Source organism: Hordeum vulgare, chromosome 6H, assembly GCF_904849725.1.
Source record: "Hordeum vulgare subsp. vulgare chromosome 6H, MorexV3_pseudomolecules_assembly, whole genome shotgun sequence".
Lineage (NCBI taxonomy): Eukaryota > Viridiplantae > Streptophyta > Magnoliopsida > Poales > Poaceae > Hordeum > Hordeum vulgare.
The window spans coordinates 261,062,721-261,134,809 of record NC_058523.1 but is presented as its reverse complement, the minus strand read 5'-3'; positions in this window follow the sequence as shown (position 1 = coordinate 261,134,809).

Here is a 72,089-nt window from a genome sequence, read left to right as displayed (position 1 = left end):
CCTCATGCCGGCTCTTCATAGGATAACACTGGAGCAACTAATCTGGTAGAGAACGAGGAAACTCCTAGTGCCTCAGATTCCGAGACTCCTGAGAGAAGGAAAAGCCGAATGGTGTTTAAAAGGTACACATTTCCTATGCATATACTTATTTGGATCCCAGCTTAACTTTATAGAAAATAAATCACGAGGAAAGAAAGAATAGGAAGACCCAAAGCTCTGGTTCTGACGATCTTTCAGAGGGGCTCCATCTTGAGCCTTCTCCTCATCGGGTTTGTAGACAAGAGCGGCTGAGCCCCACTCTACCTTGCACACAAGCCGACCTCATGAAGTCCCCGTTGAGCCCAAGCAACCCAGCTTATCAGATTTCTTCTCCTTCATCTCATGCTTCGAGTGCAAGCCAACTTGGTGACTTCACCATAAACATTGGATATGTGTTACAAACTTTGATTATGTTGCTTTCGTTATCTTTTTGGTTGAAACAATGCCAAAGCAGACTTCTTATTTTGCAATTGTTCTTGGTGTGGAAACGACTACTTAGACCATCGCACCAATGGCCATGGAAGACCCAGTAAGGGATGAGCCAATGTTAGATAACCCGACCACTTTTGTTGTTGGTGAGGAAGATCCATCTCACACAATGGAGTAGCCAGAGATAGTCATGATGGGCGAGGAGCAGGCTAACTCAGCTTCCAATATGCCAACTGATAATGAGGTGGCTTATGATGAAGTGGTGGTGACTCACACCCAGTATAACCCACCACCAAGCAGCTCTACAGTATTAACCAAGAGTGTGGTTGAAGATAAGACATCTCTTCATCAAGACCCTACTCCAAGCTCCCACATGGAGGCATATGAAGACATGGGCATGTTAGCTCTCTATAAGATATTTATGACTCGACTTACCCAAAAGTATGAAGAAGAGGGTGCCTTAGTGTCCCTTCTGAAAAAGAAATATGACGTACTCCCTCTGTACCTAAATAATATTAGTTGGAGGGAACTAAACTAGTTTTCCTCAACTACAATTATTTATGTATAGAGGGAGTACGTATGTGTCCTCTTATCCATGTATACCTATAGCCTTCAAGCTCCAAGTTTTTCATGTAGCGATAACTTGGAGATTTGACTAAATAATGATTTGATATCGTAACCCCCAATTTCGATCTTACATGTTCATAATAAGCTAAAAATTGTTATGAAACTTTATAGAATTTTAAATACTGTCAAAATGTGTAGTCCCCAAGTGTCGACTTGTGTGCCTGCGGAAACCTCGGACTTTTGAATGCCTTATCTTATAAAAAATCAAATAGTGTAACCCCCCAAGTGTCGGGTTGTGTGCTTACGGCAACCTGAGACTTTAACTTATGAATTTGTAAATAACCTCTGCTTAAATTGATAAGATGTATCCCCCAAGCACCGGTTTATCTTGCCTACGATGGCTTTTTTTTCATTTGAGTCTTCACTTTGTTCTGTTTTTCCACAACAATCCCTCATGGAGGCAGGGCAAGAAACTTCCCAGCTTATAGGAGAGTTGAGAGGTAGTACTAGTAAATGTGAACAAGCTGAAGAACAAAGCGGTCAATCTCATGCTACTGCTATGCATGTCGTTCAAGAGATGGAGATCCTAAAGGCTGAGGCATATTCAATGGAGTAGATATTGATTTACAGAGCCGAGGAGGCACAAAAAAAATTAAGGAATCTGAAGTTGAATTTAACTTGTTCAAGAAAATGCTTAGCGACATGTGTGCACTCTTATTTTCTAAGTTGGCTTTATCTTGACAAGTCATCAATCTTTCTTGAATCTGCCGACTTATTTTAGGATTGACATGACTTACCTTATTGTAGGGAGACATGGAGGTGAGAACATCAAGACACCAACTGAAAAGCTAAAAAATTATATACCCCCACCAAGAAACTCTTCACAGGCGGGTGTGCTCTAGTCAATGTTGTAAGAGACACGGAAAAGCCGTCGAACAAACTTTCAGATGTGCTACCACAGCTATCCGTTGTTCCTGAATGGCTTCATGTTCAACAGGCTTCAGCTTGCTGTAAAGGAGGTTTCTATAGCCTGACACTTGCGAAGTCCTATCATCCTGATCTTAAGTCAAAACTCTTGGCACATGGCTATCCTTAGATTAACATAGACGTCTCTCAATTTAACAGGGACAACTATCAAGAGGTTGAAAAGTAAGCCCGACGCCATGCTTGCGCCATTGCTAAGCAAATTGACCTGACAATATTTTAGCCGGATTATGATGATAATAATGAAAATATATCCTATGAAGTGTCAAAGTCCTTTGCTGTGTTCGCGCAGAACGAAGGTCATGTTGGCTCATCATCGTGTGGTGCACCATATTGCAACTAGAACTCCCATGGTGCCAGCTCCTCCTCGAGTAGTACTGAAGGTGAGAAAGGATAAAGGCTGTTAGAGGTACTGCATTTAATTTATAGGCATCTAACTCCATGAGACGATGATGGCGTATGTTATGGTGAGGAAGTAGACATGATTAAAGACCCCAGGTCGGCAAAATCAATAGTGGAGAAGGCCCCGTCGACTGCAGGAGAGGAAGACCCTGCTTCTTCCAATCCGACTCATGATGCGAGCGATAAGGAACAAGTTATAGAGCAAGGTAGAGGGGCTCGAGAGGGATAATATATTAAATCTTTTTACAAAAAACAACATATTCATCCCATGAGGGCTTGTAATAAGTTATAAGAAACAATTTATGTTTGATCTAGCTAGTTTGATTAGGATGACACATCTATTTTGTGGAGAAAAAAGACGTGTAATTTTCTCTCTCAATTGCCAGCTTATGTGGCTTGGCTATGTTTTGCTTTAGCACACAACAATCCGTCGTTCGCGTGACTTCTGCTGTTGTGATCATACTCAAGTAGATTCAGGGTCAACTAAGGCCATGACAGGCATCAGAGTTGATTAATTAGTTCGGTGCACAACCGGGTCACATAATTGAGGGTTGCTTCGGTCTTATGGGAAAGTATAACCAAAAAAGATAAGTCAACATTGTTGCCGGGTTACATGGGTAATGAGTTAAACTTTGTAAGTTAACAAGCCCCTAGGTAACCAAATGATTTAACTTGATAAAGACTCAATCCTTAGTAAGGTAGTATGAGCTATTGTCAAGATTTTTAATGAAAACCAAAGGTCCTTCCCATGGCAGGGAGTGTTTGTGCATTCCTGTCTATTTGTGGATTAGACGAAGCACTAAGTCACCTTCTTGGAAAGTACGACTTCAAACTCTACAGCTATGATAGAGACGTAGGTCTTGGTGATATATCACTAATCATGATGTTGCAAGATCGCGTGCCTCTTCTAGGCCATCAAGGGACTCTTGATGAGTTGTTTTGTTATCAGTTGCAACGTAAGCCGCCACCCTTGGTGAGTCATGATAGAGATCACTTGGAAATACGACCTCTGCACCATAAACAAGGAAGAATGGCATATAGCCCGTCGACCCATTGGGAGTAGTCTGTATGCCCCATAACACATCAGCAAGTTCTTCAACCTAACAACCCGCAGTGTGCTCGAGGGGAAACTAGAGTCTGGTTTTGATTCCATGCAGCAACTGCTTGTTTGCCTGCTTTGCGTGCCCTTTGGACTATGGGTGACCTACTGAATCTAGATTTAGTTCGATGTGCTCTCATCCACAATTCAGAGAGGTTGCTTCCATTATTTGTTATGATACTATGAGGCTATACTAGTCAGAAGATGATCTTCTTCCGGAATTTAACAGTTGTTTCCTCATCGCAGCTGCTGGCGGGTTATGTCTCTACCCACTCGGTAATTTATTCAACTGCGACCAAGAGGTGGGTCTGATTACATGATGAAGGTACAAATGGACTAACCATGTCAAGCCCCCAAACGACAACTGACATGTTATAGGAATCATCCGAAGTGCTTGAGCCAGCATGTGATCCTACCAAGCATATCTCTGTCGTCCTTCATGTGTGTGCATGATTTGTTCTTCGTCTTCATGGGCTGTAAGCCGGAAAATACATGTCTGAAAGCTTTTGCAACTAAAGTCCCAGATCTTGGTGATAACTGCAATCGCTAGTGTGTATCTCATTGAGTATCTACTGGCCTTCGTCTAGTGATACACATTGTTGGAAAACTCCTATAGCGCTTCTATGATGTTACTCACTAGTGATGACTGTGTAGGACTTTCAACATCGCACAGTCTGCATGGCCTCAACTTCATATGTTGGAAGTTCACCATGTACTTTGTAAGCCAAGTAAGGTTCTATGCACTCTGGAACGTCGTGACTTACTGCAACAAACTTAGGTGATGAGTGTGGGTTGGCGAGGTCTCCCTCTATGGGTAACTTGATTGATGGACTACGCAGTCCATCCAAGGAAACATTAGGAGGTACAAGGTTCTTCTGAGAGTCGAGGAGAGCTAAAGCATATGTTGCTTTGTTGATGCGTCGATTGATGTGATCTACGTGATGAACAATTAAATGTCCTCCATCTACGGTAATATCACGTTTGTAAGTTACCATGACCGGATCCTTGGATTCCCAAGTCCTTGAAACCTATTGAGGGACGAAGTCAGATTCAACTAAGAATCTTATATGACTGATGTTCATCTCCTTGATGATGCATATTACGTGAAGCAAAGCCTCATATTCGACATTGTTGTTGGTACACGTGAACAAAATTCACATCACATAGCGGAACTTATCTCCTCGTGGGGAGGTCAAGACGACTTCATCCCAAAGCCTTCCAACTACCTGGACTCATCAAAGTGCAGGGTACATTACTTAGTGCTAGCTTATCTGGTGGTACCTGCAACTCCGTCCATTCAACGGTTAAATCAATCAAAGCCTATGACTTAGTCGAAGTGCATGGCACATAGTAAATATTATGAGGACCAAGCTCGATCGCCCACTTGGCAATCCACCTAGTTGCATCTCTATTCTGAATTATATCTACCAAAGGTGCTAAACTAACAATGATAAATAGATGATCCTGTAAGTAATATGTCAGCGATGTTAGGTCGACACCTATGGAGATCAACGTGATACCCTTGTGATCATAGGGCGGGGAAAGACGACGTCAAGAGCAGATCTACCGATCAACACCCGGCAAGCCTTTTTTACCAAGGTTCGGGCCGCTTACGCGTAAAACCCTACATCCTGCTCGTCTAATCGTGGTAAGCGTTTTTTGTTGTTTGTTACATTGATGATAACTGTCTTCTTGGACAATCTCCAAAAAGTCTAACCCCTTGTGAATGAGCTAAGGGCCTCCTTTTATAGGCAAAGGGGTCACCTACAGTGCTTGATGGTAGGTTCACGAGATGTTACTGTGAACCTAGAGCGGTGCTTATCCATCTACCGTTGTCAGGTGCATTAAATGCACGTCTTGTCCGTGTCAGCAAACTGCTGGTGAAGACATGTGTCCAGGTGTTTCAACACCTGGACGCGCCGCTGGCGCATGCAAAATGCGCTGGAACTCGGGGGGGGCACTGTGGCAAAGGTGGTCGCCCTCCAGTGCCTAGCCACGTCATCCTGGCAAGGGTGCTTGCCGGGGCCTTGGGTCTTTGTCCCGGCAAGGAAGCTTGCCGGGGGCTTCGGCTGTCTTCCCGATGAGGAAGGCTCACTGGGGCTTGTGCTTGGTGTGTTCATCACGTCCATCAAACCGACGTGGCCTTGGGCGTCTTCCCGACAAGGTAGGCTTGCCGGGGCCTTGGATATCTTGGGGGTGCGTCTTGTCTGGACTCTACCACGCCCTGCCGTCAGGGGCTCTTTGAGCCCGTGGACAAGTCTGGGGCACTCGAGACCCCAGTCTTTAGTGCACTGACATAATGCTTCAGCTTATGACTATCCATAAAAACTCCGAAGACCAACTTGTGCCAATGTGGTTACCGCTTCTTGGAATCTGTCAGGATTTCACTCACTTAATAGACTAGCCTCTGAAACGGATATTCCTTGCCTTCCTCTTTATGTCCCACCACAACTTCACTGACGACTTTGTTTTTTGCGGTGATGTACATGAGCATGTGCTCCTTGTTCTGAGGAGCTGCCAAAATAGGTGCTTCATACAACTGTTTCTTGAGCGCATTGAAATCTGTATTTGCTACATTTTCTAAAATGAAATCATTGGTCATCTTCGAAAGCTAGTATATTGGGATGAACTTCCCTCCAAGCAGGCTTATGAATCGCCTTAGGGATGCAATGCAACCTGTGATCTTCTAGACTGCATTGAGGAAATCGGCTTCTTCGGGTTGGTGTTTTTTTCTAGGTTTGACTTAAAGCCGCACTCAGAAATAATGATACTCAGTAATTTACCTATGGAGACCCCAAAAACGCACTTTCTAGGGTTTGGCATCATGTGATCGACGCAAGGATTGGTGAATGTTTCCTTCAGATCATCAATCAGAGTGTCACTCTTCTATGATTTGGCCACAATGTCGTCAACATAAGCGTGCACATTGCATCCAATCTGTGGCTTCAAACAATTATTTATGCAACGCTGGTAAGTGGTGCATGCACTTTCCACACCAAAAGTCATTGACATGTAGAAGAATGCACCAAAGGGTGTGACGAACAACATCTTTTCTTGATCTTCCTGTTTCATCTTTATCTGATGATAACCTGAGTAAGTTCCGAGGAAACATATGGACTCACATCCAGTTGTGGAGTCAATGATCTGTTAATACGAAGTAGAGGAAATGGATCTTTTGGACAAGCCTTGTTCAGGTCTATGTAATCACACTAGTGCACGCGACTCCTATACAAAAAAATTTACCCCCTTTCCGCAACGTAGTTTTAAACTGTAGCCTTGACTGTGTGTGCGATCGGGTGGGGGGGAGGGGGCCTATTTCACATGAGATAGATAAATCATCGGTGATTCCTCCTCCTGTCACACACGCAGTGCCGAAAGTGCTCCTATGGGATTGGGAGAGCTATCAGAAACATATATATTGTATTTGTCGTGTGAGATGTTCTTCGCATCCCACACAATGAATCCTAAAGTTACATTTCCATTCATAAGGAACATCACACAAATTTCCTCATAACATATTCTTTGATAGGGGCGCCATCGCACATGATAATTATTATTCCATCGTTTGGGTTGTTTAATACATCATGCAAGGTGCCTAGAATAAACTGCTTGGCAAAGGGTTGTCCATCATAGACGCTTTTTATGTGGAAATGTTTGTGCAAGGTAGCCTAACACACAGTTGCCGACCAGAACTCGTGTGTGATTATTCACTAATCCAACATGCCAACTTTCTAGAAATTGTGTGTGTTTGTTGAGGTCATTGTCTATCGTGCTATTTTAGAAATCGTGTGTAATAGAAAAATCCAATAAGCAACCTAATTTCCCTATTATTTTTAGTATATTTAATAATCAAGTTGACATTTTATATCAAGCGCAGAATGATTTCATATTTGTATTGTGGCAACCAGTATTTCATAATTTCAATACATCAACGTATAACATCATATAGCTTCACCATTCAGTTACACCGTATATTCATATATCTAGCTACCCAATTACACAATATCACCAAGTTTCACATGCAACATCTAAAACCTTTGGGAAGTAGCATCATAGACAATAAATAGAAAGATGAATTTCGTATACAAGACTGTAGAAGAGTAAGGTGAATATTGACCCTTCAACAATGTTGAAGGTCCTTGCAACTTTAGGCCAATGTGTGTGAATGATTACCTGCCCATCCTTCGTCCTCTTGAGGAAGACTTCAAGATTCTACTATGCGTGTTGTATGAGTACCTCCTCGCCTATTGACCATATAGGTGGTACCAGTGATCAATGATTTACTTCTTTGGAAAGGTCTAAAAAAAGATATGCATAAATATCATTTCTGAATTTCGAAATGGCGCAAAGGGAAAAAGACAAGGTAAAAGAGATAGTGCCATCTTGTTGTTTCGTTGCTAGTTTCTTTACCTTAACAATATTTTTGAGTTTCTTGAGTTGAGTGATATTCATGGACACCTCATTTCCCAATATGCAAAATGGATCGAACAATGGGTCGAAACCTCTTACAACAAGACCTACATGTGCAATACCAAATTAGTAGAAACCTAAATATTAGGATGGTTCCTGCAAGTGCATAATCCCGTAACATTACCCAAAGGACCATGCATGTTTTTACCTCGATGGTAAACTACTGTGTCTCCCATTGTGTGCCCCTACAACATATACAAGATAGATTTTGTTCAGGTTAAGTGGGATTTGGCATACTATCAGTAAAATATGTCAATGAAAAAAATGCAGACCAAAGAAATTAATTCGAGCCACAAGGAAAATCCAGCTATCTAAATCAAGCGTGCAAAGAACTAGGAAATATAGCAATTGTATATGTTTCACATGCAGTTAGTACATCCGCATTCGAACATGCATAACGATACAAAATTGTACCCACAACAATCAAACATCACATTGCATAATTGAACCAGACAGTTAAATGATCACCAGAAGAAATGAACCAAACAATTAACTGAGCACCACATTGCACAATACAATATTCTAGAAGATCATATTGCATAGCAGCATTACATTGGAAAATTCACCGGAATTTATAAAGGAAAGACAAGAGCAACACATGCTACACGTAAACTGAATATTCTTAACCAGCATAGGTAGCTGAACATAGGTCTTAAGTAAGCTAAAAAAAGCTATCATCATCGGAGATATAAATGTTGATGGGCTCCTTAAACATGGAAGACGGAGAGGCCTCATGGGTGCCCTTCTTGTTGTGGTGAGTTGCATAAGCCTATCCAGGAACCAACATGCTGTCTCAGCACGTTGAGAAAACACCTTGTAGTCCTTGTCAAAGGCACTAACGGTGGCCTGCAGAAAAGACCATGAACTGTCTTTTAAAGTAGCCAACGACGTGGCGGCATTCGTGCACGAGGCGCTGACGGTAGCTTCGATGGCACGATGCCCCTCCAGTATCTGGGGGTCGGTCCGCATGACAGCCATCGCGGGCTCAGGTGCGTGTGTGATCGCAATTTGGTTCTCAGATGCCGAATAGTCCTTGACCTAATAACTATACTGCCTACACCATGGCTTTCAAGGGCGAGTATTTGGATGATGCGGCGGTGATTTGGGAGGAAGGTGTCGTGCCGGTGATAGAGGCTTGTGCGATGGAGGAGTTACGTGACTAGTTAGATGAAGCTAAGTAGCAAGAAGGAGCGTCGCCGGCGAAGAGGCGGCGCTGCAAGCAAGTAGTGAAGGTTTGAACTTCGAAAGGAAGGCGGAAGCAAGGGAAATATGACTTTTGGTTCCTACAAGGGGGTGAGGGAGGGAGATATTTTTGTGGTAGCCCAAAATGTTTGTATGGTGCAACGAAAAACTCACGCCTAAAGTGTGATCAGACACAAGCCCTTACAAAAAACTGTGTGCAATATTGGAACATTATGAACAGTTCCTATAGATTACCGTGTGTGTCATGAGTTTGAAGGTGCAAATTGTGGACTCGAAGATTCCAACATAAGATATTGGATACCACATTGCACATGAATGCTGCAAACAAACTATGTCTGATGTACTTGGATTTCATATTGATTTGGAAGCCAAAATTGAGATACGACGACAAATTTTGGTCCCAATATCCATGGTCATCCACGTCATTGCATAATTTAACATCACTTGCTAATTTCGGTACTACACAAAAGAGCCTAAAACATAGCGAACACTTATTTAATGAAAAAATCAGAACAATTAAATAGAGCTGGTTGACCTAAATAACATTACTCTAACAACAGACCATCGCCCTAAACAAAGACGAATTTTCCAACTCCGATCGTCGATCTCTGCCGCCCCCTCCATGTCCATCCCATGCTCGATGACCTCCTGGTAAGGGGCTCCATCGAATCCAATGTCAAATACTCGGCAATCATCTTGCAGTCTGTGATCGGCATCTCTTGGGAAAAGGATGCCATGAGCTGGCCGTGGTCGGCCGTGGTCTGGGCATTGACGACCTCCATCTCTACCAGGGAGGCCGCCAACGAACGGATAATAGATTGCGCAATTTCATAGATTGCCAACTATTCCAACGCGGGTTGCCGACCAGTGTCGGAGAAGGACACTGTGATTTTGTGTGGTGACCAACACGAGATGGGAATGGGCGGCCTCGACATGGGCATATGCAACCTCCATTAGTGCTATGGCAGCAGTCGAAGAACTAACACATGTTGTGTCATTCTTCCCATTTGCTATCCCCATCACGGATTTTGTTGCTGCCATCTCACCCACAGCAGCTGCACTTTTGGCTGGTACAACTGCCCTGTTAGAGATTCTGGTAGCGCTCATGTTTGTTGTGAGAGTACTCATTTTTGGTGCGGCCGCACTCAGGCCGGAGTGGGTCGCCGAAGTTTCCCTCATGATGCGTATCCACATCCCCATCTTTCATCGGGGATGATTGAACAATAAAGAGGGCTTGAGGAGGAAGTTTGGTTGGCGCGTCAATGGTAGACTGTACCCGACAAAGCTTCGAGCGTAAGCCATACATGAGGGTTGGCTCAAGATATTTTATACTACACGATACACGATTCACGGTCGTAAACCGTTTGCAATGTACTTGATTTTCATTTTTAAAAAGAAAAAATTGGGTTACATAGGCAAAGGGCAGTGTTTGGATTGATCTACCATTTATCCAGAATTAACATGCAACTATAGGAGTGTCGTGTTAAAGTATGGAATCATTATGGGTTCATTTGGCCTTTTTATACGTTAATTTATTATTTTTGACATTTATTGAGCATAGTTCAAATTTTAAGTACAAACACATGCTCCAGTTCATGAAAATGGGTTTAAAAATCATATGTTTGTTCGTGGGTGCATGTTTAGGTCACATGCAAGAATTGAGAGTGAATTTTAAACATCTAGGTATCGTGGCGACCATAGACATTGAGAATCATATTTTAAAGTTCCAGTAAATCCAAATCTTCCATGAAATTCATGGAACTTGGCATGCTACGATGGCATGACACATACATTGCATGGTAAACAAGTTGTCCAATTATGGACAAGTTCTCGTACTAGCCCCTTACAATTCGGAGATTATTAACACAAGCTTCATTGTTCCGATAGGGAAGGTGTCATCTTTTCTGGGCAAAACAACATTCGCTGCCTCTTCTCGCCTAGATTTTTTTCTGGTGGAAAAATAGACCAATAGGAGTGTCGTGCTAAAATATGGAATTGTGTATCAAATTCTGATGTCAATTTTCTGATGTATAGAAATTGATGCTAAAAAATGGGTTTGGCCTTTTTTATACATCAATTGAGTTTTCTAGGCATTTAATGTGCATAATGCAAATCTGAACTACATGCACATGCTCTAATGAAGCAAAATAGGTTTAAAAATCACATATTATCCTTGGGAGAATGTGTACGTCCCATCAAATAAGTGGGAATGGATTTGAAACATCTCGTTGTCGTGCCTCGACCTTATACTTTGAAAATCGTGGTTTTTAAATTCTAGTAAATCCCAATCTTGCGTGAAATTTATGAAACTTGGCATGGTTTAATGTCATCGCACATATACGTCATGGTTAAAAAATTGTCGAACATGGGACAAGTTTTTGTACAATGCTCTTACAATTCAAAGCTTGTCACAATAAGCCTCGTGGTTCTGATAGGAAACATGTGTCACATTTTTTAGTTGAAACGACTTTCACTACCTCGTCTAGCCTTGATTTGTTTTCTGGAGGAAACATAAACCAGTATGAGTAAAGTGTTAAAATTTGGAACTATTCATAGTTAATTTGGCCTTCTTATACATTAATTGAGTTCTCTAGGCATTCAATATGCGTAGTTCCAAATTGAACTCCAAACACATGCTCGGGTGCACCAAAATGGGTTTACAAACACATGCTCCTATTTGGGACCAGTTTTTGTACTGGCCCCATACAAAACTAGAGCTTATCCCTGCAAGCTTAGTGGTTCCGATAGGGGACATGTCACCTTTTATGGGTGAAACGACATTCACTGCCTTGTCTCGCCTTGATTTTTTAGATGCAACATAGACCAATAGGAGTAGCACCCCAAAATATGGCATGATTGAGGGTTCATTTTGCATTTTTATACATTAATTGAATTTCCTAGCCATTTAATGTGCATAATTCAAAATTGAGATGCATGGCCATATGCTCTAAGTGCACTAAAATGGGTTGAAAACTCATATATGTGGCCTTGGTCGCATGTTTTCTCCCATGCAAGCTTGGAAATGAATTTCAAACATCTAAGTGTCATGGTTCGGTCATAGACATTGATAATCTTGGTGTCTCAATTCGTGTAAATCTTAAAATCGTTAGAAATTCGTGGAACCTTGCATGGTGTCATGGCATGTGACATATATGCCATGGTCACATATTTATCCAATTTGGGACAAGTTTTGGTACTTTCTTCTTACAAACCAAAGCTTCTCACAAGAAGCCTCGTGGTTCCGATGGGGAATATGTGCCACCTTTGAGGGCGATACAACATCGATGCCTCGTCTCGCCTTGATGGTTTTGTAGAGGCAACATTGACTAATTCAAGACACATAAAGACATTGTAGATTTTAGTTTGCAATTTAAGGCACATTATTGATTTTATTCTTCTAGGTCCAACATTGAGAATATTTGTATAAATTACAATAACTCGAAAACTCACACCAAATTCATGAAATCGGGCAGCACGTCATGATATAGCACGAATATGCTGTGGTATTTTCCTTGTTTATCTTGAGAGAGGCACACACATTAACAGCCAACGAAAGCATTTTGTTACAAAAAGTTGTCATATTTCTATCGCAAACGGTCATATTATTTATAAATCATGGATGATCTATTTACCATTTACGTGTTGCCACATGGCGCACACTTTATTGTCTAAAAGGTTCCATGTGGGCAACTATTTGAGTACACAGGAGGCATGCGAGCAGTTGTTTAATTAGTGGCTACTACTTGTGAGCTGCGTTGGGTTTTCCCCAAGGTGGAAGTGATAAGTATTTCCCTCAGTGAGAACCAAGGTTATCAAATCAATAGGAGAACCATGCAAATTCCAGTCTTTAGCACCTACACACACAAAACCAAACACTTACAACCAACGCAAGTGGTGGGGATATTCCCCATAATTTATACCCGACCCATGGTGTGACCTGGAAAAGTGCCCACGGGCTTTGGGTGAGCTTATTTTCTGGGTCACAGTGATGTGATAAGTTATGCGCTGAAGGCCCATTGCAAGACTCGACTCAAGGCTAACTCATGGAGGAGCCTTGTGGGACAACTTGTGGAGAAGGCATAGATGGGGAATTCCTAACTTGGGAAGCAAGATGGATAAGAATTAGAGTAGGATACGGGTTGGCAGTATGACCCGGAATCTCGTGTAAAGCTAGACACTCGACCTATTATACAAAGGGGAGCCCCTAGGATGAAAAGTCCAAGTTACAATCTCTCGAAAGCTAGGTTAGCAAATACGCATGCTTATAATCTATTTCATCATCAATATCAATCAAGGAGGAAGTAGGTCTTTACCTCCACTATGAGGGGCCGAACCTGGGTAAAACCCATGTCCTTCATTCCTAATCGACCCTGTCTAAGCAGCCACCTAGTTGCGATGGCCTCCAGAATTAGTCCTTTCATGAGGACATCTACCATGACAAATACACAACAGTTGGCGCCCACCATGGGGCTGCCACAAGGTGGTGTTGAGTTCTTGGAGAGAGCTCTCTGAGGGATCAAGGGATATGCAACCGGTCAGATGATGAAGAGTTGTCATTGCATTCTCTACATTGATGACTCTAACTGGGTCCCGAGGCCGAGTTGATCGAGTACGGGTACTCGGTCCCCTTCGGCAAGACCCATGTCTTCGTTGGCATAATCAAAAAATTTGGTCGTGAGCCACACATCATCTCTAATATCATTGAGCGAGTTATCGTACCACACTTGGTCAAGCACAAGCCATACAGACTCATGCCTAAGTTGAATTCAGCGATGGAGTCGAGTTATTAGGCAATTCCGCGTATGGCAACAACACCCTTGTTTACTGTGATAGTGAGTCACCGGCCAGCGACACCGAGTCAATTTTTCTCCTTTCCAATGATAGGTTGGGGGCTACTTTGATGACGATATCAATCCGAAGGTGTTTGAGCGGCCATGTTGCATGGCCATCTAGATGGTTGGGAATCAAAACACAATGGACACTACGTTGGCTCACAATTCTACTATTGTTGGAACCGCAGCGACAGATGGTGCTTCGGTAACATCATTTGATGTAGCCAGTGCATACAAGTCACTGCCTCAAGCGCTGGAAGAGTTGATGACCACTTTGGGCACTCTCTTGGCAGCTCCGGTGTCCGCAGAGAACATGGCCGAACATAACACGGAGGTCACGAAGATGGCCAAGATGCAAGAGGATATCAACGAAGAAAATATTCGCATGATGGAGGTACAATACCACATCCCTAGTGAAATCGAGCGCTTGAAAGAGAGGATATTAATCTCAGATTCTGTCAAAACGAGAATTTACCGTTTTCCAGAGGAGACATCAAAGTCGATTGCCAACATGTTTTGAGCCTACCTGGTTGTTCGATAAACCGCGAGACGAACCTGTCCCACGAGCAGGTACCAGCATGGCAGAAGAGGCACCTTTCATACCCCAATTGACGCGGGCTATACCTCCAAACACGACCGAGTTGCAATCGTTGTCGGCTCAGCAGTACAAGACGACCCAGCAACTGCCGGCTCAGACCCAGCAACTGCCGGCTCAGCAACAGCATCCATCGCTGGCTAAACAATGGTCGCCGGTCCAACATCCGCCTCATAATTTCATGACTCCTAGAGGTCATTATTCCAACCCAGCTGATAACATACTGGTGGCGACCAACAATTTTGTTGTGATTCTGATAACTTGGAATGGCTTAGTTGAGATCGAAGTAGGAACGCCATCGAGATGCTGAAAACCGCGGTTACTCACCAAGTGAAATATTCTCAGTAGTGAGCACCGGCTTCATTCCACCCCGCACGAGAGTCATAACAGGAGACGACATGCGGAGTCATCGGTGGTTTCTAGTAGTGTACATCGACAGCTGGAGCAGCAGTAGGAGCTTAGTCCCCAACTTAAGCTATAAACATCTCCAAAAGTGGCTAAGAAATTTAGCATCATGATCTTAAACAATTGTATTTGGCACACCATGCAAGGGAATAATTCATGAAAGAACAAATCAGCAACATTAGGTGCATCATTACTTTTATGACATGGTATGAAGTGTGCCATTTTTTAAAATCCATCCACAATGACAAATATGATATCCCTCCCCTTCTTTCTTCAAGGTAGGCCTAAAACAAAGTACATAGATATATCCGCCCAAGGAACACTAGATACAAGCAAAGGGATATATGAACCATGTGGATTGAGTCATTACTTAGATTTTTGACATGTAGTGTAGCGATCAACAAAACACCCAAGATCGCGTCTCATCTTTGGCCAAAAGAAATGTGTAGATCGCGTCTCATCTTTGGCCAAAAGAAATGTGTAGAAAGTACGTCATCCGTCTTCTTTATGATGGAAATGTGCCCTAGAGGCAATACTAAAATGGTTATTATTATATTTCCAGTTCATGATAATTGTCTATTATTCATGTTATAAGTGTATTAACCGGAAACCGTAGTACATGTGTGAATACATAGATCACAATGTGTCTCTAGTGAGCATCTAGTTGGCTAGCTCGTTGATCAATGTATGGTCATGGTTTCCTGATCATGGAGATTGGATGTCATTGATAACGGTATCACATCATTAAGAGAATGATGTTATGGACAAGACCCAATCCTAAGCATAGCATTAGATCGTGTTGTTCGTATGCTAAAGCTTTTCGAAATGTCACGTATCTTTTCCTTAGACCGTGAGATTGTGCAACTCCCGGATATCGTACGAGTGCTTTGGGTGTATCAAACGTCACAACGTAACTGGGTGACTATGAAGGTGAACTACGGGTATCTCCGAAAGTGTTTGTTGGGTTGGTACGAATCGAGACCGGGATTTTTCACTCCGTGTGACGGAGAGGTATCTCTGGGCCCACTCGGTAGAACATCATCATAATGAGCTCAGTGTGACTAAGGAGTTAGCCACGGGATGATGTGCTATGGAACGAGTAAAGAGACTTGTCGGTAACGAGATTAAACAAGGTATGGGGATACCGACGATCGAATCTCGGGGAAGTATCATATCGATAGACAAAGGGAACTGCGTATGGGATTAAGTAAATCCTTGACATCGTGGTTCATCCGATGAGATCATCGTGGAACATGTGGAAACCAACATGGATATCAATATCCCGTTGTTGGTTATTGACCGGAGAGTGTCTCGGTCATGTGTACATGCTTCCCGAACCCGTAGGGTCTACACACATAAGGTTCAATGACGCTAGGGTTATATGGGAATAGTGTACGAGGTTACCGAGGGTTGTTCGGAGTCTCGGATGTGATCCCAGACCTCATGAGGAGCTCCGGAATGGTGTGGAGGTGAGGATTGATATATAGGATGAGGGGTTTTGGATGTCGGAAATGTTTCGGGCGTCACCGGTAACGTACCAGGACCATCGGAAGGGTTCCGGGGGTCCACCGGGAGGGGCCACCAGCCCCAAAGTCTAACATGGGTCGAAAGGTGGAAGGGAACCAACCCAGAGTGGGATGGTGCGCCTCCCACTAGGCCCAAGGCGCTCCTAGAGAAGGGGAGAAACCCTAGCACACATGGGCCCAAGGCCCATCTGGGGTGCGCCACCTCCCCTCTCCCTGCCCTGGCCGTCACCTCCCAGATGAGATGGGGCTGCCCATTTGGCGGTGGGAACCCTAAAGGGGTTTCCCCTCCCTCTCCCCCTATATATATTGGAGGGTTTGCCCTTTGGAGAATACATAGAAATCGTTTCGTCCCTCTCCAGGCAGCCCAGTTCTTCCTCCTCTTCCGCGCACCTTGGAGAAGCTCCGCCGGAATCCCTTGTAGCTCCACCGTCACTGTGCCGTCGCGCTTCCGAAACTATCCTTCAACTTCTCCCTCTTCCTTGATGGATCAAGGCATGGGAGACGTCACCGGGCTGTACGTGTGTTGAACGTAGAGGGGCCGTGATTCGGCAAATATAGATCGGAACCGATCGCGATCTGAATCGCGGTGAGTACAACTCCATCAACCGCGTTCGAGTAACGCTTCCGCTTCACGATCTTCAAAGGTTTGAAGATTCTCTACCCCATTAGTCGTTGCTGGATTCTCCATAGATAGATCCTTGTTTGGCGTAGGAATTGTTTTGAAATTACTATGTTACCCAACACTTTATGCCAAAGTGTCCCATTAAACCTCGTCGATGCGCCTCCAACAACAACAAAAGACGAACATAGCTAGCTGGAATGAATAGCTTGTTAGCACAAAACACAAATCCATCATTAATGACAAACTTGTTCCATTTTCTCCCTTCTTTATGATTTTGTAATAAATCTTTAAATTCAATATCATACACATATTGATCTTTGATGGTCTCCAAACCAAATATTCTAAATCATGTTTGAAAGCATAGTATAACAACGAGACAATGCATCAACAATAATATTTTATTTTCCCTTCTTATGTTTAATGACATATGGGAAAGTTTCAATGAATTCAATCAATTTAGCATGTCTACAATTGAGTTTTCCTTGACTTTTAATGTGTTTCAAACATTCATGATCACAATGTATAACAAATTCTTTGGGTCATAGATAATGTTGCCATGTTTCCAAAGTCTGAACAAGAGCGTATAATTCCTTATCAGAAGTACAATAATTCAAACTAGGCCCACTCATTTTTTTAGAAAAGTATGCAACAGGTTTACCATCTTGTAATAACACACCTCCTTATACAATTCCACTAGCATTACATATAAGCTCGAGAGCTCTCACAAACGCCTATAGAAACCAACGAGGCCAAGAAAACTCCTCACTAGTATGACCATTCTGGGCTGCGGCCAACGCTCAATAACATAAATATTGGCTTTATAAACTTCAGGACCTTGTGAAGTAACAACATAGCCAAGAAAAGATACTCGATCAGTGCAAAGGTGCACTTCCCACTATTACCAAAAATATGTGCATCATGCAGAGCAATAAAAACAACGCGTAAATAAGTGTTCCTCCAAGGATCTACTATAAATCGATATATCATCAAAATAGACTATCACAAATCATCCAATGAAAGCACGTAAATCATCCTTCATTAATATCATGAATCTACTAGCTTCATTAGTTAACACAAAAGGCATGACTAACCACTCATATAATACGAACTTAGTTTTAAATGTTGTTGTCCATTCATCTCCCAATTTCTCATGAATTGGATGGTATCCACAACGCAAATTAACTTTAGAGAAAATTGTAGAGCCACTTAACTTATCAAGCATATCATATTGCCTAGGAATAGGAAGACGATAACAAATAGTAATATTATTAATGTGTATACAATCAACACACATACGTGATGAACCATTTTTCGGCACTAGAATAATAGGAATAACATAAGGACTAAGGTATTCACGTATATAACCTTTGTAGAGGAGCTCCTGTACTTGACTCATAATCTCATTGGTCTCCTCTGGATTGGTATTGCACGGTTGGGTAGCGAAGCATCGGGAATTAAGTCAGTTTGATGCTTAATCCCTCTAATAGGTGGTATTCCCGGTGGCCCGTCTTGTGGGAAGACATCAACGAACTCCTGCAAGATGTTAGTGATAGCAGGGCGCAAAGAGGAAGGCACGTCCTAGAATGAAAATAATACCTCTTTCCACACAAAATCATACCAAACAAATGTAGTAAAACCCATATCAATAATATCAGATTCGCTGGTAAGTAAACATCCAATCTATAATTTTATTTCAGATGCAACACTAGATGATGGTTTGTTAGGTTTATTGTGTTGCTCAAATTCCTTTAACAGAATCTGATTTTCACTCTTAGTTTGCTCCTGTTTTGCTTTAGTAGTTCTAGCAATGTCATCTTTCATAATACTTTCAGGAGAGATAGGAAGCAAAGTTATATTTTTATCCTTATCAACAAGAGTATACTAATTTTTCCTACCATAGTGTACATATTTTTTATCAAATTCCCGTTGTCCACCAAGTAAAACTGAGCATGCTTGCACGGGTACCACATCACAATCAACATCATCAGAATATGTAGCAATGCTAAAATGCACACGAATAGTATGTGTTACCTTAACTTCGCCAGTGTCGTTGAACGATTGGATGTAATAAGGACGAGGATTTGGTCTGGTTGTTAGATACAACTTGTCCACCATATCCATGCTAGCCAATTTTTGCAACTCCCCCCATCGACGATGACGCGAACAAAATGTTCCTTCACAACACCCTTTGTATGGAAAAAATTGTGCCTCTGATTTTCCTTAGTGTATGTTACCTGCATAGTTAAATACGTTGAGAAACTAAACTTTCATACCCATCAGCGCAGTGAGCAACCATGTATTGTGTCTCTTGTTCAGTATCATCGACACCTTGTTCTTCACTTGGAATAAGAGCCATGATATCCTCATCATATTCACTAGTAGAGTCATATCGACCATTTTGAGTAACAATCATCTAACACTTGGATGGACATTCTCTTTCATAATGACCTCCACCCTTGCAACACCGACATATAGCCTCATGTGTTTGCCTCGTGGAAGAAATTTATGAAGAAGAGCTCTGTGTAGGCCCGGAAGATGTGCTCTTGTTGGAGCGTGGGGGCAGGGGCCTATTTCCTAGTATCTCAGCTGGAGATGGTGGTTGAAGTAGGTGGTGTTGCAACACGACGTGTGTCAAACTAGATGAGGTATATGGCGTCCATGATGAAGTGCGACCTGCAGAAAAAGTAGTTTTGGCCAATGCCTATGGACCCCACACTTCACATTCAACTTTGCAAGAAAGATGGAATAAACAAGTGATAGTGTTATATTCCTTATACTCTAAGATAGTCTGAATATCTCTACTTAATCCACCCATAAAACATGCAAGCATAGCTTATTTTTCCTCAATAATACCACATCTAATCATGCCAATATGTAATTCCTCATAATATTCTTCTACATAATTTTTCCTTGTCTTAAATGCTGCAATTTTTGAAGTAATTCACGATGATAATATGGTGGAACCCAACGAATATGCATAGCAGTTTACAAATCATCCCAAGTAGTTGGGATATTAACATGGTGTTTTCTACAATGTTCATACCACCAAACACAAGCAAAACTAGTGACTACACAAACAACAACAACAACAACATGTCAATCCTCCGAAAATTGTAAGCATGTAAAATGTTGTTCTGTTTCTAACTCCCAAGCAAGGCCCATGTCAGGAACAAATCTACCATCAAATGTCAGAATATTGTATTTAAGTTTAGGGAGATGGTCATGATCCCATACCTGAGGGGCTGGTGTAGCCCTACCTTGCAACTCTATCCATGTAGATGACCCGGTGCTTGTGGTGGTGGTGGCCCCTGGTGCTGATTTGGAGCAACCTCTTCCTCATCATCGTAATGCCCATCATAATCCTCATTCTTCTCAACAACAGTAGCAGCAGCAACCACAAAAGACACAATAGTAGCAGAAGTAGCAACGACAGCAGAAATCTGCCCTTGGTCGAGAGGCACACGTTGCGCTCGAACCACAAAATTTGCATGGTGTTGATGTTGTTGTTGTTGTCGTTATTGTTGGGGAGAGATGGTAGCTGTTGCTGCTCGTGGTAGATGGGAAGCACCTCACTGAACTTGACGTACATCTTGGTGTCGAATGTCTTCTTCAAACAATCTAGCTTTTCCATTGATGAGGACATCAATACCATTGTTACACCCACAACCCGTGCTGTTGTACATATTTGAACAATTTCTAAGACTCGCGCAGCCAATTGAATTATGAGGTACTTTCGTTTCTTGGAAATCCTTCTAATGTTCATGAACATATGATGTTGCCTAAATTAGATACTTTTGTTTTACTTACGAATGAAGGACCTAGCATGGACAAGAAGGATGGCCATTGGAGCGGGATCAAGCAGGGAGGAGAACGTGCACATGCGAGAAAGAACAATGGAGTTTGTAGTGGTGATTTTTGCATTTTTAAGCCACCATAAGGAGAGCATAAAGATTTGGACGAAATATACAAAATGCCACTTCATAAATTTCGTCCATAGGCTATTATAGGTGTCGCTTCACCTTATTTTTGTGCTAGGCCCTTGTAATTTTGGAATACCACTTTATAGGCTATTTTAGAGTCCGTATGAGTGGGGAAACTGAGTTAGGGTTGGTTTCGGAACCCTCCTCCAAGGGGTCATGGAATTACTCACTATTCCCCCATATATACAGCCTTTAGGACACCCTTTATACTTAATTTTTGTTAAGATTACAAGATTTCCATAGCTGCAACTTCGCATCCTTCATTTGTGTTCTACGACCAGACCAAGATGTCATAGAACACCAATTTCATCAATAAAGCTTTCCTATTATATTCGCACTATGCAAATTGTAATTTCAGTTTCTTGCTTGCTCATCATTTGCGCGTAGGAAATATACCCTCTTGGTCAGTTTGACCATGCTCCGGCATGGTCAATAACCTCTAGGAGTTGGTCTAGCGATTGCTAAGGCACAACGTCTTCACACGTTCGTAGTCGGATTGTGAAAGTTTACTCCACCATAAACGATAGTCGCATCTCATCAAAAGACAGGGTGAACTTTTCCTCTATCAAGTGGTATAACATTTCCAGGTTGCTCGGTGAGATTTTACAAGTTTTTCATAGTTTAGATCACATTTGTTCTTCGTATCTATAGTCCACGAAAAAGCCACAAAAATTAGGGTTAGTTCATCCTATCCGAACCAATCTAAGCCTTTTGCAACTTTTTCTTTGATGTTTTGCTTTGTTGGATTTACGGTTATATCGTCGTGTCGAATTGTTGGTCTCAGCGTCTAGTCTTTTAGAGTTTCCAGTTTTGTTCACAAGCTGTCAAGCCGCCGCCACACAATCTTGAACTTTGGTGCCTCCCACCATCATTATCACCGGTGCCATATATCACCACCTACCATCATCGTCACTGCTGCCATATATCACCACCCAAAATCATTGTCATTGTTGTTGTATATCACCACCCACCATCATCGTCACCGCTGCTGTATATCACCACCCGCCATCATCGTTACTGCTGCCATATATCACAACCCACCATAATCTTCTCCACTGCCATATATCACCAACCTGTTTTTCCTTTAATCTGAATTCCTCGGATATTCTGATTGATTTAGAGATACTTCTGATTATAGTTTCATGTTTTTTTTGCCTGAGTAGGTTTTGAAAAACAAAAAAAATCGATAGGTTACATCTCTCGCTGGTCAACCATCATTTGATAAGCTTGAGACATGGTCATCCCCATGTATCATCATCCCCATGACAAGAGCCCATGCACGTGCCATTGAAACCAAGGTGACATCTCTCCTTGCTCAACCATCATTTTATATACTCGGTACATGGTCACTTCGTCAAGCGGAAACCCTTTGCATTATTTGGTACTCGGAAGAAGATCGTGGAAGGACTACGAAGGACCATGAGGACGCCAAGATCGAAAGGACCAATGAGGAGCTAAGGATAAGCTACAACATTCAAACGACAGGTGATCTATGGACGTATGACCACTCAAGCTCAGCTAAGCCAGAGCCCAAGCTGAAGTCTACAGTGTCCGGATAACTGGAAGCCTCCGGATGTCCGACACCTCCAAACATCCGGAGTCCGAGCCCCTTGTGATAGCCCGAGACCGACGCGCCAGAAGGTTCCCCCTTTAGTCCGTGGTTGCCGTGTGTGTATTTTATTTGTCGCATCATCATCGCATCATGCGCATCATCTGCATTGCATTGGCATCCCGTTGCCGCCATTTTTCAAAATTTGCATCCGTTATTAGTTGCCGGTTCTCTCCGTTCTAGTCGTTCCCCGTTCTGAGCCCGACCACACACGCACGCGCCCGCGACATCGTTAAAATATTTGTTTTTAAAAGTGTGTGTAAAACTTTCTCTGATTGGGTTGAAACTTGGCGTGCGGTCTTATTTTATTATAGGTAGGCCGCCTGCCAATTTTCGTCGCAATCGGAGTCCGTCTGGTACCCGAACGGTCGACCGTAGCGGCACTGTCTTCGGTTATCCATCGGACGTGTTTTGGTGTTTTTAAATCGCGTTGCCGGGAGTCCTATTTCCCTCTCATTTCCGGGGTGTCCTATCGATACCGGAGGGTGCAAGAATGCCCCATTTGGCAAACCCAAGCCCCAATTGCCTATCAATGGACACCCCCACGTTTAAATGCTTGTGACTATCGTTGCACACATATTCATTTATGCCATCATATCTTGCGGTGTTCGTATCTTTTGAACCGTAGCTCTTTGGAGATGTTCTCTATGTGTAAATTGATTGAAACGACGCGTAGAATCATGTGAACCTATTTATTTTTATGTTTAACAAATATTAAAACGTGTTAGTTCAGATCTGGACAAAATTATAAATAAACGCATGAGGTCAGTTTGGAGATGCTATATGTCATTTCAGACCTCATTTAACATGCCTAGATAGGTAGTTTAATTATGCTTCACCTCTTGCCATGTTTAACCAACATTTAATATTGCCTTGTACCTAATCGGGATAGAACTAAATAATTCGTATGTGGAGTTTCGTCAATATGCAACTAGTTGCATATTGAATTCACTTAATGTGTAGTATTTGATTGTTGTGAATTGCCATGCCATGGTTTGCATATATTTAACTAATCATGCATCATATGTGGATTGCATCTTGTCGTGCATGTGACGTGGTGAATATCTGTGTTGATGCTTGTTTCCGGTTTGCTTCGTCTCGATAGAGTTCCGCAAGCGTGTCGGAAAGTGAGGACCCATTCGACTACTTCAGTTCGTCTGCTTCACGGAGTCGTTCTTCTTCCAAGTGGGATCTCAGGCAAGATGACCATTTCCCAGATACCATTACTATCATTGCCATACTAGTTTTTATCGTTTCTATCGTTATGTCTCGCTGCCTACCACCTGTTAAATATCAGCCTCCCAACATTGCCATGAAAACCTTCAACCTGTTCACAACCTAGCAAACCACTGATTGGCTATGTTACCGCTTGCTTAACCATGTGTTAGCCTTGCTAGTTGCAGGTGCAGTTGCTTCCATGTGATAACATGGGTTCCTTTTTATATCACCCTATTAATGTTATTTAATTTAATGCACCTATATACTTGGTAAAAGGTGGAAGGCTCGACCTTTCTAGCCGGTCTTTTGTTCCATCTTTGCCCCCTTAGTTTTGGTTACCAGTGTTATATTCCATAATTGAGCGCTCCTAACACGATCGGGGTTGTTACGAGGACCCCCTTGATAATTCCTTTTAGATTAAAACTGATCTGGCAAGGCCGAACATTGGTACTATATTTTCCCAACATAATAATTCTGGTAATACTGAAAGCATAGGGAGTTAGCGCTACCCGAGGAGTAATTCAACATAATACAGGGAGGGCCAGTGCTGATGGCGCTGGTCCAAAAAAGAGCATCGTGCGGGGCCAACCCGGGGCAACTCGGGTGATGTCTATCAGGCCACTGTACGCTTTGGTTATCCGTCGTGTCCTGAGAACGAGATACGCGGCTCCTATCGGGATCATCGACACGTCGGGTGGCCTTGCTGGATTATTTTTACCTTTGACGAAATATCTTGTGCATCGTGATTCCGGTGAAACTTTGGGAAATCTCAGAGTGGAGGTTTTCCACTAAGGAGTCCGACGAGATCACGAGTTTCGTGATCGAGGATTTCAATGCGGCTTGTGGTAGTTTGTGATGGACTAGTTGGAGCACCCCTGCAGGGTTAAATATTTTGGAAAGCCGTGCCCGTGGTTATGTGGCAACGTGGAAACTTTGTTTAACACTGGTTCTAGATAACTTGAAGTTAACTTAATTGGAATATGCTAACTGAGTGCGTAACCGTGACTGTCTCTTTCATGAGTTCCTTCTCCGATCGAGGACACGATGGGGTTATGTTTGACGTAAGTAGGTGTTCAAGATCATTCATTTGATCATCTCTAGTTCACGTCCACTGTGCGTAGATCTTCTCCCTCTTGATTCTTGTACTCGTAAGTTAGCCACTAAATAAATGCTTAGTCGTTTGCTGCAGCCTCACCACTTAACCATACCTCACCTATTAAGCTTTGCTAGTCGTGATACCTTTGGAAATGAGATTCCTGAGTCCCATGTGGCTCAGAGATTACTACAACACCAGTTGCAGGTACAGGTAAAGGTTACTTGACGCGAGCGCATTGATTGTTCATTTGGAGTTCCTTGTTCTTCTTCCTCATCGATCTAGGATGGGTTCCAGGCCGGCAGCCTGGGATAGCAAGGATGGACATCGTTCCCTTCTCGTTTGTTTTTCGTTTGTAATCGTACCCGACTCTTCTTCGTGGTATTTATGTATTGTACTGATGTGACTCTGATGTCGCTTGTGGCGAGTGTAAGACAATTCAATATACTCTTGTCTTCAGTACATGTACTTGTAACGATATCCATTCTTGCAAAACAACGAGATGCGCTTCTATCCTTGTCGAGGCCCTCGTGCCAAAATAAGGTTAGGATCGCATATTGGGCGTTAGAAGTTGGTATCAGTGAAGTACCGACCTAGGAGCCCCCTTGATTGATCGAACTTGGTCGAGTCGAGTCTAGTAAAAATTGCTTTGAGTCTAGTTATATATCGGAGAGTAGGATTCTTTTTTGTCCTCTTCTATGCTGTGGTGAGGTTCACGACTTAGGAATTTTAATCCTTCTCCTCTTCTCACTCAATTTTTTTAGGATCACGCGGATATTTTTAGAATCTATATAATGTCGATGTGACGGAGTTCTGTCTTGGTGCCTCGTGTCTGACTTGATTTCTTTCGGGGAGTTTATCTCTAGGGGATTCTTGAGCACATCGCTATCATTCAGATTTTTTAGTATCTCAGGACGAAGATGTTCGAAATTACTTCAATATTAGTAGTGGCGAGGGGAGTCCGGCTTCCCCAATACTGGTGTAGAGAGTTCCAGATGTATCGCCATACATAGTATCATTGTGATTACGAGTGTCTAAGATAGATGAGGTTCTGAGATTCTCGTTATGTGTTGACGGATGTGATACACTGGACGGGTTAGTATAGGATTGAGTGATATATTACTCCTTGTATCCGTGGACCAGGTTGCATGACCAGAAATTTCGGGAGTTCTTAGGTGGGAATTAAAGTAGTTACTTATAGGACAATCTTCCAACAAATGCATGATGATAAGTTGGGGTTCGACATCTAGTGGATTCGTTTGTTCATGGACGACTCATAGCGGTTCTCGTTGTGTATTAAAGAGTCCTTGTAGCTTGCTACGACCCGGGTGTTGGAGAACGTCGCATGGGAAACAAAAAATTTCCTACGCGCACGAAGACCTATCATGGTGATGTCCATCTACGAGAGGGGATATTCGATCTACGTACCCTTGTAGATCGCACAGCAGAAGCGTTAGTGAACACGGTTGATGTAGTGGAACGTCCTCACGTCCCTCGATCCGCCCCGCGAATCGTCCCGCGATCAGTCCCACGATCTAATGCCAAACGGACGGCACCTCCGCGTTCAGCACACGTACAGCTCGACGATGATCTCGGCCTTCTTGATCCAGCAAGAGAGACGGGGAGGTAGATGAGTTCTCTGGCAGCGTGACGGCGCTCCGGAGGTTGGTGGTGATCTAATCTCAGCAGGGCTCCGCCCGAGCTCCATAGAAACGCGATCTAGAGGTAAAACCGTGGAGATATGTGGTCGGGCTGCCGTGGCAAAGTTGTCTCAAATCAGCCCTAAAACCTCCGTATATATAGGGGAAGAGAGGGAGCCTTGCCTTGGGGTCCAAGGACCCTCAAGGGGGTTGGCCGAGCCAAGGGGGGAAGTCCCCCCCTTTCAAACCGAATCCAACTAGGTTTGGAAGGAGGAGTCCTTCCCCCTTTTCCCACCTCCTCTTTTTTTTCCTTTTCTCTTTGATTTTCTTCCTATGGCGCATAGGGCCTTCTTGGGCTGTCCCACCAGACCACTAAGGGCTGGTGCGCCACCCCCAAGGCCTATGGGCTTCCGCGGGGTGGGTTGCCCCCCCCCCCCCCCCGGTGAACACCCGGAACCCATTCGTCATTCCCGGTACATTCCCGGTAACTCCGAAAACCTTCCGGTAATCAAATGAGGTCATCCTATATATCAATCTTCGTTTCCGGACCATTCCGGAAGCCCTCGTGACGTCCGTGATCTCATCCGGGACTCCGAACAACATTCGGTAACCAACCATATAACTCAAATACGCATAAAACAACGTCGAACCTTAAGTGTGCAGTTGGTCCTTTACAGAGTTCAGACTCTGCGACTTTCAGCATCGCAAACAACTCGTCGGGTGACTTGTTCATCCCTTGCATGTTGTAGTTCAACACAAAGCCTTTATAGCTTGGCGGCAGTGATTGAAGGATTCTGTCAGTGGTAGCCTCTTGCGGGAGTTCAATCCCCAGCTCAGCTAGACGGTTTGAGTACCCAGACATTTTGAGCACATGTTCACTGACAGACGAGTTCTCCTCCATCTTCCAAGCATATAATTTATCGGAGGTCTCATAGCTCTCGATCCGGGTGTTCTTATGAAAGATGAACTTCAACTCCTGGAACATCTCAAATGCTCCATGACGCTCAAAGCGACGTTGAAGTCCCGGTTCTAAGCCATACAAGACTGCACATTGAACTACTGAGTAGTCCTCCTTACGTGTTAACCAAGCGTTCTTAACATCATGGTCAGCCGTAGCGGGTGGTTCATCTCCTAGCATAGCATTAAGGACATAATCCTTCTTCCCAGCTTGTAAGATTAGCTTAAGATTATGAGCCCAGTCTACAAAGTTGCTTCCATCATCTTTCAACTTAGCTTTCCCTAGGAACGTATTAAAATTCAGGGTGACTGTCGCGTGAGCCATGATCTACAACACAAATATATTCAAAGTGGACTTAGACTATGTTCAAGATAATTAGAGTTTAACTTAATCAAATTACTCGCTAAACTCCCACTCAAAAAGTACATCTCTCTAGTCATTTGAGTGGTTCATGATCCACTTACACTAGCTCAAGTCCGATCATCACGTGAGTTGAATATAGTTTCAGTGGTAAGAATCCCTATGCTAATCACATCATCTATATGATTCATGATCGACCTTTTGGTCTCATGTGTTCCGAGGCCATGTCTGCACATGCTAGGCTCGTCAAGCTTAACCCGAGTGTTCCGCGTGTGCAACTGTTTTGCACCCGCTGTATGTGAACGTTGAGTCTATCACACCCGATCATCACGTGGTGTCTCGAAACGACGAACTATAGCAACGGTGCACAGTCGAGGAGAACACAATTTCGTCTTGAAATTTTAGTGAGAGATCACCTTATAATGCTACCATCGTTCTAAGCAAAATAAGGTGCATAAAAGGATTAACATCACATGCAATTCATAAGTGACATGATATGTCCATCATCACGTGCTCCTTGATCTCCATCACCATAGCACCGGCACGATCTTCTTGTCACCGGTGCCACACCATGATCTCCATCAACGTGTCGCCATCGGGGTTGTCATGCTACTCATGCTATTACTACTAAAGCTACATCCTAGCAAAATAGTAAACGCATCTGCAAGCACAAACGTTGGTTTGAAGACAACCCTATGGCTCCTGACGGTTGCCGTACCATCGACGTGCAAGTCGATATTATCTACTACAACATGATCATCTCATACATCCAATATATCACATCACATCGTTGGCCATATCACATCACAAGCATACCCTGCAAAAACAAGTTAGACGTCCTCTAATTTTGTTGTTGCATGTTTTACGTGGTGACCATGGGTATCTAGTAGGATCGCATCTTACTTACGCAAACACCACAACGGAGATATATGAATTGCTATTTAACCTTATACAAGGACCTCCTCAGTCAAATCCGATTCAACTAAAGTTGGAGAAACTGACACTTGCCAGTCATCTTTGAGCAAAGGGGTTACTCGTAGCGATGAAACCAATCTCTCGTAAGCGTACGAGTAATGTCGGTCCAAGCCGCTTCAATCCAACAATACCGCGGAATCAAAAAAGACTAAGGAGGGCAGAAAAACGCACATCACCGCCCACAAAAACTTTTGTGTTCAACTCGAGAAGACATCTACGCATGAACCTGGCTCATGATGCCACTGTTGGAGAACGTCGCATGGAAAACAAAATTTTTCCTACGCGCACGAAGACCTATCAGGGTGATGTCCATCTACGAGAGGGGATATTCGATCTACGTACCCTTGTAGATCGCACAGCAGAAGCGTTAGTGAACGCGGTTGATGTAGTGGAACGTCCTCACGCCCCTCGATCCGCCCCGCGAACCGTCCCGCGATCAGTCCCACGATCTAATGGCGAACGGACGGCACCTCCGCGTTCAGCACACGTACAGCTCGACGATGATCTCGGCCTTCTTGATCCAGCAAGAGAGATGGAGAGGTAGATGAGTTCTCCGGCAGCGTGACGGCGCTCCGGAGGTTAGTGGTGATCTAATCTCAGCAGGGCTCCGCCCGAGCTCCGCAGAAACGCGATCTAGAGGTAAAACCGTAGTGATATGTGGTCGGGCTGCCATGGCAAAGTTGTCTCAAATCAGAACTAAAACCTCCGTATATATAGGGGGAAGAGGGGGAGCCTTGCCTTGGGGTCCAAGGACCCTCAAGGTGGTCGGCCGAGCCAAGGGGGGGAGTCCCCCCCTTCCAAACCGAATCCAACTAGGTTTGCAAGGAGGAGTCCTTCCCCCTTTTCCCACCTCCTCTTTTTTTTCTCTTTGATTTTCTTACTATGGCACATAGGGCCTTCTTGGGCTGTCCCACCAGCCCACTAAGGGCTGGTGCGCCACGCCCAAGGCCTATGGGCTTCCCCGGGGTGGGTTGCCCCCCCGGTGAACACCCGGAACCCATTCGTCATTCCCGGTACATTCCCGGTAACTCCGAAAACCTTCCGGTAATCAAATGAGGTCATCCTATATATCAATCTTCGTTTCCGGACCATTCCGGCAAACGTCGTGACATCCGTGATCTCATCCGGGACTCCAAACAACATTCGGCAACCAACCATATAACTCAAATACGCATAAAACAACGTCGAACCTTAAGTGTGCAGACCCTGCGGGTTCGAGAACTATGTAGACATGACCCGAGTGACTCCTCGGTCAATATCCAATAGCGGGACCTGGATGCCCATATTGGATCCCACATATTCTACGAAGATCTTATAGTTTGAACCTTAGTGCCAAGGATTCATATAATCCCGTATGTCATTCCCTTTGTCCTTCGTTATGTTACTTGCCCGAGATTCGATCGTCAGTATCCGCATACCTATTTCAATCTCGTTTACCGGCAAGTCTCTTTACTCGTTCCGTAATACAAGATCCCGCAACTTACACTAAGTCACATTGCTTGCAAGGCTTGTGTGTGATGTTGTATTACCGAGTGGGCCCCGAGATACCTCTCCGTCACACGAAGTGACAAATCCCAGTCTCGATCCATACTAACTCAACGAACACCTTCGGAGATACCTGTAGAGCATGTTTATAGTCACCCAGTTACGTTGCGACGTTTGATACACACAAAGCATTCCTCCGGTGTCAGTGAGTTATATGATCTCATGGTCATAGGAACAAATACTTGACACGCAGAAAACAGTAGCAACAAAATGACACGATCAATATGCTACATCTATTAGTTTGGGTCTAGTACATCACGTGATTCTCCTAATGACGTGATCCAGTTATCAAGCAACAACACCTTGTTGATAATCAGAAGACCCTGACTATCTTTGATCAACTGGCTAGCCAACTAGAGGCTTTCTAGGGACAGTGTTTTGTCTATGTATCCACACATGTATATAAGTCTTCATTCAATACAATTATAGCATGGATAATAAACGATTATCTTGATACAGGAATTATAATAATAACTATATTTATTATTGCCTCTAGGGCATAATTCCAACAACGGGGATGCTTCGTATGTCGTGTGCACTGCCTTGCATAGGATGGCTACTGTAAGGATCGAGCGCGTGCGATCCTGTCAACGAAAATATCGGACAAAATCTCTCTCATGAATTTGTTCTTCTTGTTTCGTAAGCCTCACCCTTTGTTTTGTTGGAATATGGTAATTCGAGTTTGTTCGATGTCAAGTGGTGATTCAGATCTTTACTAAGTGGTGTTCTCATATTTTTATGAGAGTGCTAATCCTTTTGCTTAATCAATCGTCATGTCAGTTCTTTTCATCCATTGTGCTTCCGTTCAAGTGAATTCATTCCTCTCCAATTTTGCAAGATCATTATCTCATTTCTTTCCGGAGTTTTTCTCATCCATCCCAAGTTGTTTTTGTTTTTCCTGCCCTCCCACCCTTTTCCAGAGTGATTCAATTTTCATCCAAGAGTTTTTTTCTCATTGTTGCTTCCGCTATCTTTTCTTCCGTGTCCTATCCGGTGATTGATTAGGAAGATTCTCAGGAGCTTCGTGTTCATCTTTATTCAATCTTGTTATCTTTTCCGGTGAATTAAATTCAGTTATCCATGTCATCATATCCTTTTCATCCTTTAAATTCTTTCCCATGTTGAAAAATTCTTATCAAGTCTTCTTGTTGTCCTTTATCTCTATTCTATCCGGAGCATTGAAGTTATCTCAGAAGTTTCTTGTTTTCAATTCTTTCAATTATTTCGAGGTGCTAACCTCATCAATTTTTCTTTATACCGGTGCAATATCTCTCTTCTAAGCAATCTTTTCAATGGTGGTTTCTTTGAGTGGGCCCATAACCCACAGGTTCTTTCCCAGGATCTTTTTTGGCTCTTGTAATCTTTTTCGGAGATCTCTAATTCTTTTCAACTATGACGTAAGTATGAATTTCATCAGTCATATTCCTTCTTCAAGATCTATTTGAATTGTTTCTCATCTATGGCTCAATCTTTCATTCTTCCTTATTCCGGGGTGTCTCATTAATTCTTGATGGTGCTCTTGCCATGTTTTCAGTTTGGAAGACCCAAGGAGTATTTCTCTCAAATCTTGGTCCATTCACTTGGAGATTCTTCATTTCAACTTTCTGGCATCATCTTGAATTGTTCCCAATCATGAGAATCACTTTCTTGCTATCCGGTGCATTTCTGAGTTGTTTACATTTCTTGATCCTCCAAAGGCCATCATTTCAGAAGATTTCTTCGTTCTCATCTTTCAGCTTTCGTTCTCAAATTCTTCTCAAGTGTGGTCTCTTCGTTCGTCTCTCAATTATTCCGGTGCCTGGTTTAGTTTTTGTATTAGGCAGTTCAAGATCTCTTCATTCTCATGGTATTCTTAAAGATTCTAGTGGTTGTAGTTCTCATTTTCTTCTTCGTTCCTTCTTGCCTAGATCTAGTTTCTATTCTTTCTAACGCAGGCGTTGGTGATGTTGCTCTCTTCTATCTATCATCTTGTTCTATCAAGATCATGTTCTCGCCTTTCTTATTCAATTTAGTTTGTTTGTTGTGAATCTTTCAAGATATTTCCATTGTATCGAATTTTTGTTCCCCTTTTGCTACCGAAGTGCTCCAAAATTTTGATTGAACTCTTGCTTGTTTCTCATATCTTTCTTCTTCTCTTTCCAACCTCCAAGAGTATTTGGTTTCACTTGTTTGTCAAAGAAGCAACTAAGTTTAACCTCTTGCTTTCTCATCCTCTTCCCCTTTTATTATTGGATCTCGGGTCGAGATCCTCTTATAGTGTAGGAGAGTTGTGACAGCCCGAGACTGACGCGCCAGAAGATTCCCCCTTTAGTCCGTGGTTGCCATGTGTTTATTTTATTTGTCGCATCATCATTTCATCATGCCCATCATCCGCATTGCATTGGCATCCCATTGCTGCCAGTTTTAAAAATTTGCATCTGTTATTAGTTGCTCGTTCTCTCCGTTCTCGACGTTCCCCATTCTGAGCCCGACCAAACACGCACGCGCCCGCGGCATCGTTAAAATATTTGTTTTTAAAAGTGCGTGTAACTCTGATTGGGTTGACACTTGGCGTGCGGTCTTATTTTATTATAGGTAGGACGCGTGCCAATTTTCGTCACAATTGGAATCCGTCTGGTACCCGAACGGTCGACCGTAGCGGCAGCGTCTTCGGTTATCCGTAGGACGTGTTTCGGTATTTTTAAATCGTGTTGCCAGGCGTGATATTTCCCTCTCATCTCTGCCTAATCCACTCTACACGGCCTAACCTAACCGTAGGGCATTGTCGGGGCATCCGATCGAGATCGGAGGGTCCGAGAACGCCCCATTTGCAAATCCTAGCCCTAATTGCCTATAAATGGACACCCCACGTCCAGAAATGGCCTTCTCCCACCTCTGCATCGAAATCCGTGCCCCTCCTAACCCTAGACGCCACCTGCCCTCTCTCCCCTCAGCCGCCGTCGGCCCGCTCTGGCCCAGATCCGTCCCTCTTGGCCCGAAGCCACCGTCGCCCGAAGCCGAGCGAGCCCCACGTGCCTCTCCTCCCATACACGAGGCGCTCAGTTCCCGAGCCACCGGCCCCAAGCGCTCCTCCCCTCGTGGGAGGACCTTCCTCCGCCCCGTCGGGTCGCTGCGGGTCGGCCACCGGAGGGTCGCAGAACGCACCCTCACCGGATCCGAGGCCAAGAAGCTCGCGCCGCCGCGTGTCGCCGATCTGGATTGGGTCGGGATCCAGATCCAGCCCGAGCACCAGCGCTAGCAGCCGCTCGCTCGCCCCCGAGCGTTGACCGCGCCGCTCTTGGGCCTGCCTCCTTCCCTACACCGCTCCTGGGCCGGCCTCGCCTCCAGCGCCCGAGGCCCAGCACGGCTCCAGCTCCTCCTCTCCATGCCACCTCCAGGCCGTCCCCTCCGACCGGGCCAGGCCCACGAGGTGAGCTACCCTCCAGCCCCGCCTATTCCCCGCCATAGGCGACATTTAGCTAAGATGCGCTCGTTGCTATTTAGACCCGTTAAGGATTTCGGCCCAGTAGTATTATTGTAGGTTTATTCGGATTTATTATTTCAGGAAAGTGTCGTATTTTAAAACGCGTGTTGCTTTTAAACCGTGCATCGGATCGCCTCGAATTATATATGTAACTCGTGTAGAATTTCACATAGATTATGATTGTACAACTTGCATGCATGTTTGAAGTGCTTTGACCCGTTGTTTACCTAGTTTTGTGTGCTGTCCTAATAGGGAATTATCCCGTATTTATTTTCATGCATGTCCGGATTGCTCAAATCCCGTAGTTTAAATGTTCGTGTTGTTCGGGACCCTTTCCCGTGTATTATAGAGTAGTTGTTTGCATTTTTGCATATAGGTTCCGTCGCTAGTTTGTTATATCATTTTTAGGACATAATCTCGCATATACGTGTGGCGATATTTTTATTTTGCAACCCCACATATTATACATGTTTTCGGGGTAGAAAAATCCATAGAATTTAACTGTGCATTTAGTTTTAGCTTTTGAGCAAGTTAGTGCGCGTGACATTTTGCCATGTTGCAGTTTTGTTTATTTTGTGGGATTTAGTCCATGCAAGATAGGAATGAGTTGTCAACTAGAGATATGCCCTTGGATGTGTAGGCTAGCCTCTGGTAATTTAGGTTGCAATAGAAATCCATGTTTAGATGTAGTTTGCTTGTTGTCAACATGCTAGAAAATAGTGGTGATTTGGAGATGCTCAAATATTTCTAAGTGTGAGATATGTGATACTTTGTTTAACCAACATTTAATATTGCCGTGTACCTTATCGGGATAGAACTAAATAATTCATATGTGGAGTTTGGTCAATATACAACTCGTTGCATATTGAACTTCACTTAATGTGTAGTGTTTGATTGTTGTGAATTGCCATGCCATGTCTTGCATATATTCAACTGACCATGCATCATATGTGGATTGCATCTTGTCGTGCATGTGCCATGGTGAATATCTATGTCGATGTTTTTTTCCAGTTTGCTTCGACTAGATAGAGTTCCAGAAGCATGTCAGAAAGTGAGGACCCGTTCGACTACTTCGGTTCGTCTGCTTCACGAAGTCATTCTTCTTCCAAGCGGGATCTCAGGCAAGATGACCATTTCCCCAGATACCGTTACTATCATTTCCATGCTAGTTTTTATCGTTTCTATCGTTATGTCTCGCTGCCTACCACCTCTTAAATATCAGCCTCCCAACATTGCCATGAAAACCTTCAACCTATTCACAACCTAGCAAACCACTGATTGGCTATGTTACCCCTTTCTTAACCATGTGTTAGCTTTGCTAGTTGCAGGTGCAGTTGCTTCCATGTGATAACATGGGTTCCTTGTTATATCACCCTATTAATGCAATTTAATTTAATGCACCTATATACTTGGTAAAAGGTGGAAGGCTCGGCCTTTCTAGCCTGGTGTTTTGTCCCGCCTTTGCCCCCTTGGTTTCGGCTACGAGTCTAATATTCCATAATTGAGCGCTCCTAACACGATCGGGGTTGTCATGGGGACCCCCTTGATAATTCGTTCTAGATTAAAACTGGTCTGGCAAGCCCAACATTGGTACTATATTTTCCCAACATAATAATTTTGTTAATATTGAAAGCATAGGGAGTTAGCGCTACCCGAGGAGTAATTCAACATAATACAGGGAGGTCCAGTGCTGATGGTGCTGGTCCAAAACATAGCACCATGCGGGGCCAACCCGGGGCAACTCGGGTGATGTCTATCAGGCGAGTGTACGCTTCGCTTATCCGTCATGTCCTAAGAACGAGATACGCGACTCCTATCAGGATCGTCGACACGTCGGGTGGCCTTGCTGGATTAGTTTTACCTTTGACGAAATATCTTATGCATCGGGATTCCGGTGAAACTTTGGGTAATCTGAGAGTGGAGGTTTTCCACTAAGGAGTCCGACGAGATCGCGAGTTTCGTGATCAAGGATTTCTATGCGGCTTGTGGTAGTTTGTGATGGACTAGTTGGAGCACCCCTGCAGGGTTAAATATTTCGGAAAGTCGTGCCCATGGTTATGTGGCAACGTGGAAACTTTGTTTAACACTAGTTCTAGATAACTTGAAGTTAACTTAATGAAAATATGCCAACTGAGTGTGTAACCTTCACTGTCTCTTTCGTGAGTTCCTTCTCCGATCGAGGACACGGTGGGGTTATGTTTGACGTAAGTAGGTGTTCAAGATCATTCATTTGATCATCATTAGTTCACGACCACTGTGCATAGATCTTCTCCCTCTTGATTCTTGTACTCGTCGGTTAGCCACTAAATAAATGCTTAGTCGCTTGCTGCAGCCTCACCACTTAACCATACCTCACCTATTAAGCTTTGCAAGTCATGATACCTTTGGAAATGAGATTGCTGAGTCCCGTGTGGCTCACAGATTACTAAAACACCAGTTGCAGGTACATGTAAAGGTTACTTGACGCGCGCGTTGATTGTTCATTTGGAGTTCCTTCTTCTTCTTCATCATCGATCTAGGATGGGTTCCAGGCCGGCAACCTGGGATAGCAAGGATGGACGTCATTCTTTTCTCGTTTGTTTTTCGTCCGTAGTCGTACCCTGCTCTTCTTCGTGATATTTATGTATTGTACTGATGTGACTCTGATGTTGCTTGTGGCGAGTGTAAGCCAATTCCATATACTCTTCTCTTCAGTACATGTACTTGTAACGATATCCATTCTTGCAAAACGACGAGATGCGCTTCTATCCCTGTCGAGGCCCTCGCGCCAAAATAAGGATAGGATCACATCTTGGGCGTTACACCCCTCCGTAAATCCGACGCTTCCAAGCCAGGGCTTAATCTACACAAAACCTGAGGACCCTGGACGACGGTGCCCCAAACGTGAAACATGCTTCGAAAATCTGGAATGTGCACACCCGAGCCGAATCCTCAAAAGACTAGACTGCTCCGGACGTTCGGCCCTCCGTGAGTCTCCAGACAACCTGCAACTTCCACACATGTGAACCCTGTCTGCGCGTCCATGTACCCCTCTATTTCGCCTTAGCCTAGTAATATTCTACCCCACCTCCATCTATAGGTAGCAATGTGCTGGCTCATAGAGTAGTTGACCATTGGTCCTTCCATATCCTTGTGCATTGGAGTTGAACACCTCCTCGTGATAAGATCCCTATGGATGTCAAGGCCCCTCTTTAGGGAAGATCCCACGGGTATCAAGTCCACTCTTTAGGGAATACTATCAGTTACTTGTGTCCTTTTGTTGACTTTGGATATATGTATCTCATGTGTTTACGTGGATCTAGTGGATGTGCGATCGGGAATCGTTCTTGACAGTTTCTGTTTTCTCTTTGGTTTCTCCCTTTCCCCTTACAAGTGTGAAAAGATAGACACCCTCGGGTTTTCTCCGTATCATATTCGTATCATGAGCCCTGTTGATTCACACCTTGGAGTCTCAGCTCCCACTATCTAGTCAACTTTTTTTGTTTGACCTAATTTCGAAAAAATTCACAAAAATAACAATACCAAAATTTATTGGATTCATTGGATCTAAGAATATTTTGTTGATTTTTATCCGTGGATTTTGTTGTGGACAAGTGGATCTAGCTTTTCCCCATCATCCCCATCAATTTCCTGTGCCAAATTTCCCAATTATTGAAGAAATTTTTCGTGATCATATCTTTTACCTCGAGTTCAACCACCACCCGAGCTTTACCAACGAGATCTGCAGGCTCTTGGCGATCGGACACCTCCAAACATCCGAAGATCATCCAGGACATCCGGACAAGTCTAACAAGGTGCATTTTACCTCCAGCAAAATTGGTGTTATCCACCATTTTCTTCCACATTTACCACTACCATTTATTCCGCAACCTTTTGCACTTGAGATTTTAGGCCGCGAGCTTGCCACTTCATAAGGTGATTCAGCTAATTAGGAGTGGTTCTACAATGACATCACCTCTCATCATCACCCTGGATCGTTGCCAACCGACTCTCTGTTGACACATCACTTTAAGCACGGACAGTAAGCGTGATGACAGTCTTGACTTATACCCTTGACATTGCATTGTTACCCCGAGCCTATATACGTAACTTGGCTATCGAGACTAGCCATTGAGTATTGTCGGGCTATGCTAATTGTGCACTTTAGTGATACATACTCCGCATAGGTTTGATTGCATGCATATAAAAAAGTATCATCTTTTGCGTTACAATAGTACCCACATACATAATTGCTATCTTGGTGTGCACGTCCTGCATCATCACCATACAAAGTATCATCACCAAAAGGAAGAGAACAAAGCTTTTAAGAAAGAGCAAAAGAGCAAAAGCAATACCATCGCCAAATTGCATATAATACTAGATCCTTTTGGATCACTTGAGCAATTCACATCGTGTCTCATAAATACATAGCAAGTCGGGAATAGGAAGACGACATGTTTGTTTCTTATAGGTTGTGCACAAGTCCATATCACGTCCATTTGAGAAATCATTCTAGCATCTCTCTAGTGTTGTGCAACACCAGTGTTTTTTGTGGGTACCACCTTTTGTGCTCATTCTTTGGTTGGACAACCCCACTTTTCTATCCATGTGTGAGTTTCCGTGTAGACTCATTGTAACACCCCAAAACATTTATCATTTTTTGATTAATTAATTTTTTTTAGTAGTATTAATTTTTATTTTTTGGATCCTTTGGTGGTTTCAAAACCATCCGTTTTCTCTAAATTCTGAAATTCTTCCCTCCAAGTAGAACCTATTGAAAAATATTATGGACTTGAGTGACATAGGAGAGTTGATACGTGTTATTCCTATTTTGGAGTGATAGTTGATACGCGTTACTCCTATGTTGGAGGGAGAGTTGATATTTGTGTTATTCTTGTCCATTATCATACAATTCTTATGTCCTTTCTCTTTGTTTATGCAAGGTACGTCACTAAGAGGGAAATATCTGGAAACTAGAATTCTTGATCTAGAAACCGAGAAAAAGGCAAAAAAATCAACTTTCTCCAAATGACCAGAAATTTCACGGAGAAGTATTCGAGAATATTTGATAATTATTGGTCCAGAAATATACCAGAGTGGGCCATCTACTGTCCATAAGGCAACATGACATGTCACCCCCTCGCCGCGCCCTGATGCCTTGTGGGCCCCCTGCTGGCCCTCTCACTACAAACTTCTCATATATGACTTGTTTTGACCTAGAAAAAATCTAAAGCAATCTTTCGGGATGAAGCGCCGCCGTCTCGAGGTGGAAACCTGGGTAGATGCCCCTTTACTCTCTGGAAGAGAGATTCTACCGGGGAAACTTCCCTCCGGGAGGGGAAATTGAAGCCATCCTCATCACCAACGCTTCCTCCTTCATGGGAGGACCAATCTTCATCAACATCTTGACCATCAACATCTCAACTCCAACCGTAGTACATCTCTTGTATTCAATCTTTGTCTCAAAGCCTCAGATTGGTACCTATGGGTTACTAGTTGTGTTGATTATATCTTGTAGTTGTTGTTTGTGGGATTACTTGGTTGAAAATATTATGTCCAGATCCTTAATTATTATTATTATGCCTCTGATCTTGAACATGTTGATGAGGCTTGAGTAGTAACTATTGTTCCTGAGGACAGTGGAGCACTCTTGTTATAAGTAATCATATAAAGTTGGTATTCGTTTGATGTTATGATGATATGTATGTTGTTACTTCTCTTAGTGGTGCCATGTGAACGTTGACTACATGACACTTCACCATGTTATGGAAATAAGGGCAGTCAATTTGGAGGTACAATTAGATGATGGGTTGCTAGAGTGACATATGCTTAATACCCATTTCATACGATGCATCATGAGGGTCTGATTTGGATCCACATGTTTAATGCTAGGGTTAAATTTATCTTAATTCTTCTTTTGTAGTTGTGGATGCTTGCGAGGGAGGGTAATTGAAAGTGCGTTATATCAACTAGAGGGGGTTGAATAGGAGATTTTTAGAATTTCATCATTGAGGAAATTCCTTTTGCGGAAATTCCTCACTGATGACTAACTTGGAGCGAAAACAACAAAGGATCAGGGGTGCAAAGTATCACTACAACAATTTTCAAGGTGAAGAATATGAAAAGCAGTTTGCACAGTATGCAGGCACAGGGAAAGCAGGTGAGGATTAACTCGCATGAAGAATTTGGGGTTGAGGAATTTTAGAGGAAGTCTTCAGCAAATTCTTCAAACAGTGAAGAAATAGAACCCATTACACAGTGAAGACAATGGTTGATGACCCAGTTCCAACTGTTGTGTCAGTTGTACCTCTGGTTTGGAGCGGCTTGGTATTGAAGCTAAAAGACACACAGTCCCGGGACACACAGTCCCTACCGTATTCTCCTTGAGCTAAGAACACACAGTCCTCTCCCAACACTCGTGGTAAGTCTTCAGGGCAGACTTCCAAACCCTAACAAACTTGGTCACCAGGCGATCCACAATTGACTGCTGGATTGCTCAAGACCATGACGCCTAACCGTCTGGAGGATGCACAATCCACAAAGGTCAAAGGCTCCAGTCCCACACAGGAAGAACTTCTTCAGTGATGCTCAATAACTTGGTTTTTGGTTTTTGGTTTGGTGTTTGGCGTATTTCCTCACTGATGATTTACTCTCGAAGACTCTAAGGAATTTGGGTTGCTCTTATGACAAGTGTCAGTTTCTAACGGAGCAGACAACCAACTAATGGTTGTGGGGGGAGGCTATTTATAGCCCGGGAGCATCGCAACATGATTTGACATTAATGCCCTTAAATAATTTGACCGTTGGTGTGGATAAGATCAGTGATATGGCGCGAATTGCGGTAATGCTCGAGACCCTCAAGTGTGAGAGTCCTCATGTCTTTATAGTCCTCACTTGAGGCTTTTGGTTGGATTAGGCTTGGGTTGAGCATCATGAGGAAATTCATTCTGAAGTGTTACCTCGACCCCCTTTAACAATACGGTGTTCCTATGACTCAAGAGTGAAGAAAATAAAACAGAAAGAATAAATCTTCATGCTTCAAAGTCTTCAGATTGATTTTTGTGAGGACCCACTGAATTCCTCATCTTTAATATCTTCATGAGGAATATTAATTTCATCGCAATTTCTTGGCGGTTCAATTCTTCAATAGAAGACCAATTTGTTCAGCCGAAGATTTACATTTTTAGGGGTCGATATTCATTGAATATTTTAAACTCCTCATCGACTTATAGAACCTGTGTACACTTATGAACACATTAGATACTTAACCTATAAGTCTTCAAACCACCAAAATCACTAAGCGGCACTAGATGCACTTACAATCTCCCCCTTTTTGGTGGTTGATGACAATTAGGTTAAGTCTTCAACGGGAATAAAAATATGAAGTGTAAATACTCATTTGAGGAATTTGAAATCAAGATACAGAGAGACTCCCCGTGAAGATGTGCATATCTTGAGGATTTTGCTTTTACAGCAAATGCACATTGATGATTTATGTCACGGAGATCTCCCCTCAGTCTTGTAAATCATGCATACATCGAACATATAATATGAATAATTTGAGAATGCATGATGAGAAATGGTATCGGACGAATTCCAGCATGCGTGCATTAATATTTTGAGGAATAAGCATGCGAAGAAACACGTTCAAAAGAGTTAGAGTACCATCGGGCTTAAGTTACAACTCATTACATAAAACACTTCAGAAGAGCCAAGAGTTTGTAACTTAATAAAGTTCATAAGCCCCAAAACATATCCCGCGTGAAGACTAACTCTCAGATTTCTCCCCCTTGGTCATCAAGTGACCAAAAGGGACAAAACTGAGGACTAACGCCCCTTGAAGACTTACACTTCTTGGCAGTTGAGGAAGACGCGTGAGGATTCCTGGGTGCGGGCTTCCTTCTTGGATCAGTGGCAGTGTCTTCTTGGTTTTCATCAGGTTCTGCAGTGCGGAATGAAGAAAAAGAGCTGTCCTCAAGGTCTGGAATTGGAATAGGCCTGAATTTCTTCTTTGGTGGCCATGACCAGTCAAAGTCCTATGTAAACTCCAATTCTTCAAGTTCTGCTGGAGTCATCAAATGGGCCAGTGTGGCCCAGGTATGATCAAAAACCTCATGAAGATAGTGATGATTAATCTTCACTGCATTCTAAGTCTCATGGAGTGTTTTCACAATGGCGCTGAATTGGCATTTGACCACTTGTGATTGCGATCGACCTTCTGATGAAGACTGAGGAGTAGCTCTCTGTTATTCATCACCCGTGGGGCAACTGGGCTGAGCGGCTATGTTTCAGTATCATCACATGAAGAATATGCATCTGGTTCACGAAACTGGCCATCAAGGGGCCGACTTCCCTCATCGATCATAGACTTGGCTTTTCCTTCAACTGGCTCGAAAGTCTTCTTGTTGACTCCGATCGGAGGCATATATCCAATGTGATTATTGAAATCAGCATGATAGTTGATGCATGACGTGCGTCTGATGAATCTCATGATCCATGGAGCGTAAATCTTCAGGTCAAAAGGTGACATAGCATTTTCAGCCAAAGTCCTGAAGAACAAGTCGTGAAGGTTTATGGGGATGCCATGGATGATGTTGAAGAGGATATTCTTCATGATGCCTACAACATCTTCTTCATCATCATGGCCCTTGATTGGAGCAAGGACACTGCACAGAATCCTGTAGACAGTCCTGGGTTCATATTTCAGATCCTGGACCAGGAAAGTCGTTCTTGGTGGTTGATCCTTGGCCAAAGGCTTCATGAGGACTTCCATCAGCTTATTGGGCAACTCCCGTTCATCATACATCTTCACGACATGTTCTAAAGGAATTGACACAGGAAGTACTCGCAGCAGCTCATTTGCAGGGGCCTTGAAGTGTGTGTGCTGCGTCATCCAATCCAGCACCCAAGTGTTGATATCTGTTGGATCTCCAGAGATGTGCAAAGTTGCATAGAATTGAAGAACGATGTCGCTGTTCCAATCGCAGATATCAGTGCGAAGTGGCAGCAGTCCTGCTTCATGAAGAACGTTGAGGACTGGGGCGAAGCAAGAAATTTCTTCAAGCTCAACATAAGGAATATGCTTGTGTTGAAATATTTTGTTTCTTCCACAGAGCACAAATGCATAATAGTTGAGCCGAGTTCTTGTCCAAAACATCATGTGCCTGATGCGAGGCTTTTCATAAGGATTTTCCCCGATGAAATACATGTGTTCTTCATAGAACGCTTCCTTTTGAAACTTTGGCCTCTTGGAGAAGGGTTGATGCTGCATAGGTTAAAGATTTGATGCTTCCCTTGAGGAGAGACGATCATGGCAGTCTCCGGATTGACAACCATAATACCAGTTTCCATATTTGGCGCAGGGGCATTTTTCTTCAGCATGTTACTCAGGATGAGGAATTTCATCAGCCTGTGCCTCAGGTTGAGGATTTTGCTCCGGGTGAGGATTTTCTCCATCCTGAGCCTCTGGTTGAGGGTTTTGCTCAGGATGAGGAATCTCTTCATGTTGAACCTTAGGTTGAGGGTTTTTCTCAAGATTTGGATTTTCTTTGGGCTGAGGATCTTCTCCTTGGTGTTCCTCAGCTTGAGAAATTTTCTTGGAGGAGGAGCCAAATTCTTCAGCTGTTGCAGCTGATCCTTGAGCAGGTTCCTCACGAGGAGTGAATGTCTGAGGACTATCATCAATTTGAATTTCTTCATCAGTGTGTTCCTTAAACTCAACTATCTTCATTTCCTCATCAGTCATATGCTCCTTATCTTGGCTCTCGAAGGGAATCATGGCATAAGAAGGAGCAATCTTGAGAGGCACATTATCCAAAGGAGAATTTTCATCAAGAGATTTGAGGCGATTGGACTTTGTTGATTCTGGTGGTGAAGAAGCTTTTCTTTTCTTAGCTTCTTTTTCTGCGGCCCTGGTTTTCTTCACGTCTGATGCAGACGAAGACATTTTCTTCACCTTTGAGGATTTTGGTGAAGGTATTTTCTCTTCAGGAGGCGGAGCTGTATCCGTCCTGCCAGTTTCCTCAGCTAAAGCATTTTCTTCAGCTGGAGCAGATTCGTCAGCTGACTTAGATGCATCAGCTGGAATATCCTTAGCTATTTCCTCAATAGCCGATGCATCAGCACGGCTTTCTTGAGACATTTCCTCAACAGGGGTTGCTTTTTCTTCCTCTATCTCAGGCTGTTGTGGTTTCGTTGGAGGAGCAGCCTTTTTTTGTAATCATCAACTGCGCTGGTTGCAAACTTGATGAAATTGTTCTTGAGACTTTTACCGTCAGATAGCTTGGTATACTTGTCTGTCAAAGTCTTCAGTTCTGCCTGGGTTGACACAAGAGCATCAGGCGTTAGGTTGAGGAGATTTTGTTTGAGGAATTTCTCCTTCTTCAGCTTTGCAGCCTTTGCTTGTTTGGCTTGCGTCTCCTTCCACTTGGCCTCGTGGATGAATGTGGCCACCATATCGCTGATGCCCGGGGGAAGCTTCAAGTAAGCAATGGGTGTGTTGGGGTCATCTACCAAACATTGATGTAGTCCAACAGGACTTTTGCGTCCATGGCCAGAGGAATGGCGCTGACTGAAGCTTGAGCGACCCACTCCTGCTTGTTTCTGATGATTGCTTGCAGTGTCTCATCATCATATTCATCACTTCCTTCTGATGCAGAAGGGACTTTGATGACTTTGCTTGGGCTGGGTCTGTTTCCTCTTCCAGCAGTCATCTTAGTCTTCAATGGTTTGGTGAAGACTTTGTCTCTGAGCTCGTTGCAGAAGGAACAGAGGAGCTGGAGACAGTAGGCAGTTGCTTCACAATCTTCTTGTGTTCAGGCTTTGAGGCATGTTTGGTTGTTGAGGGTTTTGGTGCAGACGTAGGCGCAACCTTCTGAAGCAATTTCTCCTGAGGCTTTGAAGCCTTTGATTTCTGTGGAACAGGCTTCACTTGAGGAATGGCCGTGCCAGAAGTTTCAGCAGCTGAGGAGGTGGCTGCGGCAGCAACAACAACAGATTCTTCGTTGAATTTCCTCACAGCGGCTTCTGCTTGCTTCTGAAGCTTTAACAAGTGTTTAGTATTTTCCTAAGGATAATCATCAATCGTCTTGAGGCTTGAAGGATGGGCATCCTGATGATCCTCAAGAGGAGGCCTTTTGCCAGGTGGCTTAACAGTGAATTTCTTCATGTACTTTGGAGTGACGAATCGGTATTCCTTCCAGTCCTTAGCCCACCGACGTTCTATCTTTTGGAGCCTTATCTTCCTCTTGGGCATTGTTTCTTGCTCATCTGGTGTGCAGTATTCCAAGTACATATCCTCAGGTATATCAATGGCACTGTTTTGTTCAAGCTTCTTGCCACCCTTTTGCTTCGTGTCATCTTCCATTTTCTTCAGCTGAGGCTTTTGCTGAGGAAATTGAACTCTTGAGGATTCTGATGACACTGGCAGATTTTCTTGAAGAAATGCTGCAAATGAGTTAAGTTGATGAGAACCTAGAGATTCATCAGCTGACATTTTTGTACGTCTGAACAGATTATAGTTGCGAGGATTTTGGAGAGGTCATATGCGTTCTCAGATTTGAAGAAATTGAATTTTTTTAAAGTTGAGGAATTTGACCAGTGGGTTGAGGAATTTGTCTTAGCACTCTGATCTTGGTTTCCATAGTTGTACATATTCGAAAATTTGCACAACTGAGGAATCCCGTGAAGACTTTTAGTTGCTTACTGAAATTCATCAACAGTTTGAGGAATAAGCAGTGTTTGAGGAATAGAGATTGATAGACACTGAGTAAAACAGATTCCACGAATCTAAGGTAAAATAGTAGATTGAAAGGGACTGTAAAAATAGGGTTTTATTTACTCTATATTGCACGCATGAAGAACAAAAGAAGTAGCAGCAGATGCTCTTTGATGCGAGTCCACTACGCCCTAACTTGGCGACCGAAGACGGCTACGGCGGTGGCGGACGAAGTCGGTCCGGTTCCGGTGTGATTTTGGCGGCAGAGAGGCCGAGGCAGTGAAGCTCTTCCTCGCCGGCGACGAAGCTTCTAGCGGTGGCACTAGATCTTTGCTGTAGTAGAGAGGAGGTCGAGAGAGAGAATGAAGAGTTTTGACCGGAGGGGGTAAGGACATATTTATAGCTCAGGTGAAAACTGTCCGACCGATTCTTTTGGACCGAACTACCTCTTCCCTTTCGTCTCCGCAGGACACGTGTAGCAACCGTTTAAAGCGGTGGAGATCGTGCTTATCTGATCGTGGGAAGTGGGGTTAAGTTACTATGTAACAATATAAAAATCATTTTTGAGGATTTCAGGATTTTGTTACAAAATCATCAGCTGACAAGGACGCGGTGAGGATTTTGAACAAAGTTTCAAGTAGAACACATATGAAGAATTGAATAGACTGGGTAAGTATAGCATATAGGGGAAGAAGGGTCCGATCACATTCACTTACATGAAATATAAAGTTGAAGAAATAGCTATAAGTGAATGATGTTGAGGACTTCGAAGTCAGAGCCTAGATATATATATATATATATATATATATATATATATATATATATATATCTTGGCAAATGAAAATCATCAAGTGTTTGTTTTTTGAAGATTTTGATTAACTTGAGGATTTTGTGACAAAGCGTCATGTTGATGATTTTCAGCTTTAAAGAAATCAAGTTTGAAGAACAACAATTTTGAAGAAAAATCAACATTGAGGATAAACAACTTTGAAGAAATTCAATTTGAGGAATTTCAGAGTTGGGTGGTGGCGTGACCCACTGTATAAGAATGATGATTTCAGACGCCGCGTACAATTATCGTAGGGCCCTAAGAATCAATTTCTTCATTAATTTCCTCACACTAAGAGTGATATTCTTCATTGGTTGAAGATAATTGATTCTTCGTGTGTTGCACATCTAAGTCATCAATTTTTCATAAGTGTTAGGATGTGTGTATGTTTTTACAAAACAGTTGAAAATTCTAAGATATTTATCTCATAACGCAACTTGCGAAACCTTTTCTCATCCAAGGGCTTGGTGAAGATATCTGCTAGTTGATCGTCAGTCTTCACATGGTCGATGAGGATATTGCCCTTGAGGACATGGTCCCGAATAAAAGGATGACGAATCTGGATGTGCTTAGTCTTCCAGTGTTGTACTCGGTTGTATGCAATCTTGATTGCGCTCTCATTGTCGCAGTAGAGAGGCACATTCTTAATGTTGATGCCGTAGTCCTCGAGGGTTTGCTTCATCCATAGCAATTGAGCATAGCATGAGCCAGCAGCAATGTACTTACCTTCGGCAGTGGAGAGAGAAACACAGTTCTGCTTCTTTGAGGACCAGAAGACTAATGATCTTCCGAGGAAATGACATGTGCGAAAAGTTGACTTGCAATCCACACGGTCACCAGGATAGTCAGAATCAGAATATCCCACAAGATGAATATTTGAGCCCTTGGGGTACCATAATCCTTGTGTTGCTGTGTGAGCTACGTATAGAAGAATATGCTTCACAGCCTTATGGTGTGATTCCTTCGGTTTTGTTTGAAAACGTGCACACATGCAAACACTAAGCATTATATCTGGCCTAGGTGCACACAAATACAGTAAAGAGCCAATCATGGAGCGATATACCTGCTGATCGAATTCTTTACCAGTTTCGTCAGTGTAGAGGTGGCCGTTGGTAGGCATTGGAGTCTTGGCACCTTTGCATTCATGCATGTCGAATTTCCTCAGAACATCCTTGAGGTATTCCTCGTGTGATATGAAGATCCCAATGCGTTATTGACGAATTTGATGACCTAAGAAGAATTTCAGCTCCCCCATCATAGACATTTGATATTCTTCACTCATCATGTAAGCAAATTCATCACTGTAACGTTTGTCAGTACACCCAAATATGATGTCATCGACATATATCTGGCACACAAATAGTTCATTATCATAGGATTTTGCGAAAAGAGTTGGATCGTGTGAACCAGGTTTGAAGCCTTTCTTCATGAGGAATTACTTCAATGTATCGTACCATGCCTGAGGGGTCTGCTTGAGACCATAGAGCACCTTTTTGAGTCTGAAGACTTTGTCTGGATTCTTTGGATCCTCCAAACATGGGGCTAAGCAACATATACTTCTTCCTCAAGCTTACCATTGAGGAATGCACTTTTCACATCCATTGGATATAAGATAATGTTATGATGATTATCATAACCAAGTAGTATTTGAATAGCTTCAAGTCTAGCAACAGGTGCAAAAGTTTCATCGAAATCAATTCCTTCAACCTCTGTGTAGCCTTGGGCTACGAATCGTGCCTTATTCCTCACCACTTGACCATCCTCATCTTGCTTGTTTCGGAAAATCCACTTGGTGCCGATGATATTGTGCTTGCGAGGATCTGGTCGTTTGACAAGCTCCCATACGTCATTCAGCTTGAATTGAATAAGTTCGTCTTGCATGGTTTGAATCCACTCCAGTTCCATGAAAGCCTCAGCAACTTTTCAAGGTTCTGTGATAGACACAAAAGAAGAATGCCCACAAAAGTTAACTAAGTGTGAAGCTTTTGAGCGAGTGAGAGGACCTGGCGCGTTGATTTCATCGAGGATTTTGTCAAGTTCTACTTCATTAGCAATCCTCGGATGAGCTGGTTGAGGATTTCATCTGGGTTGAGGAATTGGTTCTGGAGCAATTTCTTGAGGAGCATCTTCTTGATTTTCATCAGTGCTGGGAATGATTTCTTCAGCAATTTCCTCAGTGGGAACAATGTCTTCAGTAGCTTTGTACTTTATTTCTTCCTTAGGAGACAACTTATCTGGATCAGGAGGCAATTGCTCTCTTTGCGAGCCATTAATTTCATCAAACCGCACATCTACAACTTCAACAACCTTGTTGTGATAGGTGTTGAAGACTCTGTCACTACTGGAATTGAGAACTTTTCCGTCCACCTTGCCTTTGCCATCTTCTGACCCATGGCAAAGGTACTCTTTGCCGCCGCCCCCTCCCACCGCCCCCATCCCACCTTCCTCCCCCCTCCCACCACCCTCCCGGCCGACGCCCCCCTCCCACCTCCCTCCCGGTCGCCGCCCCAGCAACACCTCCCCTGTGCCGGCGACCCCGGCGCCCTCCCCTCCGGTTAGTATTGTTCTTTTTTGTTCCTGTTTTTTATTCTTCTTTTTTGCTAAAATGTCCAAATAATAAAAAGAAAAAGTCGAAAAGGTAGAAAAAGAATATGTAGTTTAGTGCTAGGTTTAGTTTTTTTTTTCTGTTTTTATGTTAAATTAGATAGTTAGTTTATTAGGTAGAAAAAGTAGATAGAAAAGAAAAAAATAGATAACAAAAAACTTAGAAGAAAATAAGAGAATAATAAACTAGAAGAAAAAAAAGAAGAAGAAGAAAGAGGAGAGGAGGAGAAAGATAAAAGAAAGAAGAAGAGGAGGAGGAGGAGGAGGAGGAGGAGGAGAAAAAAGACGAATAATAATAATAATAAGATGATCAAGAAGAAGAAAAAGAAAAAGAGGAGAGAGGAGAAGAAGAAAGAAGAGGACCCCGACCCCCGACCGCCGGCGCCCGACGCCACCAACCCCCCACCCTCGACCCCCTACATCCGACCCCACTAACACCCGACTCCCGGCCCCCGACGCCCGACACCACTGACCCCCGACCCTCGACACCCGACTCCCGACCTCCGACTCCACTAACCCTCGACCCACAATGCCATTGACCCTCGACTCCAGACGCCACTGACCCTCGACCCCCGACCCCCGACGCCCGACGCCACTGACCCTTGACTCCCGACGCCACTAACCCACGACCCCCGACCCCCGACACAACTCACCCTCGACCCCTGACCCCCTACCCCGACTCCCGGCGCCACTAACCCCCAACCCCCAAGCCCCGACACCTCTTCGGCCTCTTGTTGACCGAAAAGACCCCAACGCCCGATGCCACTGACCCTCGACCCCCGATGACACTGACCCCCGACCACCAACATAACTAACCCTCGACATCCAACACCACCGACCATCGACGCTACCGACACCCGACACCACCGACCATTGACGCCACTAAGCTGACGGGGTCATAGTTTTGTAAATTATGAGTTAGGTCACATAATTATGTTAGTTATAAAAACATCATATTTGTGTTGATCGTGTGAATTTCAATGTGCAGTTGTTCGACGACCTCCACGTGCGTTGGACGAGCTCCGCCCCTGCGTTTGTTGGTGAGCACAAATGACTTCTCCTCCTACCCCCTTAATTTGCTCTATTCCGGTCTTCGTGCCGATGAAACTTGCTAGCTATAGGTTTCTTCAATCATGAGTATGCGTGACCACTATGTGTCTCCCGTTCGAAAGGCGACATCTATAAATATGCATGTCTTTGCATATTTATAACCGCCATCCTTTCGAATTGTCCAACGTTATCCATGGACAGCCTGAGTATGTGTAGATTGGGTTCGTTTTCCCGTATGATGTGCTCCGGATCCGATGCGGGATTTTGTCAGTGCCTCCCTGTTGTTCTCCGGATACACATCCTCTCTGCTTATTGCCAAGACGTGTATCAGGAGAACAGCAGGGAGGTGCTATTGAAATTCTGCGTCGCATCTAGAGCAGAGCATGGGAAAACAAACCCAATCTAAACATACTCGGGCGGGATCATGACCTATCTTTACCTATTAGTGTGTAGGTTGCATGGACGTAATAAAACTGACAAACTTTATTAGCGGATGAATATAGATGATGAATTCTATATTTATTTCTTGTGCGCCCATAGGTAACTAGGCAACATGAGTGATTGTGCTTGGATGTACACTGGTCACCCTAGTTAGAAAGACATGACCAATGAATGGTTAACAAAAACCAGGCGGTTTGTGAGAGCCGCATTTGCAAATGGCCAGCAGAAAACATGGTGCCCCTGTCCTAACTATGACAACTGGAAAAAGCAGACAGAGTTTGAAATGGGTAAACACCTACAGAAGTGGGGTTTACGCCTAATTATACGGTGTGGACTTTTCATGGTGAGTCTGACCAACGTGCCAGAGCTGAGGTGATTCGTCGTCGCACCGACGAGCATGGTACCGGGATCGAAGACATGGTGCAAGACTTTGATGATGCTCGGGATTCGGACGATGAGATGGAGGAATCTGCAAAGGCCATCTATGAAATGTTGGAGTCTTCAAAACATCCTCTCCACGAGCAGACTGAGCTTTGCCAGATGGATGCCATCACGCAAGTAATGGCTCTGAAGGCTCAATTCAACCTAGGCAGAGAATGCTACGACGCGATGTCACAATATTTGGACGCTTTCTACACAAAGCCCATGTACTGCCTACAAACATGTACCAGACAGACAAAATCCTCCGTGTACTTAAGATGCCCTATGAGAAGATACATGCCTTTGAGAATGGATGTGACTTATTTAGGCTTGAGTATGCGGACTTGAACTATTGCCCCATTTGCAGTTCTTCCAGGTATATTGTGGTAGACAATGGTATGGGTGAGAAGAATCAGACCAAAATCCCCATTAGTGTTCTTCGGTATCTACCCATCGTACCAAGACTTCAACGTCTATTCATGGTCGAAGAGATCGTCATCATTGAAAATATTTGGTCTCAGGAGTCATGATTGGCACATATGGATTGAGCGGGTAATGCCGGTGATGTTGCGTGGCTTTATCCCTGAGGATGAATGGCTAGTACTGGCAGAGCTGAGCTATTTCTTCCATTCTCTTTGTGCGAAAGAACTATCGCCTCACATGCTAGATGAAATGGAAGAGTTGGCGGCGGAGTTGATCTGCAAATTAGAAAATATCTTTCCACCGGGCTTATTTAATCCAATGCAGCATTTGATTTTGCATCTCCCGACCGAGGCAAGAATGGGGGGGCCCATTCAAAATCGATGGTGCTACTCAACTGAGAGGATGCTGAAGACGCTTCGAGCTAAGTGTAAAAATAAACGTAGAATTAAAGCATCGATGGCCGAGGCATTCATTACTGAGGATAATGGTATGTTATCCTCCTTCTTCTTCTCTCCTCCTTCTTTTCCTTCTTCTTGTCCTTCTTAGCTTTGCTCCAAAATGACATATCTTACCCAAGTTAGCTCTAGCATGGCCTATACTTACCTTGGCTTCCACCTAAATGACATAATTAGCTTAGTTAGCTCCAAAATGGCCTATTTAATAAAAATGACATTTACTTAGCTAATTATCCTCCAAAATGACATAATTAGCTCCAAAAAGGCATAATTAGCTAATTTAGCCTGAAGAAGGGGACAAGAGGAGAAGAAAGAGGAAAAATGAAAAGAAGGAAGAAGAAGAAGAAGAGAAGAAGAGAAGAAGAAGAGAAGGAGAAGGAGAAGGAGAAGGAGAAGGAGGAAGAAGAAGGAGAAGGAGGTGAGAAGCTCCTTCACCTTCTTCTCCTCCTTCTCCTCCTTCTTCTCCTTCTTCTTGTCCTTATTTTCTTCTTCTTCTCCTCTTCCTTCTCCTCCTCCTCCTTCTTCTTTTACTTCTCCTTCTTCTTCTCTTCTTGCTTCTTCTCTTTCTCTTCTTCTACGTAGCTTAGACTCATCCAACAAAGACTAAATTGGCTAATTATCCTACAACATGACATAATTAGCTTAGTTAGGTGAAAACATCATAAGAACCTTGGTTATGTGATTAAAATGACCAATTTAGCTCAAAAATGAAATAATAAGCTCTAAATGTCATAAGAACCTTGGTTAGCTCATGAATATGATATACTTAGCTTGGCTTCCACCTAAATGACATAATTAGCCAATTTAGCTCCAAAATGCCTTAGTAATCATAGTTGGCTCCAAAATGACATATTTTACCCAAGTTAGCTTTAGAATGGCCCATACTTAGCTTGGCTTCCACCTAAATGACATAATTAGCTTAATTAGCTCCGAAATGGCCTATTTAATAAAAAATGACATATACTTAGCTAATTATCCTCCCAAATAACATAATTAGCTCCGAAAAGGCATAATTAGCTAATTTAGCCCGAAGAAGGGGACAAGAGGAGAATAAAGAGGAAAAATGAAAAGAAGGAAGAAGAAGAAGAAGAGAAGAAGAAGAGAAGAAGAACGAGAAGGAGAAGGAGGAAGAAGAAGGAGAGGAAGGAGGAGGAGAGAAGCTCCTTCTCCTTCTTCTCCTCCTTCTTCTCCTCCTTATTGTCCTTCTTATTGTCCTTCTTCTATTCTTCTTCTTCTCCTATTCCTTCTCCTTCGCCTCCTCCTCCTCCTTCTTCTTTTACTTCTCCTTCTTTTTCTCTTCTTGCCTCTTCTCTTTCTCTTCTTCTACGTAGCTTAGACTCATGCAACAAAGACTAAATTGGCTAATTATCCTACAAAATGACATAATTAGCTTAGTTAGGTGAAAACATCATAAGAACCTTGGTTAGCTCATTAAAATAACAAATTTAGTTCAAAAATGAAATAATAAGCTCAAAATGGCATAAGAACCTTGGTTAGCTCATGAATATAATATACTTAGCTTGGCTTCCACCTAAATGATATAATTAGTCAATTTAGCTCCCAAATGCCTTAATAATCATAGTTGGCTCCAAAATGACATATTTTACCCAAGTTAGCTCTAGAATGGCCATACTTAGCTTGGCTTCCACCTAAATGACATAATTAGCTTAGTTAGCTCCAAAATGGCCTATTTAATAAAAAATGACATATACTTAGCTAATTATCCTCCAAAATGACATAATTAGCTCCAAAAGGCATAATTAGCTGACTTATCCCGAAGGAGGGGACAAGAGGAGAAGAAAGAGGAAAAATGAAAAGAAGGAAGAAGAAGAAGAAGAGAAGAAAAAGAGAAGAAGAAGGAGAAGGAGAAGGAGGAAGAAGAAGGAGATGAAGGAGAAGGAGGACAGAAGCTCCTTCTCCTTCTTCTCCTCCTTCTTCTCCTTCTTCTTTTCTTATTCTTCTCCTCTTCCTTCTCCTTCTCCTCCTCCTTCTGCTCCTCCTCCTCCTTGTTCTTTTACTTCTCCTTCTTCTTCTCTTCTTGCTTCTTCTCTTTCTCTTATTCTACGTAGCTTAGACTCATCCAACAAAGACTAAATTGGCTAATTATCCTAGAAAATGACATAATTAGCTTATTTATGTGAAAACATCAAAAGAAGCTTGGTTAGCTTATTAAAATTACCAATTTAGCTCAAAAATGAAATAATAAGCTCAAAATGGCATAAGAACCTTGGTTAGCTCATTAATATTATGTACTTAGCCTGGCTTCCACCTAAATGACATAATTAGCCAATTTAGCTCCAAAATGCCTTAAGAATCATAATTGTCTCCAAAATGACATATTTTACCCAAGTTAGCTCTAGAATGGCCTATACTTAGCTTGGGCTTCCATCTAAATGACATAATTAGCTAAGTTAGCTCCAAAATGGCCTATTTAATAAAAATGACATATATTTAGCTAATTATCCTCCAAAATGACATAATTAGCTCCCAAAAGGCATAATTAGCTAATTTAGCCCGAAGAAGGGGACAAGAGGAGAAGAAAGAGGAAAAATGAAAAGAAGGAAGTAGGAGAAGAGAAGAAGAACGAGAAGGAGAAGGAGGAAGAAGAAGGAGAAGAAGGAGAAGGAGGAGAGAAGCTCTTTCTCCTCCTTCTTCTCCTTCTTCCTGTCCTTCTTCTTTTCTTCTTCTTCTCCTCTTCCTTCTCCTTCTCCTCCTCCTTCTCCTCATCCTCCTCCTTTTACTTCTCCTTCTTCTTGTCTTCATGCTTCTTCTCTTTCCCTTCTTCTACGTAGCTTAGAATCATCCAACAAAGACTAAATTGGCTAATTATCCTACAAAATGACATAATTAGCTTAGTTATGTGAAAACATCATAAGAACCTTGGTTAGCTCATTAAAATGACCAATTTAGCTAAAAATGACATAATAAGCTCAAAATGGCATAAGAACCTTGGTTAGCTCATGAATATTATATACTTAGCTTGGCTTCCACCTAAATGACATGATTAGGCAATTTAGCTCCAAAATGCCTTAATAATCATAGTTGACTCCAAAATGACATATTTTACCCAAGTTAGCTCTAGGATGGCCTATACATAGCTAAATATCCTCCAAAATGACATAATTAGCTCCAAAAAGCCATAATTAGCTAATTTAGCCCGAAGAAGGGGACAAGAGGAGAAGAAAGTGGAAAAATGAAAAGAAGGAAGAAGAAGAAGAAGAGAAAAAGAAGAGAAGAAGAAGGAGAAGGAGAAGGAGGAAGAAGGAGAAGAAGGAGAAGGAGGAGAGAAGCTCCTTCTCCTTCTTCTCCTCCTTCTTCTCCTTCTTCTTGTCCTTCTTCTTTTCTTCTTCTTCTCCTCTTCCTTCTCATTATCCTCCTCCTTCTCCTACTCCTCCTCCTCCTTCTTCTTCTTATTTTTCTTCTCCTTCTTCTTCTCTTCTTGCTTCTTCTCTTTCTTCTTCTACGTACGTTATTTCCCCCAACAAAGACATACTTAGCTAATTATCCTCCAAAATGACATAATTAGCATAGTTAGGTAAAAACATCATAAGAACCTTGGTTAGCTCATTAAAATGACTAACTTAGCTCCAAAATGACATAATAAGGTCAAAATGGATTAAAAATCATAGTTGGCTACAGAATGACATATGTTATCCAAGTTAGCTCTAGAGTGACCTATACTTAGGTAAGTTCTCTCCTAAATGACATAATAAGGCTATGTAGCGCCAAGATGACCTATTCCACCTAACTTAGCTATTAAATGACCTATACTTAGCTAAGTTTCTCCAAAATAACCTATATACACTTCTTCATCTAGTATTCTTCTTCTAACTTTCTTATTTGTCATTTTGCAGATTACATTCACTTCACGGGAAGCTTGGATTATATTGATGGAATGCTTGAATATGATTTCTTGTACCATGGCTTCACGGAAGATTGTATTGAAACTATTGTAGTATATGGATATATATGAAACTTTGTATGCATGGATGAAACTGGTGTAACATATGGTTTCGTACAGATGCAACTTGCATAATATGTATGTACTATGGATGAAATTTATTTTAATTTGGCTATGAGTACGGAAATTTTTTTATTTCTATCAAATATACATATATATATATATATCCTGATTATTGTGAAAATTGATGGATATAATAGACAATAAAATAAACAAAGGTTGTTTTGAGCCTTTGCCATGAGGTGGAAGACGGAAAAGGACTTAGGGCAGACGGCAAAGGGGTGAGGGCTGATGGCAAAGGGGGAGGGGGCCGGGTGCAAAGGTGGAGGGAGAGGGGTTGGGTGCCCCCTTTGTCGTCAGCCCCCTCATGGCAAAGGGAGGACGGCAGACGACAAAGAGGGGAGGGAGAGAGGGGCTGGGTGCCCCCTTTGACGTCAGCCCTCTCATGGCAAAGGGAGGAGGGAAGACGACAAAGGGTGAGGGCGGACGGCAAAGGGGGGAGAGAGAGAGGGGCTGGGTGCCCCCTTTGCCATGAGGGGGCTGACGGCAAAGGGAGTAGGGCAGATGGCAAAGAGGAGAGGCCTCCCCTTAACACTTGACGGGACCGTCTGTGGATCTGCCGTCCCATTTTATTTGTCGTCTCCCCCCTCATGGCAAAGATTCTTTGCCGTCCTCCTTACAAAAGCCGACGGAAAATAACCTCTTCGCCGAATATTTTTTTGCTGTCTACTTTGCCATCAGCTGACGGACGGCAAAGCCTTTGCCGTCCGGGGTTCCCCCCTTTGCCATCTCAGATTCCTGTAGTGTGTAGGTGTGCGTGTCCTTTCCATAACCAAGCATAAAACCCTCATGTGCCTGAGGTGCAAACTTTGAGCTATGGTGAGGATCTCTAATCTAGCATTTTGCACCGAAGACTTTGAAATAACTTAAATTGGGTTTCTTGTTAGTGAGGAGCTCATATGAGGTTTTCTTGATGAATTTGTGAAGATATACCCTGTTGATGATATGGCAAGAAGTGTTGACTGCTTCAGGCCAGAAACAACGAGGAGTCTGATATTCATCAAGCATGGTTCGTGCCATCTCAACTAGAGTCCTATTCTTTCTTTCGACGACACCATTCTGTTGAGGAGTATAAGAAGCAGACAATTCGTGAGTAATACCAAGTTCATCAAGATAATTATCAAGACCAGTGTTTTTGAATTCTGTTCCATTATCACTCCTAATGTGTTTGATCTTGACGCCGAAGTTCGTCGAGGCCCTTGAAGAAAAACGTTTGAAAACTTCCTGCACTTCAGTTTTATATAGAATTATATGCACCTAAGTGTATCTGGAATAATCATCAACTATGACAAAGCCATGTAAAGATGCAGCATTTGTTAGTGTGGCATAATGAGTAGGTCCAAATAGATCCATGTGAAGCAATTCAAATGGACGAGTAGTAGTCATGATAGTCTTCGAGGGGTGCTTGGATCTGGTCATTTTCCCAGATTCTCAAGCACCCCAGAGGTGGTCCTTCAGGAATTTGACTGATTCGATGCCAATGACATGCTTCTTCTTCGCCAGTGTGTGCAAGTTGCCCATGCCTGCATGACCAAGTCTTCGATGCCATAGCCACCCTTCTCAGGTTTTTGCTAGTAAGCAAGTGGCTGGTTGAGGACCTGTAAAGATATCAACAATGTACAAATCCCCTCTTCTAACACCGTCGAAGACTTTGGATCTATCAGATTCCATGATGACAACACATCTATATCTTCCAAAGATAACAATGATATCAAGATCACAAAGCATTGAGACTGACATGAGGTTAAACCCAAGGGATTCAACAAGCATCACTTTTGCCATGTGCCTGTCCTTGGAAATAGCCACTTTGCCAAGTCCTAATTCCTTGATTTTACCTTTGTCAGCATAAGTGATTTGCTTCAGGGGTGACGGAGTTAGTGCCATATTCATGAACAAGCTTTTTTCACCAGTCATGTGATGTGTGTAGCCACTATCAACAACCCACTCAGTACTCTTGGGTTTGTCATCTTGCAGATGAATTAGTAGAGCTTACCATCTCATATGCTTCAGACATGAAGAATATGATATCAATTTCATCAGATAGGAATTTCACCATAAACATTATTTTGAGGACGTGTGAAATATTTTCATTTCAGCAATCTTAGCTTGCATCCTATCAAGCATTTTCCTTAGGTCTCCAGCAAATTCTTGAGATGATGATTTTCATCTGGAGACCTGACCTGCAGAAGTGATTAGTTCAATTTCTTCACCACCCACATCTGAAGGGGTGGTAAAGCATTCATCATCCTGCGAGCAACATATGAGAAACGGGGCATTTATTTGTACTTCTGATAGATATGTAGAGAATGAATATGTAGAGAATTTATGGGGTTAAAGTACTCAAATGAATATGTAGAGAATTTATCTTAACAGTAGGGGTTAAAGTACTCAAATGAATATGTAGAGAATTTATTTGTGGATTTATGAACATAATGATTTGAAGAATAACGCTCATATTCATATTCCTTGTAATTTCTCTTCATGTTAGAAGCATTAGCATGGGTACGAGCATAGTTGTGACCAGTTGAGGATTTTGATCTGAGGTTTAGATTCTTCATAGGTGGTGTCATGAGGACATTCACCTGAAGATTTTCAAGGGAACTTTTGGGGACCCAGATTTTCCTCAGGGGTGGTCCATTCCTGCAGTTAGATCCAACATATCGAGCGAATACTTCACCAGATTGTTTTTTGAACAGTTTATAGTTGGAGTCAAATGACTCATGTGAGGAATAGGATAATTCACATGCAAAGCCTGTTATATTGGATGGATCAACAGGAGGCCCTTTAGCAGCAACGCATGAGGTTTTGGGATACTGCTCAGGTTTCCAGTATAATCCGACAGCATTCAATTTCCTCTCAAAGTCAATTCCTGCTTTCCTCGGGTTCCTGTTCAAAATCTGCTTTTTGAGCACATCGCAAAGGGTTTGGTGCCCTTTGAGACTTTTGTACATGCCTGTCACATACAATTCCTTCAGCCCTGCATTTTCATCAGTGACATTTGTGGTTTCCTCAAGTAAGGAATTTGATATTACAAGAGCAGTTGAAGAATTTGGAGCAATAGAAGCATTTGACGATTCTGGTGAAGAATTAGCAGTTTCACGTTTGATGCATTTAAGACATGGAGGAATCAATTCAGCCTGAGCAGCACTAATCTGTTGAGCGAGTAATGAATCATTTTCCATACAAATATCATCATGGGAAATCCTCAGCTTCTCAAGTTTCCTTTGAAAAATTCATAGGAAAGTTTCTCATGATCAGCAAAGAGTGTGACATGACGATCTTGAGTGAGGATTTGGCTAAGATTCATTTCATCATTCAACAGATCATCGCTTTTGTCTAGAAGTTTATGAAGCTTTTCTAGGGGAGTTTGTTGTTTAGTAGCATTGATAGCAAGTTTACTGTAACTAGTTTATATAATCATCAGGTTCACGGTCACTTGAATCAGAGGAGGAAGCACCATTCGGTACCTTTGAATCTTTTTCCATGAAGCAATAGGTTCGAGCGTAGTCATCAGCCTAGTCATCAGTGTGGATGGTGTTATCATTTTATTCAAGGTTGAAGATTGACTTGCTGAGGAATGTGGTTGCAAGTGCAAGACTAGCCTGTACAGATTCTGAGTCTTCATTGGAACCCTCCTCTTCACCACATTCCTCGGATTCTGCCTCAGAATCCATTTCTTTGCCAATAAGTGCCCGAGCTTTTTTGAAACTTGTCTTCTTGTGCGATGAGGACCTTGAGGATGAGGATTTTGAAGATTTCTTCTTTTTCTTCGAGTCGTCAGAACTTTCATCCTTGCATTTCTTCTTGTTTGATTACTTCACCCAACGAGGACAATCAGCAATGTAGTGACCTGATTTCTTGCATTTGTGGCAGGTTCTTTTCTTGTAGTCCTCAGATGAAGATTCTGATTTCCTCATATCTCTTCTTGAAGATTTACCAAACTGACCATGTCTTGTAAACTTCTGGAATTTCCTCACAAGCATTGCAAGCTCCTGTCCAAATTCTTCAGGATCACCAATGTTGTCATCCGAGTCTTCTTCTTCGGATGAGGAAATTGATTTGGCCTTCAATGCAGGAGGTCTATAATAGCTTGGACCATATAGATCTCTCTTTTCCTCTAATTGGAATTCATGAGTATTGAGTGTGTCGAGTATATCAGCAGGATCAAGCATCTTGTAGTCTGGTCTTTCTTAAATCATCATAACTAAAGTATGAAATGAAGAATCCAAAGATCTTAGCAGTTTCTTCACAACTTCATGATCAGTAATGTCTCGAGCTCCCAGTGCTTGCAGTTCATTTGATATGTTAGTGAGGCGATCAAAGGTATCTTGGTAGCTTTCATTGTCAAGCCTCTTGAAGCGATTGAAGTGATTTCGAAGAACATCAATACGAGAATCACGCTGGGTTGATACTCCTTCATTTAGTTTGGACAGCCTTTCCTAGATATGTTTTGCTGAGCCAAAAGCACTCACTCTTCCATACTGACCTTTGCTCAGATGGCCACAAATGTTGTTCTATGCTTGAGAATCAAGTTGCTTGAATTTCTTCACATCAGTGGCAGAGACAGTAGCAGTGATGATAGGGACACAATGTTCCACAATATACCAGAGATCATTGTCAATAGCTTGTAGATGCATCTGCATCTTGGTCTTCTAGAAGGGAAAGTCCTTCCCTTCGAAAGTAGGACATACTGCAATAACCTTGATCATGCCTGTAGTCGACATTACTAAAACTCCAGGTGGTTAAACCAAAATCACACAGAACAAGGGAGTACCTTGCTCTGATACCAATTGAAAGTGTGTTATGTTGACTAGAGGGGGTGAATAGGAGATTTTTAGAATTTCATCATTGAGGAAATTCCTTTTGAGGAAATTCCTCAATCATGACTAACTTGCAGCGAAACAGCAAAGGATGAGGGGTGCAAAGTATCACTACAACATGTTTCAAGGTGAAGAATATGAAAAACAGTTTGCACAATATGTAGACACACGGAAAGCAGGTGAGGATTAACTCGCTGAAGAATTTGGGGTTGAGGAATTTCAGAGAAAGTCTTCAGCAAATTCTTCAAACAGTGAAGAAATAGAACCTGTTTCACGGTGAAGACAATGGTTGATGACCCAATTCCACCTGTTGTGTCAGTTGTACATCTGGTTTGGAGCGGCTTGGTATTGAAACCAAAAGACACACAGTCCCGGGCCTCACAGTCCCTACCGTATTCTCCTTGATCTAAGAACACACAGTCCTCGCCCAACACTCGTGGTAAGTCTTCACGGCAGACTACCAAACCCTCACAAACTTGGTCACCCGGCGATCCACAATTGACTGCTGGATTGCTCTAGACCATGATGCCTAACCGTATGGAGGATGCATAGTCCTCAAAGGTAAAAGACTTTAGTCCCACACAGGAACAGCTTCTTCAGTGATGCTCAATCACTTGGTTTTTGGTTTGTGGTTTGGTGTTTGGGGTATTTCTTCACTGATGATTTACTCTCGGAGACTCTGAGGAATTTGGGTTGCTCTTATGACAAGTGTCAGTTTCTAACGGAGCAGCCAACTAGCTAATGGTTGTGGGGGCGGCTATTTATAGCCTGGGAGCATCCCAACATGATTTGACATTAATGCCCTTAAATAATATGACTGTTCGTGTGGATAAGATCAGTGATGTGGCGCAAATTGCGGTAACGGTCGGGACCCTCAACTGTGAGAGTCCTCATGTATCTCATATTCCTCACATGAGGCTTTTGGTAGGATTACCTCGACCCCCTTTAATAGTACGGTGTTCCTATGACTCAAGAGTGAAGAAAATGAAATAGAAAGATTAAATCTTCATGCTTCAAAGTCTTCCAATTGATTTTCTTCAGGTCCCATCGAATTCCTCATCTTTAATATCTTCATGAGGAATATCAATTTAATCGCAATTTCTTCGCGATTCAATTCTTCCACAGAAGACCAATTTCTTCAGCCCAAGATTTACATTTTTAGGGGTCGATATTCATCGAATATTTCAAATTGCTCAGCGACTTATAGAACCTGTGTACACTTATGAACTCATTAGATAGTTAACCTATAAGGCTTCAAACCAGCAAAATCACTAAGGGGCACTAGATGCACTTACAGTAATCACTAGTTGGTTGTTTGTTCAAGTAAGAAAAACACCTGAGCATCGGTCCACCCACATATCGAATTATCAAAGTAGCGAGTATGAATAAACTCAATACGATGAACATGACCTTACAACACTTGTAGAGAAAACCTTGCTGAAAAGTGCTTATCATTTCCTTCCGCTCCTCATTGGGTTTGACACTCTTACTTATCGGAAGGACTATGATTGATCCCTTATACTTGTGGGTCATCAACACAGTTTCCTCACACCATTTCCGGTGAGTGAATCGCCTTAGGTAAGTGGAAATTGGTAAGGAAGCATCTTTGATACATGCTGAAATTTACTGTTGCTTGTCACTATGAACTGTCACCATTTGAGTGGCTTGTTCGGGGCATCTAAGCCTTGAATGGAAGTCATGGAAATTGTTCCTCAACCTTGTGGACCGATTGAAAATATTTATTATGAGATGCCGTTGGGTATGGTAGAAAAATTCTTTGCTAATTCTTATAACGGTTCAACTCATTCTGATTACCATTTGATATGTGTCGATGAGATTTGTGGATTGTTTAAGCTTTCAGGTCTACCCGGAGACAACGTTAAAAAGAATGTTTTCCCTTTATCTTTGGAGGAAAAAGCAGTTATGTGGTACAGGGTATTGGATGATATAGGATCATGGGACTGGAATCGCTTGAAGCTGGAATTTCATCAAAAGATTTGTACTATGCATCTAATTCATCATGATCGGAATTTTATCTATAATTGCTCGCCTTGTAAAGGAGAAATTATCGCTCAATCTTGGGGTGGGTTAAATCTATGATGCATACATGCCCCAACAATGAGGTCTCAAGAGAATTGATTATACAAAAAATTTATGCTCGGCTTTCTCATGATGGTCAAACAATACTTGATTCTTGTGTTGCTTGTTTCTATATGAAGGAGACTATTGAATTCACATGGGATATGATACTCGTGATCTGCGTTGGGTTTTGCATGAAGAGGAACGGGTTATCATAGCACAAAGAGGGTAAGTATTTCCCTCAGTTATGAATACAAGATTTATCGAAGCGATAGGAATATCAACCACATCCGTCTTCAGCGGCTGCACACAAAAGAACAAACATCTTGCACCCAATGAGGGAAAGAGGGTCGTCAATATCCTTGGTCTCTTTATTTGCGAGTGAATGAGGTGTGCGGGTAATTGTGAAATGAAAAATAAAATAAAGCCAAATAAATGGCACCAAGATATTGGAGGTTTTCGCAATATGTTGTGAATAGACCCGGGGGCCATAGCTTTCCCTAGTGGCATCCCTCATAAAAATAGCACACGGTGGGCAAACAAATTATTGTTGGGCAATTGATAGAAGAGCGGATAGTTTTGCCATTTTCACAAAAATGATCACGTACATATAGACATTACATCCATAAACCAATAGGTCAACTCCTGCCTTCTCCTCTTACTATTACTTCACTTCAAGAGCGCTTCTATGCTTGCCTCTCTATGTATTAAGTTCATGACAAATGAAGTAATGATTGGAGTAAGATGACATGATGTAGACAAAGTAAACTCAACAAATATGAATAAATCCCATTGTTTTACCCTTAGTAGCAGCAACACAACAGCACAACTTGTCCCCTTCTATCACTGGGATATAGAAACTCGTCGGGTTGAACCTACTACAACACACCTCTCTCATCGAAGAAATATCAATATAGTTGGCCAAACTATTTCAATAGATCGAAGAGAATTTTGAAGCTATCATCATCATGCACATAAGAATCATATTATATATAAAAGGAGACTCAAATATTTATCATGAATAATCTGAACATAAACCCACAATTCATTGGATCCCAACAAACGCATAGTAAAAGAGAGTTAGATCATATGGATCCAAGCAAAGATGCGATGATCATTGTATTGAAGATCAAAGATAGAGAGATAGCCATCTAGGTACTGCTATGGACCCTTAGGTCTATGGTGAACTACTCACACAACATCATGAGGGTTGCAAGGTTAATGAAGAAGCCACCGTGATCGGTCCCCCCTTTGGCAGAGTGCCGGAACGGAGCTCTAGATGGCCTCCCATCGGAGCAGATACTTGCAGCAGCATCAAAAGTGTTTCGGGACCTCCTCTGAAGGTTTTTGTGTAAATAAGAATATATAGGCTAAAGAATGGGGTAGGGAGAGCCACCAGGCGGCCAGAAGCCATCAGGTAGTGACCCCACCCCCAGGTCGCGCCCTGTTGGCTTGTGGGGGACTTGAAAATGCGTTATATCGACTAGAGGGGGGGTTAATAGGAGATTTTTAGAATTTCATCACTAAGGAAATTCCTTTTGAGGAAATTCCTCACTGATGACTAACTTACAGCGGAAACAGTAAAGGATCAGAAGTGCAAAGTTTCACAATAGCAGTTTTTCAGAGTGAAGAATGTGAAAACAGATTGCACAGTGAGCAGGCACGCGGAATTCAGATGAGGATTAACTGACGTGAAGAATTTGGGGTTGAGGAAATTCAGAGAAAGTCTTCAGCAAATTCTTCAAACAGTCACAGTGAAAATCATCAACACATAATACGGGGAAAGTAAGGAGTTGAGGAATTAGAACCTGTTTCTCAGTGAAGACAGTCGTTGATGACCCAGTTCCAACTGCTGTGACAGTCGTACATCTGGTTTGGACCGGCTTGGTATTGAAACCAAAGGACACACAGTCTCGGGACACACAGTCCCTACTGTATTCTCCTTGAGCTAAGGACACACAGTCCTCGCCCAACACTCGTGGTAAGTCTTCAGGGCAGACTTCCAAACCCTCACAAACTTGGTCACCCGGCGATCCACAATTGACTGCTGGAAAGCTCTAGACCATGACGCCTAACCGTGTGGAGGATGCACAATCCTCAAAGGTAAAAGGCTTCAGTCCCACACAGGAACAACTTCTTCAGTGATGCTCAATCACTAGGTTTGGTTTGTGGTTTCGGTGTATGGAGTATTTCCTCATTGATGAATTACTCTCGAAGGCTCTGAGGAATTGGGTTGCTCTTATGACATGTGTCAGTTTCTAAAGGAGCAGCCAACCAGCTAGTGGTTGTGGGGGGTGGCTATTTATAGCCAGAGTGGATAAGACCAGTGACTTAGCGTGGCTATCGAAACGGTCGGAACCCTCAACTGTGAGAGTCCTCATGTCACTCATATTCCTCAATTGAGGCTTTTGGTAGGATGAGGCTTGGGTTGAGCATCATGAGGAAATTCATTCCATAGTGTAATTTCGACCCCCTTTAACAGTACGGTGTTCCTACTACTCAAATGCGAAGATAATAAAACAGAAAGTGTAAATCTTCATGCTTCAAATTCTTCAGAGTGATTTTCTTCAGGAACCACCGGACTTCTCAATATCACTATCTTCATGAGGAATATCAATTTCATCGTAGATTCCTCGCGATTCATTTCTTCAGCTTCAGACCAATTTCTTCAACTGAAGACATATATTTTTAGGGGTCCATATTCTTCAAATATCTCAAACTCCTCAATGACTTATAGATCCTGTGTACACTCACAAACACATTAGATACTTAACATATAAGTCTTCAAACCACCAAAATCACTAAGGGGCACTAGATGCACTTACAATCTCCCCCGTTTTGGTGGTTGATGACAATTAGGTTAAGTCTTCAACAGGGATAAAAAATATGAAGTGTAAATACTCATTTGAGGAATTTGAAATCAAGATTCAGAGAGACTCCCCCTGAAGATGTGCATATCTTGAGGATTTTGCTTTTTACAGCAAATGCACATTGATGATTTATATCATGGAGATCTCCCCCTGAGTCCTGTAAATCATGCATACATGTAACATATCATATGAAGAAAATGAAGATGCATGATGACAAATGGTATCTGACGAATTCCAGCATGCGTGCATTAAGACTTGAGGAATAAGCATGCGAAGAAAAACGTTCAAAAGCATCAGAGTACCATCGGGCTTAAGATACAACTCATTACATAAAAACTTCAGAAGAGCCAAGAGTTTGTAACTTAAATATAGTTCATAAGCCCCAAAAATATCCCGCTTGAAGACTAACACTCAAGTTTCTCACCCTTTGTCATCAAGTGATAAAAAGGGACAAACTGAGGACTAACGCACGTGAAGACTTCACTTCTTGGCGGTTGAGGAAGAGTCGTGATGCTTCTTGGGAGTAGTCTTCTTCCTTGGACCGGTAGCAGTGTCGAGCTGTTCTTCATCAGTTTCAGCAGTCCGGAATGAAGTAAAGGAGCTGTCTTCAAGGTCTGGCACTGGAATAGGCCTGAACTTCTTCTTGGGAGGCCACGACCATTCAAAGTCTCGCTCAAAGTCCATTTCTTCAAGCTCAGTCTGAGTCTTCAGATGTGCAAGTGTAGCCCAGGTGCGATCAAAAACCTCATGCAGATAGTGATAGTTGAGCTTCACAGAGTTCTGTGTTTCAGTGAGGGTTTTCACAATGGCACCAAACTGGCGTTTGACCCATTTGTGGTTGCGATCCACCTTCTAGTGAAGATTGAGGAGGAGCTCTCTGGTATTCATCACGGAAGGAGGAACGGGGCTTGCCGGACGAGTCTCAGTATCATCCCATGAAGAATAAGCTTCTGGCTCTCTGAACTGGCCATCAAGGGGCCTACTGCCTTCTTCAATCACAGATTTGCCTTTTCCTTCAATGGACTCGAAAGTCTTCTTGTTGACCCGGATAGGAGGCATATAACCAACATGGTTTTGGAAATCAGCGTGGAAGTTGATGCCTGTTGTTGTCCTGATGAATCTCATGATCCATGGGCCATATATCTTGTGATCAAAAGGGCACATAGCATTGTCGGCCAAAGTCCTCAAGAATAAATCATGGATGTTGATAGGAATACCATGAATGATGTTGAAGAGGATATTCTTCATGAGGCCTACAACATCTTCTTCATCGTCATGGCCTTTGATCGGCGCGAGCACACTGCAGAGGATTCTGTAGACAGACCTGGGTGTGTACTTGAGCTCATGGACGAGGAAGGTTGTTCTCGGAGATTTTCCTTCCGCCAAAGGCTTCATGAGGACTTCCATCATTCCATTTGGCAGCTCACGCTCACCATAAAGCTTCACAGCCTCATTTGAGGGAATTGGTATAGGCAGTTCGCTGAGAAGTTCAGTAGCAGGAGCCTTGTAGTGAGTGTTTTGTGACATCCAGTCAAACACCCAAGTGTTAATGTCTTCGGGGTTGCCAGATATGTGCAGAGTGGCATAGAACTGAAGAATTAGCTCGTTGTTCCACTCAGATATGTCGGAGCACATTGGGAGTAAACCAGCATCATGGAGTACACTGAGGAGTGGTTCCAGACACGGTATTGCTTCAAGTTCAACATGAGGAATATGCCTGTGCTGGAATATCTTGTTTCGTCCACATAGCACATAGGCATAGTAATTCATCTGAGTCCTAGTCCAAAACTTCAGATGCCTCATTTGAGGCTTGTCATAGGGGTTCTCTCCAATGAAGTACATGCGTTCTTCAAAGAACTTTTCCTTTTCAAACTTAGGATGCTTGGAGAACGGCTGAGGCTGAACTGGATTTAGATTTTGCTGAGGAACAGGAGGGGAGACAACAATGGCAGTCTCTGGGTTGAGCATGATGAATGTATTGTCTTGGTTCGGTACATTTTCCTCAGAATTTTCCTCAGGGTGAGGAATTTCAGCAGCTGGTACTTCAGGCTGAGGAATTGCTTCTTCTTGCTCAGTTGGAGGAGTTGGATCAGCCTGTTCCTCATCTTCAGGATTTTGCTCAGAGCATTGAATTTCGTCAGCTTGAGGATTTTCAGTTTGTTCTTCCTCAGCTGGCTTTGTGGCAGAGGTAGTTTCATCAGCTGGTGCAGCTGATGCTTGAACATTCTCTTTCTGAGGAATGAAAGGCTGAGGATTGTCGTCTATCTGAATTTCCTCGTCAGTGTGTTCCTCAGAGGCAGCATATTTCATTTCCTCATCTTCCTTTTTCGCTAGATCATCAATGATGAACATTTCATAGGAAGGAGGGACATTCAGGGGCACAGGGTCCAGAGGAGCAGTTTCTTCAAGTGCTTTGAGGTGCTTTGCCTCAGTTTCTCCTTCTGCTGAGGAGGCCTTTCTCTTTTTGGCTTCCTTTTCAGTAGCCCTGGTTTTCTTCACGTCTGATGCAGACGGAGTCATCTTCTTCACCGTTGAAGCTTTTGGTGAAGGGGTTCTCTTGACAGATTCTTCAGCTGGTATTGAGGAACCAGCTGGAACCGAGTCATCAGCTTGCTTTGGCGAAGCAGCTAGGTCAGGGACAGTCTCATCAGCGGTAGCAAATTCATCAGCTAGAGTTTCCATGATGATTTCCTCAATAGCCGGTTCGTCAACACGGCGCTCTTGGTGTACTTCCTCAGCTTGAGGAGTTTCCTCATCATGAGGAGATTCATCTGCTGGCTCCTCAATCAAGGGCTGAGGAGTTGGTGCTGGGGGTGCGGCCTTCTTATTGTAGCCATCAACAACACTAGTGGCCAGCTTGATGAAATTGCTCTTGAGGCTTTTACGATCTGACATCTTGGAGTACTTGTCAGTCAATTTCTTCAGCTCTGCCTGTGTTGACACCAGTGCATCAGGAGTCAATTTGAGGAGATTCTGCTTGAGGAATTTCTCCTTTTTAATCTTTGCAACTTTGGCATGCCTGGCCTGCTGTTCTTTCCACTTTGCTTCATTGATGAAAGTGGTCACCATATGGCTGATGCCAGGGGGAAGCTTCAAATCATCAACTCGAATGTTTGGGTCCTCATACCAGATGTTGATGTAGTCAAGGAGGAACTTGGGGTCCATGGCCAGAGGAATGGCATTGCCTGATGCTTGAGCTACTCTTTCCTGCTTGTTTCTGATGATGGCTTGCAGGGTTTCATCATCAAATTCATCACATCCTCTGATGCAGACGGGACGGTGATGATTTTCCTCGGGCTTGGCAGAGTTGCACATTCAACAGTTACCAAAGTCTTCGCAAGAAGTGTTGAAGACTTTCTCTCCGAGCTGGTTGCAGCTGGGAGTGAGGAGCTGGAGCTAGCGGTCATAGGCTTCATGACTTGCTTCTGTACTGGTGTCACTTGAGGCTTTGTAGGTGGAGCTGAGGAGATTGGTACTAAGAGCTTTGGCGCTGATGGTTTTGGTGTTGAAGGTTTTGGTGCTGAGGGTTTTGGTGCTGAGGGTTTTGGTGCTGAGGGTTTTGTGACTGAAGCCTGAGCACACTTCTCTTGAGGCTTTGGAGCCCTTGGCTTTGATGGCACAGACTGCATTTGAGGAATTTCTGAGCCAGAGGTTTCTGCGACAGAGGAAGTAGCAGCAGCTGAGGCAGCAGCTGAGGATTCATTGAAGTTCCTCACTGCAGCTTCTGCCTGCTTCTTGAGCTTAACCAGATGCTTTCCCTTCTCATCTGGATAGTCATCAATAGTCATGAGGCTTGAGGGATGTGCTACTTGATGATCCTCAAGTGGGGCCCTTCTGCCAGGGGGCTTCAGAGCGAATTTCTTCGCATATTTGGGAGTCACAAACCGGTATTCCTTCCATTCCTTCGCCCATCGGCGTTCTATCTGCTGCAGCCGTATCTTTCTCTTGGCCATTGTCTCATTTTCATCAGGCGTGCAATAGTCCAAGTAAATATCCTCAGGGATAGCCACAGCTGTGTTTTGCTCAAGTTTCTTTCCTCCCTTCTGTTTTCTGTCATCCTCCATTTTCTTCAGTTGAGGATTTTGCTGATGAGATTGAACTCTTGAGGATTCTGATGAGACTTGAAGATTTTCTTCCGGAATCGCTGCAAATGAGTTAATGTGATGAGAACCGAGAGATTCATCAGCTGACATGTGTGTACCTGTGAACAAAGTATAGATTCGAGGAATTTGGAGAGGTCATGTGCGTTCTCAGATTTGAAGAAAATGAAAAGGTTTGACAGTTTGAGGAATATAACCAGTGGTTGAGGAATTTGCCTACGCATACTGTTCTTGGGTTCCAGAGTTGTACAGATCCGAAAATTCACACAATTGAGGACTCTCGTGAACATCTTAGATGTTTAGCATAGTTCATCAATCATGTGGTGATAGGCAGTGTTTGAGGAATCAAGTGCTTATCGTTTCTTGAGGAAAAACAGCTTTCACATAGAAGATGTAAAATTTTAGATCTATCTTGCTGTAAAAATGGGATTTATTTACCCTCGAAGGTGCGCACGAAGAACACAGAAAGGTGTGTGTGGAGAAGCTCTTCGGTCGCGTGTCCAATGCACCCTAACCCGGCGACAGAGGACGTCTACGGCGGCGGCGGACGAAGATGGTCCGACTCTGGCGTGGTTCCGGCGACGGAGAAGTCGAGGCAGTGAAGCTCTTCCTCACCGGCGACGAGACTACCAGCGATGGCGCTAGGGTTCGGTGGTGTATGTTGTGGCAGGAGAGCGATGGAGCGAAGAAGAGTATGCCGAGGGGGATAAAGACATATTTATAGCCAAAACTTACTGTTGGCGTGAAAATTTCGGACCAAACAGCCCATGCCTCTAAGTCTCTGCAGGACACGTGTAGCTCCCGAACGATGGGGTGGAGATAGTGGAGATCGTGGTTATCCGATCGTGGGAAGTGGGGTTCAGTTGCTGTGTATTAAAAGAAACATTTTTGGAAGATTTGAGGATTTTCATTACAAAATCATCAGCTGACAAGGACGCATTGAGGATTTTGAACAAAGTTTCAAGTAGAACGCATATGAAGAATTGAATAGACTGGATGACTATAACATAGAGGGAAAGTTGGGTCCGATCGCATTCACTTGGCAGAAATATCAACTTGAAGAAATAGCAATAAGTGAATGTTGTTGAGGACTTGAAATCACAGTCTATCTAGTCAAATGAAAGTTATCAAGTGTTTTTGAAGATTTTGTGATAAATCATCACAATGAAGAACAGCTGTTTTGAAGAAAAACACATTTTGACGAAATAGAACATTTGAAGAAAATCAACTTGAGGAATTTCACATTGAGCGGTGGTGTGACCCACCATATAAGAATGTTGATTACAGACGCCGTGTACAATTGTCGTAGGGCCCTAAGAATCAATTTCTTCGTTCATTTCTTCACATTCAGAGTGACATCCTTCATTAGTTGAAGAAAATCGATTCATCATGTGTTGCACATCTAAGTCATCAACTTTGCATAAGTTTTAGGATGTGTGCATCTTTTTACAAAACATTTGAAGATTCTAAGATATTTAGCTCACACCGCAACTTGCAAAACCTTTTCTCATCCAAGGGCTTAGTGAAGATATCTGCCAGTTGATCATCAGTCTTCACATGGTCGATGAGGATATTGCCCTTGAGGACATGGTCCCGAAGAAAATGATGACGAATCTGGATGTGCTTGGTCTTCGAGTGTTGTACTGGGTTGTATGCAATCTTGATAGCACTCTCATTGTCACAGTAGAGATGCACATTCTTCTTGTTGATGCCGCATTTTGAGGGTTTGCTTCATCCATAGCAATTGAGCACAGCAAGAACCAACAGCAATGTACTCAGCTTCGGCAGTGGAGAGTGATACGCAGTTCTGCTTCTTTGAGGACCAGCAAACTAGTGATCTTCCGAGGAAATGGCATGTGCCGGAAGTTGACTTGCGATCCACACGGTCACCAGCATAGTCAGAATCAGAATACCCTACCAGATGAAGATTTGAGCCCTTCGGATACCATAATCCTAGTGTTGGTGTGTGAGCTAAGTATCGAAGAATATGTTTCACAGCCATATGGTGTGATTCCTTCGGTTTTGCTTGAAAACGTGCACACATGCAAACACTAAGCATTATATCTGGCCTAGATCCACATAGATACAATGAAGAGCCAATCATAGAACGATATACCTGCAGATCGAATTCTTTACCATTTTCATCAGTGCCGAGGTGGCCGTTGGTAGGCATTGGAGTTTTGGCACCTTTGCATTCATGCATGTCGAATTTCCTCAGAACATCCTTGAGGTATTTCTCCTGTGATATGAAGATTCCATTGCTTTGTT